Below are 66605 nucleotides of genomic sequence, written 5' to 3'. Positions count from 1 at the left end.
ATCTATCTATCTATCTATCTATCTATCTATCTATCTATCTATCTATCTATCTATCTATCTATCTATCTATCTATCTATCTATCTATCTATCTATCTCAAAAAAACGTTTAAGCTGACAAACTGCCTGAAACTGTTTTTTGCTGCACTGTGTGCATGGGTCTCTTGGATCTGTACGACGATTCGTCAAAAGAGAAAAGCCAGTGCCCTCTACAGGACGCCACTGACGGTGCCAGAGCGCACACTTACAAACACATCTCTCACTTTGTAAAACTACTGTTTTACAAACATCTTTCTCACACCTATGTTAACAACTGCGTAATTTCTGACTTATCTCGCACAATCAGTGCAATTCATTTTTATATTTCAGACGCAGGAGTAAAATATGAGAGGAGAAAATATTTCGTGCTTTGTGTGTCAGCTCATGAAAAGGTCAGACCGTCCGTGTGATGTTCATATTATAATTCCCTTTTAAATCTATGATATAATACTTTATTTTTTTTAAAGAGGACTCCAGCTGTAGTACTGCTGTAAGTAGTCATACACTGTGGTGGCATAGCTCACGATTAACCCAGCCCTGTAGAGGGCGATCTTGTTGTGTGGACGATCAAAATCTATTATTATATAGAATTCTTTTTCTTACAACATAATTTATCTTACAGCGTAATTTAAGCACACCAGTATGTTAAATAAAACCGTGAACTCATATAAACATCCACAATTACATGAAAGGAAAGCAGTACTTTGAATCTTTAAAACACTTCATGAATATTTTTATGGCAGTCTAAGGTTGTTGTTTTTTTTGTTGTTGTTTTTTTTTACCAATTGCATCTCCTTTGAAAAGAAAAATGCACTTTTGGAAACTAAATTGACTGCACTTTGAACGCATTAAGAAATGTGTAAATTTTTTGCGACACATAGAAATGTACTTTTCATCCTGATTCTTTTCTTCCTTTCTGTGATTTACTGGCAAATTAATTTATATAATAACTAATGTAAGGATGAATGAAATTAAAATACGTATGATTAACAAAAACAATAAAGTTTATCCATTGATAAAATTCCTACAAAAATATAGCCATTACTAGTTCTAGAGATATTTTTCAGTGTTATAGCAGTGGTATGGAAACCTAATTGATTGCCAGAAAAGACATAAATAGTAATTTCCTTAACAAAGACATACTCTTCTCTTTATCATAATAAGAAACAACATGTGTGGTTGCTGAGTGAACCTTTGCAAGGATAACTCAGCCTGATGCACTGTTATTTACACTTGGAAGAAACTGTGAACCCTGGAATTACCAGGATTGCCAACTTCATTGCTTATAAAACATGGTTTTATCATCATCTAAGAAACAAACACAGTCTGACTAAATTAGTGAAACACAGTTGTATTTTTTGTGTCTTCGTGAGACATATTGAGAAATAACTCACAGTTCAAACTGGAAATAATAAGTGAATCATTGCTACATGTATTTTTCTTACTCCCAGTGTTCATTTGGATTTAAATATTCAAACTGAGAAAACAAAACTGTAGCTGTACCATCCATCAATTTATGAATAAAGTCCTGTGCAAGAGTCTTGAGCCACCACTCATTTTAAAATATTTTGCTTCCAAGGAGCCAGACTGTAATTTTTCAAGTAGTCTTAATTGAAAAGTTCTCCAGGCTTTCTCAAGGTCTTTCAAAGTTTCTCTTTGGTGCTTTTTCAATCATTTTCAGCCCAGTCCTTGTATCTGACCTATGAACCATTCAAGGGGAAAAAGGAATCTAGCTCAAAGGCTGAACCATTGTTGTTTCTATTCATAGACAATTTGGAGGGGGAAAAAAAACAATTTTAAATTGTATCTTTGAGCATTTTTAATGTCACTCTGTTCTAAAAACACATCATTTGTTTCCCTTACTTTAAACAAATCTAGGCAAAAAGCCAAAGATAACAAAGTTTGACTGGTGTAAAATAGTATTTTTGACCAAAGAGGTGATTCTCAAGTTCCATTAGTAAAAAAACTTGGCATATCTCAGCACTGTGTGTCTTTAAGAAGAAGAAGAAATGATAGGCCTAAAAAGCTATCTGCGACAGTATCTGAAAGTCATATCCTTAAAAAATAGGAAAAAAGCCAAGACTGGACAAGACCTGAGAGATGGATGTGGAAAATCATTCAAGTCATTATCAATACACAGTAAAAGCAGACCAGAGCCCAGACATTAACATTAAAGGAATGTGAGATCATGTTAAGAGAAAACAGAACAAAAGGCAGCCAACAGCCAAAGAAGAGCTTTGAATGTCCTCCAAGAAGCCTGGAGAACTATTCCTGAAGACTACTTAAAGCAGGGGTGTCCAGACTGTTTTTTTGGTTTTTTTTACAAGAGTGCCATATTTGTCGATGGAAAATCAACCAGGGGCCAAAAAAGTAATAGTGCATTTTAAGGTAGGAGTGAGAGGCCATATAAATCCCCCGGGCTATGGACAAGCCTGACTTATGGAATTACAAGAAAGCTTTCCTAATTCAGTGTTCTGTAGACAAACAAGACAAAAACTGAGCTTTCTGGCAAAAATACACAATGCTATAATTAGAGGAGAAACGATGCAGCTCCTAAACCCAACCTCAGCTATGAAGCATGGCGGTGAAGGAGACATAATATGGTGTAGAAAACCTGAATGCCCTGCAATAACTAACTTAATTAAAATTGCCTACTGGGGAATGTCAAGGCACAAGTCCAGCACAGATAAGGAGAGGCAGGGTTATGCAATGAGACAATGACATGTACACAAACAGCAACAAGATAACATTTTTATAGAGATGAATGATGTGTCGGTGGGATAGGCTTTAATTCTGTTGCGACCATGACTCAACAGAAGAAAATGGATGGATGGATTTAAAGAAGTTGTATATAATGGAAGTTGTGTTTCAGTACAGAGACAGCTATCAGAACTGATTTTAGACTCAGACATTTTCTTTGTCACTAGTGCTTCCCAGATTGACCAGACTGTTTTGATGAAGGGCCATTTTGTGATTTATCTTAGAAATCAATGCAGCGTCGTCAACAAAACTCTCGACACTGTCAATCACTGATATGATGCTTCACACTACAAATAGTCCTTGTCCTATTTTAGAGTACAGATGAGAAAATGCACATATAGAGTATAGAAAATTACAAATACACAGTTTTAACATTCACGATTTAAATAATTCAAAATAGTAGAGTTATTATAGTTTTGCGTTTTCTAATTATTTTTTATCATTTTAATTCATTTTGACTTTTTGTTTTGAATTCACTTTAGTTTTTATTGTATGAAAGTATTTAGTTTCAGTGTTAGTTTTTTTTGTCTTGTTGATTATTATTTTAATATTATATTTTATTTTTGCATGGAGAGCATTTGTCAGTATAAAATCAGTCTAGTATTACAATAAAAACACAGAACTTCTTGAAAGCAGTTGACTCCCACTGTTGCAGACATCCAACGTCTCCATAAACATGTTTTTTCATGTTCATAAATAGTTTTTTTAACCAAACTTACAAATACTGAAGCTAAAAGTTTTTAGTCTCTATTTTTTATTTTGTTTTAGCTTTTCATGTTCACAAAATTGTTTTAGTTTTGTTTGTTTGTTTGTTTTTTAAGTCAAGTTTTTATTTAACATTTTAACTAAAAGGTTTCGTCACATTCTTTATTAGCTTAGTTAACCATAATAAGGTTGATGAATAGTTGCATAAACAGTCAGTTTGCACCTTTGTAGTGGCAGACTCAACAACTCCATAGAAATTTTTGGAAGGCTAGCCCAGCAGTGTAACAAGCCTTGGCAAGAAAATTATTGAGGTGGCAGGTACGGTGCCAGGTTTGAACATCACTGTTTTTTTTAATAAGAAATTATTTTTGGTTTTTTAGAGGGTAAAAGTGACACAGTCTGTCCTGAGCACCTCCTGGATCAGAAACCGTTAACAGAATGTAAAATAAAAAAATTCTTATCTGCTTTTACATTGACAACAAAGCTATGTTGTTGGAGTTGAAGCAATCATTTTATACAGTGCTGTAATTGTACTTGGAAAGGGTTCCAAGATGTTTGCCTTTCTCTCCCTCTAGCTGTGATCACTGTGATGAAGGTTTTATGGTCCTGGTCCACTTTAGGCTAATAGGGTTTCTGATTCCTTGGCAAAGTGAATGACTCATGTTGTCAACCACGTTAACATCTGTGCTGGATTTCAGAATAAAATGAGTGTGTGGGTTACATCAGAAGCCATCTCCATCTTAACTGCTTGAATGCATTGCTTTCAAACTTGTTATTATCACCATAGCAACAGGCAATCCCCTTCCCGTAGGTGGTCTTGTCATTGTTAGTGATGAGGTCCAAAATGGTAGTGCCACCTGCATATCTGAGGAGTTTGTCTCACTCTCCTCTTCCTTTTCCAAAGGAACCTTCTCTTATAGTGAGAAAAATAAGAAAACAATGTCACTCACAGAAAGAAGGCATATACATACACACACACACACACACACACACACACGCAAATATATACCACTCAGCTAATTTAATTTCCCAGGCACCCCAGACATTACAATATGCATGTTATTTATTTAATTATATCAAAGCAGTCAGACCCCTAGGCTGCCCTGAAATAAGGTGTTGTAAAGTCACTTGTGAGTGTCCGTATCAGTCTGTGGGTGAAACACATGTATTCACTGGTTACTTTTTTAAGCACACCTTGCTAGTGCGAGTGTGTTGAATCCCTTTTTTGTCTTCAGAACTGCTTCTCTTCATGGCATGGGTTCAACAAGGTGCTGGAAACATTTTCATAGATTTTAGTCCATATTGATGTAATACATCCTCACACATGATAGTTGCTGCAGATTGGTCGCCTGCACCTCCATGATGTGAATCTTCTACATCCCAAAGCTGCTCTGTTGGACTGAGATCTGGTTGTGAAAAAGGTCTGAGATGATTTAAGCTTTGCAACATGGTGTGTTATCCTTCTGGAAGCAACAATACCCCAGTCAGATGTATATTAAACAATGCTTAGTTGGTACTAACAGGCCCAAAGTGAGCCAAGAAAATGTACTGCAACAGTCTGAATGGTTGATAATAGGCAGGATGGATCCATGCTTCCATGTTGTTTATGTTTATTTTTTGATTGTATCATCCAAATGTTGCTGCAGTTATTAGAAAAGATTTACCAGAGCAGGCAACATTCTTTTTCAATCTTCTATTGTGGAATTTTGGTGAGTCCATGCAAATTGAAGCCCCAGTTTCCTGTTCTTAGCTGGCAGAAGTGGTGAAAGTACAAGAGAACTGGTCTGGTCTTCTGCTGCCATAGCTCAGCTGCTTCAAGGTTTAACATGCTGTATGTTCTGAGATGCTCTTCTGCATACCTTGGTAATTTGATTTACTGCTCCTAGCAGCCCAAAGCTTTCTGGCAACTCTCCTCTCAACTCTGACACCAACAAGGCAGAGAACTGTGACTCACTGGACATTTCTCTTTTTTGGACTGTTCTCTGTATACCCCAGAGATGGTTGCAAGGGAAAATCCCAGTAGAATCACAGTTTCTGAAATACTCAGACCAGGTTAATGAACGATTAGATCATCTTTCTTCCCCAGTCTGATGCTTGAACTTTAGCAGGTCATCTTGATAATGTCAACATGCATGTACTGAGCTGCTGCCATAGACTGATTAGATATTTGGTTGAGTTGTGAATTGGCTGAACTGGTGTACCTAAAAAAGTGGCCTGTGTGAGCCTACTCTGTAAAGTAATGAGTGCACATTATCTTTCCGGGCCCATCAGATTTGAATGTTTATTTAAGCCAAGAATCTTTGGAATGCTGCACATTGTATAGAGTAATGATGAGTAAAGTGAGTAACAGACCATGCCAGACATAAATGCAATAATATTTAGGCAAACTTCTCATTTAAGGCTAAACCCAGAGGGTAGGAAGTGTGTTGAGCTCAACTAATTGGAACAAAATTCAAAAATTAGAGCTTAAATACAGAATTGCCTGGAGTATGTTTACTGGACAAATGGTTGCAATAATAGTCCAGTAGTTATAGCAAAATGGCTCTGACTCTTTGCTGACTACAAATGGTGATAGAAGAGCAAACGAGACAGCTGAAAGTGGTTTAGATCACATTTTAACATGAAAAGGTATCATTGATAAAGGGGAAAACCAGGTAATTGGCATTCTCTCCTGGATATCAGGTTCAAAGTATAAAAACAATAAAAACACCAAAACAGGGTACAAACTGTTCAAGCCACCATGCATTGGTGTGGAATACAAATTACAGATAGTCTGGAATTATATCGACATTATAGGGCCTTTTCAGTAATCATTACACTTCCAGTCATTTTAAACAAGCTAAAATAGGGTCCTGTCTTTACTGAAGCTAGCCGGCTGACACTTACGTATCCGGCAGTGATTGAAGGTCGTTGCTAAGCAACGGAACGCTGAACCGCCCTACTATGCAGCGCTCTTAGAAAAGCACATAAAGCGAAGTTAACACTATCCATTTGCGAATTTAATGGATAATGTATAAGTGCTGCAAGTAAGTTGATATTTTCGAACGTAGTGCGGAGCTAAAGCATGCCATCTTGGCAGAGTAGTCATGGACGAGGAAAAAAATAGTCCGTCTTTTCTTGAGGACCACAGAGTTAAGTTTGTCGAGGAAAAAGTTTGCGGGCTACTGCGGGTGCACAGCCAGACATGGCAAAGAAATGCTGTCAGCGAAGAGTTTCAAGGCCCTCTGAAGAACTTCTTTGAAAAGCAGTCGCTTATATTTTTCTCTTCCTCTAAAAAGGGCTGTCTGGTTGCTTCTAATGAGGTATGTCTGTTACAGATGTTGCAGAGTCTGCTGCGTGTGTTCTTACAGCAGACATTTTGACATGTCATAGCAGGAAACTCGCAGGTATAATCATGGCAATTTTCACTTAGGGAAGATTCTTCTTTTTATGTATGTTGGTTTGCTGTTACTGGGGCACTTCATCATTAAAATGATTGATTTCACCTGCAATTTTCCTACTACACAGGTAAAATGTCTGCTTTGAAAATGCAGTGCCAAAGCGCATTCTGTATAATACTGTCTTAGAGTATTTATTATGGACTCATCAACTAGCAAAGATCTTTTAAAACGAAAAAAATAAATCGTTTTATCATGACATATTTAAAAGTCTTGCAAAATCTCACATTATTTCAAACGCAGGTTCCACCAGATGCGAAAAATGAACAAATCTATATTCTCAAGAAGAGAGTTGTTCCAGTCACCTCTGAAAACTGCAGGGAACTGCTGCTCTTTGGTCTTTTGACTCCACCAATTCTCCTGCAGCTGTCATGTGCAGTTAAGCAGGTGATTGTGCCACCCATTTTCATACACATAAGCCATAAAGAAGCTTTTCTTTCCATTTCTAACCTGCCTGTGTGGGTTCTGGGTGAATTGGTTATGTTTTTGTCTTCGCAAGATATGTGTTCCACTGCTGTCCGACAACAAAAACCATCAGACTTGGCCACTTCTGATATCTGAAGACATCCTTCGACATGTGGAAATCATGTGCAGTCAGACCTCAGTTGTGCAGGGACGGGTTATGGGGAAAACTGTCCTCCCTATTCCAATAGCAGCTGACTGGATGGAAAAGTCACACGGCATCTTTGAAAAGTAAGAAAACAACCAAGCATACAGTGTAATCTTTGACACTATATATTTTAAGTAAAGCACTCACCTTCTATTTTCCTCCTTCAGGCATGAAAACTATGACAGGGCAGTAGCCCATACCATAGAGACCCAGGTCATCAACTGGACAAATCTGATCCAGAAAATTTTAAAGGAGGATTCATCAGACAAACTAATAACAGGCTGTAATCCAGGGCCCAGTGCAGAACTGAAGTTTTGGGCATCCAGGAAGAACAACATAGAGAGCATTTATCATCAGGTATACTTCCTAACCACATTGGTATTCACCAAAACATGTTTTAATGTCTTTTCATCTCCTTCTACGTCACTATTTGCTAAAGTTGTATCTTGCTGTAGCTTCAGAGTCCAGTTATTCAAATGATATTGAAGATGTTAGAGACAATGGATAGCAGCTATCATCCAGCAATCAAGATGCTAATTGGAAAAGTGTGTGATGGTAAGATTACCGTGTCACTTTTTTAAAGACAATGGGTAGTGTCTGCCTTGTACAGCATAATATCACCTCCATCTCTGTTATACAGTTAGAGGTTAACATATGATTATGATATATATTTTTTGTCCTCAAAAAATAAAGCTCTGCGAGAAGCCGAGGACATTGACCTCCATCTACAGCCACTACATGCACAGCTGTCTCATTTGGAAAACGGAGAGCTTCTACTCATGGAAACATACATGCCGGCACTTTTTCACACGCTTTACCTCATTTGGACCAACTGCCGGTCTTACCAAAGACCAGCACGCATCGTGGTATTACTGCAGGAACTCTGTAATCTGCTCATTGAACAGGTATAAGTTCTCATTTGAAACACCTGTATTTATAGATGTACATAGGGGGGTCCAGAGAAAGAGCTAGCTACTACCGACAGCTGACGTTACTCTGACTGTTAGCTGCTAGCATGAACAAATTCACAGATACAAAAACTTATTCCCTGTAGGCTTCTACATACCTCTCTGCAGATCTGCTTCTCAGAGAGGATTCAGAGGAAAGTCTACAAATGGTAACGAGAGTCATAAAGGTTTGTAGGTGTTTCAAAGACAGTTACCAGACCCAGAGGGAAAGACTTGCCAGCCAAGTGAAACATGCACCCTGGGATTTTCCAGCTGCTTTGATTTTCTCACGTTTCAACCAGTTCTTTAATCGTATGCAACAGCTTGAGGTGAGATAATATTTTTGCTTTATTGGTTGTCATAGTAATGTTGTGCGTGATTTTGTTTCCTGATCATTTTTTTCCTGATAGGAATTCTTTGAAATCATGCTACACTATAAGAGAATGGAAAAGTTGCAATTTGGTGGAACTAAAGGGAAACTCTACAGTGAGCATGCTGCTAAGATGCACAAAGAGTTCAGTGACCTCTGCCAAGCACTGATCCACAGTAAAAACTGCCCGCTTGACTTGAACTCTCAGGTGATACTATTAATGAAGATTTTTTGGGATTTATAATAATAATCATAAGGATTATTTTAATATTATTATAATACACATGGATGCACTAGTGTTCATCATTAAATACTGTTGAACTGTTGTTTCTCTCATTAGGGTTTTGAAAGTGAGTATAAGAATTTCAAGATTAAGATTGCGGACATTGAATGCCGCCTTGCTCGCTTTCTGTGTTTGGTTTTCAAGGATTGTTCAGGCCTCGAGTCAGCAATGAAAGTAAGTAAGACTGCATGCTAGTGTGGTAATGCATTATTTACCAAGTGAATGGTGAACAACAAAGACTCAGAGTGTTTTGGCCCGTAGATGCTAACTATTGCTGGACCCTTCCTGGAGAAAAGACAGATTAGACAGATATTTGGTCCCAACTTCCTTCTGCTACAGCAACATTTCAGAGAAGAGCTGGAGACGTGTAAACATCTATTGAAATTACAGCTTAATCAGGTACTCCAAGCTAAAACTGGATACTAGCAGTATGCATTCACTGCACAATAGATATTGTTAATTTGATTTTTTTCTATAATCTCACTGTGTTTACAGATGGAAACTAGTCTGGTGAAGAACATGGCACACACATCTGGAGCTTTCAAGTGGGCAAAAATGCTCAGAGAACGCATTCAAAGACCGTGGGAAAAATTCAGATTGCTTTTTGGCAAGTCAGTAAAAACAAAAATTAGAATATGCTCTAAGCATAAGTTACACTTCTTGTCTTTATTGATTATATTATTGAACAGAAAGAGATTTATTTTTCATATTTCCAGGCCTGCAGAAGGAGTAGACATGGTTACCGAGTACAGCATGTACACAGAGATCTTGAATCTACTAGACCAGTTTGAGAAGGACATTTACTCTGACTGGTGCTGTGGCTTAGAACAGACGTGCCTGATTAACCTGAATCAGCCACTTATCTCCAGAAATACCTCTTCTGGCCTGATTTCAGTCAACTTTAATCCAAAGGTAACCAATTTCATGGAAATATGAAAGTGTACACCTTTCAATGCTCAACTTACTCTTTGACTGAGAGCATGCAGTGGCCCACTGCTAAGGCACCCTCAAGATCCCTAAAAACTTCTCAAAGAATACAATTCAAATGATCCAAGAATCATTATTCCTTACCTCAAACTTTTAATCATACTGCTGACACAGTTTGCAAAGTACAAAAATAGTAGCAGCGTTGCAGTGGAAGGAGCACATTTCCATATTTAGTTATTTTATTCCTTAATTTTTTTTCTGTAAATTGATACAAAGTTTTCCCTGATAGGTGCCAACACCATCACAACAAACACTGTTGCCCTGGCAACCTGGTGTTGATAGTACTATTAATTCTGCACCAGAATTAATAGTACTTCTTCTCGTAATCATCTGCGGTGTCATCCAGAATGTCCTGGTAGAGTGTTTTGCCATAATTCTTCTTGTAGTCTTCCTTGATCCGCTTCATGTCAATTTCAGATCGTGATCAGATCGGGCGATCGTGGCTTAAAGTTGTGTAAAGCGCTTTGGGGTCCCTAGGGGGGACTAGTAAAAGCGCTATACAAATACAGGCCATTTACCATTTACCCATTACCTACTCACAGCATATCAATGTTTATGCTTTCGCATACCTGCTTTATCAGTAGCAGAGTATTACTTATACATAATCAAGGACAGGAATATAGATTTTTTTTTTGTTCAAGTTAGACATGACCAGGCTTTTGTAGATATAGAAGCCTCACTCTTCTGGACGTGGAGGTGGGTGTGCTATTAGACAACCCACTCACCACTTTAATCACACTCTAGATTTTGTTCTAACATGTGGCATAGAAACTGAACATTTAAGTAAGCACAAGTGTTTTCTGAAAGCCCTCTCTTGTCTGATCATTTTCTAATAACATGTACATTTACAATAATTGATTACACAGCAGTGAGGAATAGATTTCAACACAGATGTCTTTCTGAAAGTGCTGTAACTAGGTTTAATTATATAATTCACTGACTTTTACTCCTGAATGTTACTTCAACAGAGGTCTTGTTAATAATTTTACTTCCTCAATATGTGTGGCTCTGTATGCTGTAGCTCCTGTGAAAAAGGAATATAATTCTCAAATGCATTAATGCACCTTGTAAGCTGGAGAGGAAATGGTGTATCACAAATTTAGAAGATCATCATTTAGCCTAAAAATTGTTTTCTGCTTTGTAAAAAAAAAAAAAAAGCCCTCTGTAGAGCTGGAACATCTTAATATTCATCATTGATTGAAGAAAATAAAGAATAACCCTATATTTCTCCTCAGCACTGTAGTCTGGCTGACAAAAAGTCAGAGCTCTGTTAACATTAACTAGTAATGATTCCTTGAATTTCTTCACAAATAAAAATTTAAAACTTACTCAAAATCATCTCACAGATGTAACATTATCTACATTTATTTAATATCTTTTACTCCAATTGATCTTTCTGAGTTAACTTCAGTAATTACTTCCTCCAAACCATCAACGTGTCTTTTAGACCTCATTCCTACAAGACTGCTCAAAGAATTCTTACCATGATGTTATGCTTCAATCTTAAATATGATCAACCTATCTATAATAATTGGCTATGTACCACAGGCCTTCAAGCTGGCAGTAGTTCAACCGTTACTTAAAAAGCCATCTCTTGACCCAGCTGTGTTAGTTAATCAGAATCATATCTATCTAATACACTCCAGTTTGTCCATGTAAATGGAGTGCCCTCTTCACTAAGGTTAATTATGGAGTTCTGTAGGCTTACATGTATTTAAAAGTAAAATGGGAGGGAGAGCCTTCAATTTTCAGGCATCTCTTCTGTGGAATCACTGTCGCCAGAGCACTTGCTCATAGGGGGTCATATGACTGTTGGGTTTCTCTCTGTTGTATTATTGTTGGGTCAACCTTACAATATACAACTTCTTGAGACGAGTCTTGTTGCTATTTGGTGCTGTGTAAATAAAATTGATTTGAACTGAACTGACAAGGCTTTTAGTGCTGCTGCTGCCCCTCTGCAGTACCTTATTTCTGGATGTTTTCAGCTAAAATGCCACTTACTGATGCCTTTGACTTTTGTGTGTAAAATAAATGAATCCGAATTTTTATTATTATTACAAGCTATTACTAGTTATTACCTGCATTACTGGCAGTTTCTGCCAGGCCTGGGGTGCATTTTAAATAATACTTTATGTATTTAGTGGTCAAACAAAATTTTGTTGTGAATATCAATTTTGATGACCCTTAAGCTGTATGTGTGATGATGTTCGTGCAAGGTTTTTTTCAGATCAGTCCATTCATTAAGGAGGAGAAAAGGCATATATACATAAAAATGCTACAGTCATTATAGTATTACATTTAAATTAATTCAATTAAATTAATCAGTAATTTCTTTTACTTCTCAGCTGACTGAGGCCTTAAAGGATGTGAAGTATTTTCAGACTGTGAGTGAGATCACCATACCTCCAGATGCACTGGCTCTTTTTGAGAAGCGTGAAATGTTCACAAAGGTTTGAAAAATCATTTTAGAACTGGGCCACACAAGGTCACCCATCAAAGTTAAACAGCAGTTTTGTTTTGTTTTTTTATTTTTTATTTTTTATTTTTTATTGGCCCTAAATGCATCATTTGCTCACATTTGTATTTTTCAGTATGTGAACGGTTTGCAGCTGTTAGTACAGTGGTACAACGAGCTTAAGCAGACAGTGTTAGAGGTGGAACTCCCTCTCATCAGAGCTGAGCTGGAGTCAGTAGACCTGCAGCTGTCGAGAGCAGAGACCAGCTTGACGTGGCAGGACGAGGACTGCTGGAGCTTCATCAACAACACCAAACACCTTGTACAAGACCTTGTCTGTCGAGTTAATAGAGTGAGGGAAAGCTGTGATGCCATTCAGTGTGTGATGAAGAGATGGAGCAAACAGGCCATGTTTTGCAGAAAGGACAACAAAAAAGGTTCACTCATACAACTGGACGAGAGAGGAGACTCTTTCAGGAAGAAGTACAGCTCCATGAAGAATGATGGAGACTATATACATGGGCTGGTGCAGGTGTGTGTGGCTGGATCTGTGAAGAGTAACTGAGCCATTATAGATTTTCTGTGAATAGCTAAGTAAGCACTGAAACATGTATGTTTCTGTTGGTATGGTTAAAAACAGCATTCACCTTGATTAGATTAAAGCACATTATTGGTTCTGTTCACTGACAGTTTAAAACCTTGTTTAGTTACTTTTTCTTCACTTTATTTAAACCTTGAATTTATGTGCAGCTTAATTAAACATCACATTAGTTTCATTATGAAGATGACTTGCATATGATACCATAGATCCAAATCTAAGTTCTTTGGTGTATGTCCTGTATTGTTTAACATTAATTTTTATGCAACATGGAGCTGCTAATGCTCTTAGCTTAAAAACTTTTAATTATAATCACAATCATCTTTTTCCTCTGACATTCTAGAAGTATTTTTCTTGATATAAATAGTATTAACATATTTAAGCACTTAAGAAGCCAATAAAATAAAATTACTCCAGTTGTTGTGGAATAGATAAATCCCCCCAAGCAGAGCTTCAAAAATCACGTGAAATAGAAATTATTACAAGCAGAAGCTAAATATTATTCTAATACTCTACTTCTACTCAGGAGAACATGGTTCTTTTCCATGCTGATCCGGATTCAGAAGAGTGGCAGTGCTACCTGGAATATTTGGATGACATGGTTGTTGAAGGGCTCTTCAGCTACATCAGTCGCTCTCTTCATTTCCTCGTGGAAAACATGGAGGCAGGCCTGAACCAGACTCCACTGTTTGAGGCGAAGCTAATCCTCAATGGCTCAAAGATGACTTTCTGTCCCTCAATGGAGAAAGATGCAGGAGATAGCCTCTATGAACTGATAGAGGGGCTGGTTGCAGATGTATTCAAGACTTCAGTGAATATCAGGAGAGTGGCTGCTCATCTTAGCATGGAGACCTATCAGGTACGCTTCTTTTATGTTTGAATTAGCACAGGCTTCTTATACACTGACAAAAACTAGGAGATGTCTTCTCTGCTTTTACTGCAAAAGTCACACTTTTAGAATTGCACAATTTGAATGACTTGCTAGTTATTATTTGTCATTGTACTTTTATATGTGCTAAAATGTTCCCAGATTACATCGTAAATATGTTCCTACTAGAGCGAAGAGTACAGCCTCCCTGTCAAAAGGAGAATAGTGGTAGACTGTGTTGCTGTGTTATAGGTGAAGTACTGTTACATCCAGGGTGTTATCAGTCGCAGTCTAATTTCACAATGTCATATTTGCACATTGCTAAATTTAAAATATGTGAAAAATGGAAACATGTATTTCCTTGGTGTACTAAACTTGCCAAACTCATTGTTGTGTTTTCTTCTACAAATGGTAGCTATTCCTGATGCTTTGTTTGATGTAATATAACTCTTACAGGATGTAATGGATGGCATGCTAGACTTGCTGGACCTGAGACAGGAAATAATGGAGCGAGTGGAGAACGTCCAGAAGAAAGCAATAAATTACCAGACAAAGTTTGATTGTTATACTCATCTGTGGCAAGATGACAGGGCAGAGTTCCTCAGGCAGTTTCTCCTGTATGGACGTGCACTCACATCAGAGGAGATGGAAGCCTGTACAGGAGATGCACTCCCTGACAATCCTCCTACAATCAATAACTTCAAAGAACAAGTAAAAAATGTTTAAACTCTGGGCTAAATTCTTGCAATTCACGGGAGTTTTATTTTTATTTTTGTTTTTTATTTTTAATTTCAATGCCTGTTGTGGTTTTAATTTTATAGATCGATTATTATGAGGATCTGCATGATGAAATTTCCCACTTTGAAGACTTCAGAGTTTTTGATGGATGGTTTCGGGTGGACATCAAGCACTTTAAAGTCAGCCTTCTTAACACACTAAAAAGGTGGAGCTGGCTCTTCAAAGAGCATCTCTTGACCAATGTCACCCACAGGTAAATTTTATTGGCATAGATTTTAAGTTCTGGCAAATTTGTAGGATCAGTTGTTCTTACTCTAACTTTTCCCACTCAGTCTTGATGAGCTGCAGAAGTTTATCCAAGCTACTGTTGAAGGGCTAAGACAACCTATAGCTAAAGATGACAACCATGGCTTTGTGGAAGTGATGAGTCACCTGTTAGCTGTAAAGGACAGACAGAATGCCACAGACAAGATGTTTGAGCCTCTTAGAGAAACAGTGATCCTCCTGGAACAATATGGTGTGACCATACCAGACCATATCTACTGGCAAATGGAGGTAGGAAAAGAGTGAGCCAACTACAGCAATGTAATCATAAACAGTAATTTATCCACAAAGAATCAGATTACTATATTCATTATGTGTACTTTCGTGCTCCGAGTGATAACTGTAGTTTTGTCAACAGGAACTTCCAGAGAAATGGAGTGGGGCTAAAAAACTGGCCCTAAGAGTAAGGCACGAGGTGGCACCCATGAAGAATACAGAAGTGATGGTTTTACGAAGACAGTGCATGGATTTTGAGGTGATCATATGAGAAAACTAAAATTGTACAGTGTAGAAACTATTGTAACATACGTTAAGCAACATGAACATTTTTTTCAGGTGAAACAAACCCAGTTCAGAGACATGTTCAGAGCAATGGCACCCTTCAGTTACAAGGCAGTAAATCCTTACAGTAGTCTTGAGAAAGTAGGTTTTTAATCATTGCTTGACTATCGGATTAAAACAGCATTTTATTTGACCTTTTTGGATGACAACTGCCATTTGTTTTCTAGTCAGAAAAAGCAATCCGGGATATGGAGAGAGAAGTAGCAGAGCTGCAAGAGTCTGCCAGTCTACTTGATGTTTCCATTTCTGACTACAGAGACATCAAGCTCTGCAGGCGAGAGATTACGATTCTCAAAGAACTGTGGGACATTGTTGTATATGTGCAAGTAGGTTGATTTATCAGTGATTTTTAAATGTCATTTTTTTCATGGGGAAATTGAAAAAACAAAAAAACAACTCTAGGTCTCATCACCCTACCACAATACCCCAATACATAAATGACTTGACCTGGCTGTCCTCTTTGAGACTTTGAATACCCTGTAGCCTCTAAATGTCCCTATTAAATAGCCTTAACCCACTGACCCTTCTCCATGTGTCTTTATCTATACAGAGCAGTGTGGAAAACTGGACAATGACCAAATGGAGGCAGATAAACGTGGACCAGATGGATGCAGAATTGAGGAGGCTTGCCAAGGTAAGGTCACCAACAGTGCTACATCACACCAGCTCATCTCTCCTGCTGTCTTGCTGTCACGCACCATTGCTGTTTGTAACAGATGCCCCTAATAACTAATTATGTTTACCTACCTTCTGTTTGTGTAGGGCATACAAAAGCTTGACAAAGAAGCTCGCTTGTGGGATGTGTATTCTGGATTAGACCTTTATGTAAAGAACTTGTTGACGTCACTGCAGGCTGTGAGTCAACTGCAGAACCCGGCAATACGAGAGCGTCACTGGGTCCAGCTAATTAGAACAACACAGGTGCATAAATTCATAAAGCAGAGGCCTTTGTGTAGGAGATCTCGTTGTATATTTTGCTTTGCTTAATAAACATGTTACACTTTTTTTACTATTTTTTTTATAGATGGATTTCACTGTGACAGATAGTACCACTTTGGAGGACCTGTTGGCTTTACAGCTCCATTTGTTTGAAGATGAAGTCCGCAACATAGTGGAAAAGGCAGTCAAAGAGATGGCAATAGAGAAGGTTTTTCTTCAGCTATGAACATGTTGACATATTTTCAATTCAGTTCAGTTCATTTTATTTCAAACATCTGCCTTCACAATCATTACAAAATATCCTTCCATTCATTTGTTTGAAAAGGAGTATGCAGAACTATACACTTATTAGTCCCTACCCCCCCTTGGAAGTTATTAGAAACAGAATTTCACATTGAAGAGATGTGCTAAACAAATAAATAAGACACGCAGCTGTACTAATAGCACTTTTTGTGAAGTTAGTTTATTGGTAAACTTCTATTTGCTATCAACACTATTCACTGTTTATATTTCAGGTTGTAACAGAAATAAGTCAGACGTGGATGTCAATGGAGCTTTCATATGAAGAGCATTACCAGACCTCTGTGCCACTGCTTAAATGTGGTGAACAACTCATTGAAACTCTTGAGGATCATCAGGTAGATGTCTTAAGTTACTGTAAGTTATTTTACAAAAGAACAAGAGCTTGTTCTCAAGATCAGCTGTCTGTGAGAATCTCTGATAGTTAAGTGCTGAATAGAGATGAGATCACAGACGTGCCTTCCCCATTTGAGTGTCTAATAGCATGGCTGAGAGCAGAAAGGTCCCTATTGAGTCCCAAGATTTATAGCTTCTGGACAACACAGGGCATTGTTGTACCGTGGCGCTCTTTGAACATGTACACCAGATGCGTTGAGGGGGTTACAGCCAGCAATTAGAATTCCTGACACTTTAGTGCCTCCATCTTTGTTTAAATAGTCCCCCCCCCCCCCCCCCACCCCCATTTGACTTGACTTGGCATGCTGATGAGGTAGAAGATGTTTACAAATGCAGCTGATACGTGTAATGGTGTCCAATTCTGAAAATATGTTTTTTCTTTAGGATAGGTTTGATTCTATCTGCTGCACTTTAATTTTACATTAGAGCACATTGTTTATGCTTATTCTTCTTTTCCCTTATTCTCAAGGTTCAGCTCCAGAGTGTCTTTCAGAATAAGCACACAGATCACTTCCTGCACCAGGTAGTGGAACTACAAAAACAGTTGACGGTGGCCGACTCTGTGTTCATGGTCTGGATGGAGGTCCAAAGGACATGGGCCTACCTTGAAAGCATTTTCAAAGGCTGTGATGACATTTGCCAGCAACTGCCTGCAGATACACACAGATTCAAAGCAATAGATGCAGAATTTCAGGTCTGCATGTATACACAGTTTGTGTAGAGCTGCAAATTATGTTGTTGTCACCATTTGTAACAACGGGAATTTCTGTTCTTTCAGGAGCTAATGTTGGGCAGTGCCATCATTAAAAATGTAATTGAGGCCACTAACAAACCTCATCTACTGGAGAAGTTAGAGGATCTACAAAAAAGGTTCGTGCTGTTTTCATCAAACTTGTGTTATACGCTTAAAGGTTTCCTGCCTACTGATCCTATTCAATCTTTCCAACAGGCTGGCATTATGTGAAAAAGCTCTTACTGAATACCTGGAAACAAAAAGGCTTGCATTTCCACGATTCTACTTTATTTCATCCGCAGACTTGTTGGACATCCTCTCTAAAGGAAGTCGTCCCAGAGAAGTAAATTCAGTAAACTTTCCCTTCTTTGGGGCAGCTGTGGCTCAGGATAGGCCTGTCCAATAGGGACTTTCAAAACACTTGAGTGCACTGTGCATTTATAGTACTTATGCATGCATATGCATTTGGTCTAAGATAGGTTGTTTATTTTTGTGTTTGTTGTGCAGGGTTTTTTTTTTTTTTAACAAAATTAGTTGTTTGCCCATCAAGTCAGAAGGTCTGTGCTTTGGTCTCCAGATCCTCACATGTTCAGGTTTCTGTGGGGAGGATACTGTACCCCAAATTGCTCCTGATGCATCCATCAGAGTGTGTGCATGACAGAAGAAAACTTGAAGGGTGAATGTGTGTCTAAATGGGCAAATGTAGCTTGTAGTAAAAAGTGTTTGAGCACCCATTTAGAGTTGAAACATGCAAATCCTTTTATTTTATTTTAGTGTCTAGGCTGCGTAATAATTGCTGTGCTTAATGTGTCTATCATGCGCAAATACGACTGACTGTCTTTTGTAGGTGACCGTCCATCTCTCAAAGATTTTTGACAACTTGACCGATCTTGAGTTCAGCAAAAACGAGCAGCTGAGTAATCCTAAAGTTGCTGTGGGCATGTATAGCAAAGAGAGGGAATTTGTGCCATTCCAGACTGAATGTTTGTGTCGCGGGCCGGTAAGATCATATTCATCATCAGCGAATGTAAATTATCGATCACACATCACAAAGTAGCTGAATCGCTTGTTTAAAAAAAAAACACTTCCCGTTAGGTTGAGGCATGGCTCAGTCGTCTCGAAGAGTCTATGAAGGAATGTGTCAAGGGTCACCTATCTGAGGCTGTGTCCGTGTACGAGGACAGACCCAGAGAGCAGTGGATTCTCGATTTCCCTGCCCAAGTTGCTCTTGCTGGATCACAGATCTGGTGGACTAATGATATGGAACTTGTGTTCAAAAGACTGGAAGAAGGATTTGAGTCGGCGCTAAAAGACTACAATAAAAAACAGGTATGGGAGCTTAACTGACATTTTAAGGCTTTAGGTTTTAAATAGTGGCAAAATAGTTTTGCCATTAAAAGGTGTTTGTCATATATTAATGTTTTTTAAGGTTAATGTGATATTTTCAAAGAAAAGAAAGTTTCGATTTGATGTCATGCTCTCGACATGCTGTGTTCAATGATCTGTATTATACATAGTGTCTGCATATACTGTGCATATGATCTGACCTGACTTGGGCTTCAGGAGCCTCACCGTCGACTCTGATCAGAGTTGTTTTATCACTCTTGTCACTTTCATCGGTACCATTAAAGGTTAACATGTCCTTGGCTGCTGTTTGAATAATCTCCCTCTCCCCCATCAACCCACGGCATTGCATTGATTGGATCTGCTGTCACACAGGAACAGGAACAAATGATTTCCAATTATCTTTTAGTAAAAACAAGAACACTAGACTGCTTTTTGATCATATGTAAAGTAGACATTCGTGTAATGCTGGTAAATGACCTGCAAGTGACAGGAAAAAAAGAAATGTTAATATCAGTTTGAGGGAAATGATCTCCTGTGTGAATTTGTGTTACTCTCTTCTCCTCTTTGCTTTGAACTTGTTGTTTCCCACCTATAGGTTTCTCAACTCAACATGCTGATTGGCATGCTACTTGGAGAGCTGAGCTCAGGAGACAGGCAAAAGATCATGACTGTATGCACCATTGATGTCCATGCCAGAGACATTGTTGCCAGCCTCATTGCTAAAAAGGTTAAAACAAATGAATAACTTCTTGCATGCCATCTCATTTTAGTCTGATTGAGCTAACTTTGGTATTATGGCAAGCTTTACTCTTACCGTATGTGTGCAGAACAAATTACTTTTTTTATTAATTTAAAACAGCTTGAGTTGGAATTTGACTAACTGATATTGTAACGTGGCACACTCAAAGGTATAATTCTTTTAAAGAAAATAGTCATAGCATCTCAGTATTTTTCATTGATGACGTTTGATATGAGCCATGTGTGTTTACAGGTCACCACCTCACAGGCCTTCCCATGGCTTTCCCAGCTTCGACATTACTGGAGTGAGCAGCTTCGCCACTGCTACATCAACATCTGTGATGCTCAGTTCATTTACTCTTATGAGTATCTTGGAAATACACCACGTCTGGTCATCACTCCTCTGACAGACCGGTAACTCTTATTGTTTTTCCTTCGGCTGCTCTCTTAAGTGAGATTATCTGCCTCCATCTCACCCTCTTCTGACACTTAGACCATCTGCATGTCCTCCCTCTCTGACTCTTCTCTGTGTTCTCTACTTATGCTTATCTGCTTTTACTCTTTGCAGACAATACACAACATTAATTGTGTAAAAAAAATTATGTTCACCTTTCACACTGTAGGTGTTACATCACCTTGACTCAGTCACTCCACCTGAACATGAGTGGGGCCCCGTCAGGCCCTGCTGGAACAGGGAAGACTGAGACCACAAAGGATCTTGGCAGAGCCATGGGTGTCATGGTATACGTCTTCAATTGTTCTGAACAGATGGACTACAAGGTGCGAAATTCCGTACATCAGAGTTATTGCCATTGGTCAGTTTATGTTTTCATTTAGAGGTTTCAGTAAAGAAATATAATTTAATGCAAAATTTCTGTGATGCTTATTTTTATGTTTAGTCCATTGGAAATATTTACAAGGGTCTGGCACAGACTGGAGCATGGGGCTGCTTTGATGAATTCAATCGTATCCCCGTGGATGTTCTGTCGGTTGTAGCGGTGCAGGTTAAAACCATTCAGGACGCCATTCGATCTAAAAAGGAAAGGTGGGTAATTGAAGAAGAATACATGAAGTTTACATCATGTTACTTTTACTTAAAAAATAAGTTAACAGTGTGTGCCACCTCACAGGTTCCTGTTCCTCGACAAGAACATTGCTTTAAAACACTCGGTTGGGATTTTCATAACTATGAATCCTGGCTATGCAGGGAGGACGGAGCTACCTGAGAACCTCAAGTCTCTTTTCAGGTGGGAATGATGCACCCACCTTTTTAAATATATATAAAATGTCATTTTTCAGCAGAGAGTTCACCGTGTGCTTTGTCTGTCCTCCTGTAGGCCCTGTGCCATGGTGGTGCCAGACACTGAACTCATTTGTGAGATCATGCTCGTGGCAGAAGGCTTCCGTGATGCTAAGCTTTTAGCCAAGAAGTTCATCACTCTGTACACTCTCTGCAAGGAACTGCTCTCCAAGCAGGTATGAGTAAGACACTTAGTAGCTCTGTAACATTTCACATTGTTGAATTAGAACAGAGGGCACCAGTAATAAATCTTTCTAGATTTGCCTCAGGAGCACAGCAAAGCACTAGGAGTTTGTTTGGATTTATGGTTAGTGTAAACGTGGGAATGCACATTTTCATTTTCTTTTGTCATTTTTGTTTATCAGGACCACTATGATTGGGGTTTGCGTGCTGTCAAGTCTGTTCTGGTTCTGGCAGGGGCATTGAGAAGAAGAGACAAAACAAGAGTAGAGGATCAGGTGAACTGATATGTGCATTTTATGTCATATTTTATCTAATATCTCACGCTGATATTTGATCTCATACTCATTTTAATACCTAGGTGTTGATGCGTGCACTGCGGGACTTCAACATGTCTAAAATTGTGACAGAGGATGTGCCTATCTTCATGGGACTGCTGGGAGACCTGTTCCCAGACATGGAAGTAGAACGAGAAAGAGACCTAGAATTTGAAAAGGCCATTCGAAAGACTACACTTAATCTTCGGCTGCAGCCAGAGGAGTCATTTATCCTCAAGGTTTGAGATGAATCTGTTCATACCTACTCTAAAAAGGATTAAAGAACCCTCTTTTAAGCACCTTTATTTTTGTTAGGTGGTGCAGCTGGAGGAGCTCATGGCTGTACGTCACTCTGTCTTTGTTGTTGGAAATGCAGGGACTGGAAAAAGTCAGGTTAGATTTTTTTTCTGTGTCACTTGCTGTCTAAATAAATGTTCAGCTGAATTTGTAACATAAATATGAATGGTAAAGTGCTGGTATTTTTATTAACAGATATTGAGAGTTCTCCATAAAACTTATGTAAACCTGAAAAGGAAGCCTGTATGGAATGACCTCAACCCAAAAGCAATAGACAGAAATGAGCTATTTGGCTTCATCCATCCTGCAACTCGAGAATGGAAAGATGGTAAAAAAAAATGCATTAAAAACAAAATAGCAAAACCTCAACAAAAAGACCAAATCTCACTCTTGTTCTATGCACCCCAAATTCCTGTTTGCTAGGTTTGCTTTCATCACTGATGCGAGAGCAGGCAAACATCTCCCACAGTGGACCTAAGTGGATTGTGTTGGATGGAGACATTGATCCGATGTGGATTGAATCACTCAACACAGTGATGGATGATAACAAGGTACCTCCCTCCTTTTCACTCATACACTATTGTAGACACATAGCAACCAAGGTGGTATAGATAGAAAAAGATGTTTCTCTCCCCTTCCTTCAGCAATCAGCTCCTGAAGTGTGAGTACTTGGAGGTTCTTTTCCACAGCAATGAATCATGTCATACTTGATGAGATATGGGGGTGTTTTCTTATCATTTGGGTAGAGTCTTGTCCATCATATTGGCCATTCAGATGTCGTAGTATTAATGTTTCACAATGTCTCTCAGGTACTGACTCTAGCCAGTAATGAACGTGTGGCGCTTACTTCATCTATGAGACTGATTTTTGAAATCAGTCACCTAAGAATGGCGACTCCTGCCACTGTGTCCAGAGCAGGTATCCTCTATGTTAACCAGCAGGACCTGGGCTGGAACCCGTGAGTTACACAGACTTCAAATTAATCACATAGTATCTAATATCGGATACCTTTTCTGTGGTAATTTTGTGTAATCTTCTGGATTTGGGTTGCTGCTCAGGTACGTTGCCAGCTGGATTGACCAAAGAGAACGGCAGACTGAAAGAGCCCATCTCACCATACTGTTTGAGAAATACGTTCCACGTTGTCTAGAACAGATGAAAAACACTTTCAAGACAATCACTTCCATTCCAGAGATCTCTATGGTGCAGGTGCATATGACAGAAACATGCGCAATGCGTTTATTTCTTCCCTTGTATACCTCTACTGGCAGAAAACTGAAATATAATATGCCTTTCTTTTCATTCAGACACTCTGCACTTTGCTCGACTGCCTTCTGACACCAGAAAATGTTCCTTCTGAATCCCCTCGTGAAATCTATGAGACCTATTTCACCTTTGCCTGCATCTGGGCATTCGGTGGGGCCTTGTATCAAGATCAGGTATTCATATAGTTTAATTTAGGTCAATTTTACATCATGCTGTGTACATTATAGCAGCTGTAAAGATAAGCTTTGACATGACAGTGAAATACTCTTTAGAAGTCTCTCATTCTGTGATATTTCAAACAGAAATTAATTTTATTTTCACAGAACTAAACATCAAGCGCAGTTAGACAGTACTATTGGTTGGTTTACTCAGTTATAGGATTATTTTTATTTACTTTTTCTAGCACTGTTATTGTAAAATAAAATAATTCATTAAAAATGTCAGGTAAACAGGACAGTTTTTTCAAGAATAAGCTTAACTGTCTAAATGACATGATGTGAATTAATCCATAACACTGTATGCTTCATTGCTTCATAAGCTCTGTGATTATCGAGCGGAGTTCAGTCAGTGGTGGACCAAAGAGATGAAGACTGTAAAACTGCCAGCACAGGGAACAGTGTTCGACTATTACCTTGACCATCAAACCAGGCGGTTTTTGCCCTGGAGTGACACCGTGCCACCCTTTGACATGGACACTTGTACACCATTACAGGTAAGAACATACCTATAAACTGCTAGAACTCAGAGTAGATCCCTCAAGAGAGAAAGGGAAACTTTTCAAAGTGGTTTCATAAATAATTACCTTTACAATCAAAAGAAGCAACCTCCTTACAGCAAAATAACCAAAAATGAACAATGCAGTCATATTAAAAATGTATGTATGCCTCAGTGAACATAATAAGAGAGGGTAAAGTCACATCCTGAGGTTATGGCAGGGGTGCTAGAATGGATGATAGGCTTGCCACTGTGTCTGATTACCATCCAGTACTCCCTATACCAGACTGTGTGGGGGTGAAGGCATGAGCAACAAGGCTTGAGCTATCACCCACGCTCTTTTGTCTTTCTTTATGCTCCTGTGTACAGCTGTGAATGCTCCAAAGGCTCTTGCTGAGCCATAATTAGTAGGGTTTTGTTCTGAGCAAATGATGCTATTATGACAGAATAGTTGTGGCGTTCAGGGGAAATACAAGAAATTATAAATCACGCACAATTCACTGAACACATGTCTGTCAATAAATCACACTCAAAGAAAGCCATAATAAGCATGTGTGTTTCTGTTCTGTGTCTTCCTGCTGTTTCTATGATTGCAGGCTGTTCTTGTACACACAGCAGAGACCGTGCGTCTTCGCTACTTCATGGACTTGTTGCTGGAGAGGAGACAGCCAGTGATGCTTGTGGGGAATGCCGGAGTGGGAAAGACTGCACTCGTCAGGAACAAGTTGGACTGTCTGCCAGAAAGTTACATGACCACAAAAGTACCTTTGAACTACTACACCTCCTCCCTCATGTTGCAGGGTGAGTGGCGTTTTTGATTGTCATGTGGAACAGAGTAGCACATGCAATGAACTGTAGCACCACCTACTGGCAATGACTGTTAATGTCCGTGCACGACTCACACACTGCTTTATTTATTTATTTTATTTATATCTCTCAAAACTGCACTGTTGTACGTAGGTGTCACTTTATATTTTTCCCTAGAATGTCCTCTATCTTTCTTAACTCTAAATTCTTATTTACACCAAGTTGAGAGAGAAGCAGTATTTCGATTATCCTGTGTGTCCAATACATGTAGTGAATTGCCAGTAAAAATCTTTGATCTTTAAAAATCTTAGTTAAATTTGGTTCAGTCAATGTTTTTATTGCTGTTCATTTGTTTATTTCTGTTGCAGCGATCTTAGAGCGATCATTAGAGAAAAGAGCAGGCAGAAGCTACTCCCCTGTAGGCAACAGAAGGCTGATCTACTTTATAGATGACATGAACATGCCAGCTATGGACAATTATGGCACAGTGCAGCCTCACACACTTATACGCCAACATCTGGATTATGGGCACTGGTAAGACGACTCTGCACACACCAAGCCAAAACAAGTCAAGTCAGAGATTCTGTATAGTTTCTCTAAGGAGCACAGACAGACATAGCATAACAGCACAGGCAAGAATAAAAAAAACATGCAAACAATATGAACAAACAGTACCTGTTTTTCAGCTGTAACTTTAAATCTCGTGACAGTTTTTTTTTTTGATTAGCCATTGAAACCTTCTTCAATTTCCTTCTCTCTGCAGTTATGACAGACAGAAACTGACCCTGAAAGAAATACATAATACCCAATATGTTGCCTGTATGAATCCAACTGCTGGGACTTTCATTATCAACCCCAGATTACAGGTATGATAGCAGGTAAAACTGTTGTATATACCAACATAATCTATTTTTCAAAAAATATAGTTATGCAGAGCAGTGCTGATGGTTTGAGCTGTAGTTTAAATTAATCTAAATTAAAGTGGATGTGCAATAATGCACAAATCCTGCATTATCATGCTTTTTTCATTGCTTTCTAATCTTCAGAAACTGTTTTGAACCTAATTTTAAATGTTGATAAATTTAATCTCCTGAGACCCTACATGCTCATATGGGGACATTACATCTGCACCTTTTACTTTATTCTGACATACAGTGTTTTATATTTGTTACTTACTTACTTTTATACTTTGTTAAGCAATGGCAATTTTATTTACTTATTCTGTAAAATTAGCCCATTGTCACCACATTACAAATGTTAAAAAAAAGTATGTAACAAAGTTTGTTTGTTTACTCAAATAAGAGCTCGATTTCAACAGTGCTTTATATTGTGAAGATATTATGGGGGTTCTATTTTATTGGTGTGGGACTTCATACCACTACTTAATACATACTACTGCTACTACAAAGAAAACACAATATGTGTCAAGAATGATTGCTACTTCTACATTCATACATTTGTCACAGTGTTTGGTGTTTAACAGAGCCCATTTCTAAGCAAGATGTTATCTATACACATATATACTAAACATATTTTGCAATTTTTGTGTGCCTTTGCTCTCTACAGAGGCATTTCTCTGTGTTTGCAGTGAACCCTCCTTCATGTGATGCTCAGAGGTCGATCTTCAGTCAGATCCTGTGTAGTCATCTGAAGCAGCAGCTCTTCAGTCCCCTTGTTCAGAGTAGTGCTGCAGCTGTCATTCAGGCAGCCATAACTCTTCACCACAAGATGGTTCATAATTTTCTGCCCACAGCCATCAAGTTTCACTACACGTTTAATCTTCGAGATCTGTCAAATGTCTTTCAGGTATTGCCCATAGTAAACACTCATACAACTTGACTTGTGTATTAAAAGTAAAATATTAATATGATATGTGAAATTAAGGGCATCCTCTTCTCTGGACCTGAGAATGTGAAAGACAGCGCTGACCTGGCACAGTTGTGGCTCCACGAGTCCTGCAGAGTATACTCAGACAGACTGGTAGATCTAAAGGACCTGCAGCTTTTTCAGAAGTTCCAGTTGGAGACTATGCAAGAATGTTTTGAGGTGCAAAGCAGCTTTTGAGAAACAGAATAAACTGCTGCTTTTCATCATCACATAAAAACTTTGCCCATTATTATTACTATGCCTGTTTCCTGTTTTCTTCTAGGGACTGGAGGATATAAAGGTGAAAAAGCAGCCCCTCCTTTATTGCCACTTTGCCCAGATGAGTGAGAAAGCCTCCTATGCCCCTGTCACAGACTGGTCTGCACTCAGCACCATCCTCACGGATGCCCTGGAAAGCTACAATGAGATTCATCCAGCCATGAACCTAGTGTTGTTTGAAGATGCCATGCAACATGTGTAAGTGGAGCTGGTTTCCATATAAATCTCATAGTTATAATAAAACTATGTCACACTGGAAAAATAATATGATGTAAATATAATTAGAACTATAATGAAGAGATGTGTTATTGCCAGCTGCCACATCAGTCGTATCTTGGAAACTCCAAGAGGTCATGGCTTACTGGTCGGAGTCGGGGGCAGTGGGAAGCAAAGCCTGACTCGTCTGGCTGCCTACCTATCCTCTGTGGAAGTCTTCCAAATTATTCTGAGTAAAGGTTACACAGTCCAGGACTTCAAGGTAAATACTGATCTTGGTGACAGATTAGAGCCAAGAACATGAACCACTGTTTGACTTTCACAGGTTATGAAAATGTAGAGGAAAAAACGTTATTTAAATTAAGGTGCCTTTAAAGAATACCCAGATGAGGTTTCCTTCTCGCCGAATGCAGCATATTGATATAATTCAGTTTTGCTGAGATCCTCCAGTGATGCATAAAATAATTGTCAGATACTATTAAAAGACACTGGGCAATATTTTAATACATTATTGATGAGGTAAGCCTATCAATTTATCATTTAAAAGCCTCTTAAAAAATCAAAGTGTTAATCATGGGATTTTAGATATCCAATTGATGAATTTATTGAACAGTTTGATCTTCATGCCACTCAATATGAATATTATCCATTCATGGCCTGTGTGGTTTTTGTGTAGATGGATTTGGCCGGTTTGTTCCTGAAGGCTGGAGTGCAGAACAAGCGTGTGGTTTTGCTCCTGAGTGACGCACAAATATCCGATGACCGGTTTCTGGTCATTATTAATGACTTTCTGGCATCAGGTCAGACCCAAACTCCAAATTAATTTACACTGTGTTGTTTCATCTGTTCACCTGACTCATATACCTGTTCGGTATATGTAGCATTTTTTCTTTATGATTGTGAAGTACAATCATACTTCAAATGCATTCAGCCTCTAAGATTGTTCTGTTCTGAATATCCATCATTAGCATTTGCTAGTCTGTAATAATGACTGTGTTTTGCTGTACAGGGGAAGTTCCTGAGGTTTTCAGTGAGGAGGAGATTGAAAGTATTGTGTCTGGGGTGAGAGCTGATGTGCGAGGCCTTGGTCTTATGGACAACAGGGAAAACTGTTGGAAATTTTTCACAGATCGAGTGGGACTACAGCTCAAGGTTTAGTCTTTCAGATTTCGTATGTTTTTTTTAATCCACCAATGCATTTAAATTTAACATGTTCTGTTAGAGTTTTATTGGTAATCTGTCTTCTACAACAACAACTACCCCCTGATCCTTCCAGTTATGCACTGAAGGCTGACATTAAAAAGTGAGATTATTAGCTCTGGATGAATTCAGGGCTGAAAATACACTGCATGAATTGAGTGCCCGGATCCCGAAGAACATCTGGAATAACCTCTCTCTTTTCTCATTTCAATTTTATTATAAGCTGTTAAAAAGTAAGAATTGAAATGTTTCATTTTTGCCCTGTCTTCGTCCCCAAAACACCCGGATCCCAATCTGGATCAGGATTGACTCCAAAAGTTAATCACCTCCAGGCTGGGTCAAATCCTACTACTGGTAAATTTATCATGCAAATCCATTCATAACTTTTAGAGAAATTCTGCTACCAAACAAACAAACTAAAATAAAGAGAAATTCTTACACATACATTAGATTTGAGCTGGGGAAATTAAAAGCACAGCTGCTGTTTAATATTACTAAATATGTTTAACAAGCTGAATTAACCAAGCCTGACAAAGTGGGGGGGTTAAAAGGAAGGAAATTCTTTTCTCAGTCACTACACATGTATGCCATCCAGCTAGTGTTTGCGCCAGGGCCTCTGGTAGCGTCACCGTCTGCTCCAGCCAACTGGGAATGTAGCTCCTGTCTATGTGCCAAGGTGTTGAAAGTGGGGGCCCAGGCTGCTGCCAGTTTCCCTTTGGAGATGCATCATTTCAATGTCTGTGACCTGTGTTGATTTTCCTATGTGTACTCTTTGATGAAGTGTGTTTCTACTAATCTTTTAGTGCACATGGTAGACTTTCTCTCTTTGCTTTCTTCTTTGCAGGTAGTCCTGTGTTTCTCTCCTGTGGGCAGTGTTCTGCAGGTTAGGGCTCGTCACTTTCCAGCCCTCATCAACTCCACAATCATCGACTGGTTTTATTCTTGGACCCCTGAAGCTCTGCAGTCAGTCAGCTACAGGTTCATCCAAGAAGTTGAAGGCATTGAGGTCAGGCTTTTGAACCCAAGAACAATATCTCATAATCTCTTATAACTTAACAGTCATATTCTGTACAACACAACATGTGCCAAATTACTAAATAAAACAATATCAGCTGTCAGATATGTATGCAGCTGGTACTGTATCTTGCCTAGGTTTGTCATGTACCCTGATATTCGGGACTCAGTTGGACTTTAATGAACACCTTGTAATTATTGCTGTGCAGCTGGATTAAGTTTTCCATGGATCCTTCATCATTAGTTCTCTTCTGAGGTTCTGACAAATTGCCGAACACATGCCTGGGGACACTCAGTGAGTGCAACATATCATTGTTTTCCATCATGGCAGTGGAATGATCACAACCCAGACTCATTTATGTTAATGAGAGAAGAGTGATTAAGCACATAACGACCCTCTAAGGTGGCACAGCTGTCACAACCAGGAAGCGTCATCACATATGTGAATATGTGCCAGACCATTACTTTCCACTCTTGAGTGTTGTGCATGTTCATGTGCAGGCGTGTCTTGTTGTAATAGTAGCTGTAGTGCTTAGAAGTTGTGTGATGATGATGATGACGATGATTAGGGGATGTTGCAGCTGTAGTAGATTCGTGCACAAGGGTGGAGGTAGGACTAAAGTTCTCCTGTAACCAAAATATATGTATGAGAGCTTAAATAGTATAATCAAATCAAATGAAAAGTATATCTTTATAGGTGCAGAGGAGAAGAAACCAAAAACAATGTGAAACTGTACATGTAAAGTAATTTATTAAACCATTGTTAATGATTGTTTATCTTCTTAAAGAGGCAGGACTGCAAGAAATGAAATGATCATTCATTTAAAGTTAGAAATGCACAACCTGCTAATAGTTGTTACACAAGGCCAATCAGAGAGTTTCTGTCGCATCTCAACAGAGCACAGCACGCTTTGTCAAGTGCATTGTGTCAGATCTTAATTAATAATGATTTTTTCCCTGTGGCTCTGTGATCATTAACAATGGCTTTTTGTGAGTTATGGTCAGGTTTGATCCTTGTATTCTCTGATCATTTGTTTTTGCTTTAATTGATCACTAACTGTGTGATTAATGCAGGCTGTGTGTCATTGTGTGCCGTATGATGAATACCAAGTCAGGATGCAGTATTATGGTCACAGTAGATGGTGTTTATAAAGTTGGAGGCCACCAGATATAATGTAAGCAGTGTGCATGTTTTACAAGCTTGCACGTCAGTGGTCTAAACACATTATTTTCACAGAGGTTTCAAAGCATAATCATTTCTGCTAGCTGCACCTAAATTTCAGATTGAGTAAGTCAGGGCCGGCCAAGTAAGATGGCAAAACTTGTAGATGAATTCAAAATTTATGAAGATAATATTTCAGTTCCCATCAGGCCTGGGATGTTAAACTCCACTCAATCCAGCTCACCCTGTTCGCCCCTCTCCCCCCTTGTCTGCTTATTTTTACAGCCTGCCGTCCAGGAATCCATCAGTCTTTTCATGGCCTATGTTCACACTAGTGTCAACCAGGCAAGTGAAAAATACCAGCGCAATGAGAAGAGGTACAATTACACCACCCCCAAGAGCTTTCTCCAGCAAATCACCCTGTACAGAAACCTTCTGGAGAAAAGCCGGGCTCAGCTTCAGCACAAGATGAACCGACTCGACAGCGGCCTTCAGAAACTCCAAACCACTGCTGCTCAGGTAAATCTTTAATCTGCACTGTAGGCGACTGATTTCTGGGCAAGAGATGTTAGGCTAAGGTAAACAACAGACAGTACTTCCTTTTTTATGCTTTTCCATGACATTAAGTATTTCACATATTGAAGTATTGTGAGTATGTTTCTTTCTTATATATACAGGTTGAAGATCTAAAAGCTAAACTTGCATCCCAAGATGCTGAACTGACCCTTAAAAATGAGAACATCGAAGCTCTGATTGCTAAGATTGGACAGCAAACTGAGAGGGTGAGCAGCAAGAGAGAGGCTGCAGATGTTGAAGCACAAAAGGTGACTAGTCCTGTCACATATTGTATAACACACATTCTTTGGCATTGCACTCTACAGACCACATTGTTAAATAGATGTGTGGAATCCAATTTGTTATGGTTGCTTTTGTGCAGGTTGCTGTGATCCAGGCAGAAATTGCTGTCAAACAGAAGGAGTGTGAAAATGACCTATCCAAGGCAGAGCCGTTACTGGCAGCCGCCACAGCAGCACTGAACACCCTCAACAAGGTACTAGATTTTATCAGACTACACAGAATTACGTAAAAATTTGCAGTCTTTCTCAATATATGATGTTATATAATATTCTTTCAGGTGAATCTTACTGAGCTGAAGGCCTTTCCAAACCCCCCGGCAGCAGTAATCAATGTAGCAGCAGCTGTGATGGTCCTGCTGGCCCCTCGTGGTCGAGTGCCTAAGGATCGGAGCTGGAAGGCAGCACGGGCCTTCATGGGCAAGGTTAAGCCATCATCATGTCAATTGCATCTGCCTGATTAATGTCAATCTAATTTGTGAGTGGGCCTTGACCCTGGCCCTGCCCAACTCCAGTGCTCACATTACAGCTGGATGGCTCTATGAATTTGCTCACTCACTGCTGGAGCAAGTGTGCAAACCTCCCTCCTCTGCTTCTTGCTTCTGTTAATGCAAGTGTGACTGGAAAACGTTTGGTTTTAATTGCATTTGATTAATTATTTTAGATGCCAGCTTCGGGTATCACTTTTAAAATTTTTCACCACAGGACTTAATCCTAAGAATTGTTGATGAGAGGAATCAAATATAATCCTCATTTTGTGGGACTTGCTCTTTTGTAAGCAAAGAATTAAAGTGTTTGAAGTGGTTATGATTCGCAACATGCTCTATTTGTGTTCCATTTTCAGCCTTCATCAAATGCTGTCTCATTTGTTTTGGTTTTTGTGTGTCAGGTGGATGATTTCCTGCAGGCCTTGATGTCGTATGATAAGGAGCACATCCCTGAGTCATGCCTGACTGTGGTGAAACAAGAATATCTGAGAAACCCAGACTTTCACCCTGATCTAGTTTGGACCAAATCTACAGCTGCAGCTGGTCTTTGTGCCTGGACCATTAATATTGTGAGATATTACGAGGTCAGCCATTGCATTCAAATAAACTCTAAGGCAGTTTCTTATGTTTCCTATGAGAAATCTTATTCTTCATTTTAAAGTTGTTTTTTTTTTTTCACACATGCTCTATTTATTTTTTATTTATTTTGCAGATCTATTGTGAGGTGATTCCAAAAAGGCATGCCTTGTCACAAGCTAATGCAGAGCTAGAAACAGCAACAGCCAAACTGTTGGCACTTCAAAAGAAGTTGGCAGTGAGTACAATGTTATTCTTACCTAAGTCACTCAGTCTAAATACTGCATTTTCTTTATCGTTTTTAATTTGCATGGCTTCCTTCCTTTTGTTTCTATAGGATCTTGATGCCAGCCTCCAGAACATAACAGCTCAGTATGAAATGGCTACAGCTGAGAAAATCGGTTGTCAGGAGGAGGTGATGCGTACCACCCAGACCATAGAGCTGGCCAACCGACTAGTCAAGGGCTTAATGGTAAACAAGGGGAGATAGAGGAGTTTGGTCGTGTCATTGGGGCTGACCTGGCATACAGTTAACTGTCAATTTGCTGGAGATATGCATGGAGAGGTGCTGGTAATAGAATTGCATCAGTAATCTGGACTGGAAGTTGTTATGTCCTGGCAGGATGGCCTGACAGTTGTGTGAGCAGATCAGGCAAAGGGAGATTTTACAGCTCAGCCCAGCAGCATACCGGGGACTTGTGAGACAGGTAGAGAGGGCTGGACCACTGAAAACGCATGGCTGAACTGGGCAACTGGCTGGCTGAGCAGTTTCCAAATTGAGGAGTGAAGAGAAATGGCAAGAGGTCTACACTAACACTACCCTGTGTCTGTGTGGTAGATGTGTGAGCACTTCTGAGCTTGTCCAAAGAGTAAAAAATTATTTCTTCAGAAGTTTTTTTTTTTTTTTTTTTAATTATTTGAAAAAGTGCAGATGGGAAATTATGGAATGTGGAGAATATAAATGTCGATAGCTGCATATTTATGTACCTGGTTTAATATAACATTCAACTTTGCTGCATTCCTTTGCATGTCTTTTTTAGTCAGCCAAATCTTTATCTTTATGGATGCTAATATGAAATAAAATATGGTCATTTCAGTGGCCATTTTGCAAGTTCGACTTCCTTATTCCAGAAAATAAATGTGGTTTGCATGGAACGGTTTGGCTTTTAAGCATATCAAGATAAATGTTTTGTCTTTATGGCATTGACCTGGAAGCAATAGTGTACAGACTAATAAATCAGGCCGTCTATATTTAATCATTAACTTACCTCAAAGCCTCAACAGCTGTTGGAAATTAACAATGTCTCACCCCAGACTGAGTGATATTACAGGCAATCCATAATACATTAGAGTAAAATTATAGTGATTTTTAACTGTCTGAGAATTTATTATGTGACATATTCTAGATCCACAGCCCCTTGTAAGAAAATGCCATGCGTGATTTATTGTTGTAGGCTGTCACAGTCACAGTATTGAAGGTTTAAATGAATGCTAAATTGATGCCGAGTGAATCTACAGCCAAACACCCAGAGTTATTGTAAGGGAATTGCAGTTGTATGCTTTACTGCTTACATCTTCTTAGTTTGCATGATAAATGTGAGCAGTGGGAAGCTGCCTAGGATGCACATAATTCAGAAGCACAGATTGTTTACTTCTTGATGTAAATGGTCATGAGATGGACTGCTCTCTTTGGTACTTTGTGTGTATTTTTTAAAGATGATATTGAAGCTTGCTGTTTGTGTCTTATAGTCAGAGAAGGAGCGTTGGTCCCTGAAAATTGTCCAGTTTGAAAAGCAAAAGAAAACCCTGTGTGGTGATGTGCTCCTCACGTCAGCATTTGTCTCGTACATGGGTTACTTTACCAGCCAGTATCGTGTGGAGCTTTTTAACAACAAGTGGATTCCTTTCCTTAGATCTCTGAAGGTAAGCAACATACTTTCACTACCATCCTTCATTCTCTGAGTCTGAACTGGAGTGCACAGCCACCAGTGCTTGAACCAAAATGACATCATTCCTGTGTTTCTGTTCCAGGTCTCTGTATCCCTGACAGACGGCCTGGATCCAGTCCTCATGCTTACAGATGATGCCACCGTGGCTGCTTGGCATAACCAGGGTCTGCCAAATGATAGGATGTCTATTGAGAACGCGGCCATCCTGACCACCAGTGAGCGTTGGCCGCTCATCATCGACCCACAGCAGCAGGGCATCAAGTGGATCAGAAATCAGCTAGCGTCAGAGCTGAGGGTGGTGCAGCTTGGACAGAAAGGGTGAGAAGCAGTAAATTATTGTCAGTTTTGCTGTCACAGTGTGATTGTATTACTCGTGGCAGTGAGTGCTCATGAAACTTAAAAATTTGCAGCTCCAGTCATGTTTCTTTTTCTTGTTTTTTTTTTTTCTTTCTATACAGTTGTTTAGATGTGATTGAACAAGCTCTTGTCTTTGGGGAAACTGTCGTGATAGAGAACCTGCCAGAAAAGGTAGACCCGGTTCTGGAGCCTCTACTAAGCAGGAAAACTATTAAACAAGGAAGGTTGGTACTAAAACATGAACAGTACACGTTTAAGCATTTTTTAGCTTGCAAAGATCATTAAAAAAACCCACTACTGCTCTGTTACGTAGCATTGGTGCTGTTGCACGCCAAATAATGCTTTAAATCAATATGCAGTTTTTGCATCACCGTTCCTTCATAAGTCGATATACCCACAACTTGTCCCAATGCATCTGTCGTGTGAGACAATAGAAGCACATTTGCCAGATGGTTGAATCTCACTGAGCTTTGAAGCACCAGTAAGACATGTCTGAATGCATTATTATTGCCTGCTCTTTAGATTATAAATGAATTTTGCGGCACATCGCCTGAATCCCTGAGGCCAACGTATTGATTGGCCCCTCAAGACTGGTGATGGATGTATATTTGTGCGTTCATATTCTTTAGGTGCAATGAATATTGAACAGCTTAGCCTAAGCGTAAAGGCTGAATTCGGCACAGTCATGGTTATGTAAAAAGACTCCTGTCTCCTACAGAAAAATGGCATCTAACACAATAAATTCATAAGTCGTCTATCACCATGAAAGACTCAAGTCAGCTTCAGTAACCTAACTAAACACTGTAACTGTAGGTGGTTTGCTCGTATTTGTCTCCATACTGTACCTTTAGAGCAATTATGGACTAATTTATACATTTACACTACATTTGGATTTCTTTTAACCAGAGTGGGGTCATATTTGTGAATTATATCATTAAGTTTGTCAAATAGTGCTGCTATTTAAATTTATTTACTGAAAATGAAAAAATTAATATCATATAAAGAAAATGTATACCATAGTGTCCTAAACAATCCAGTGTCTTTATAGTCATGGTTAGAGTTACTTTCAAGTCTCTCTTGGCAGTCTTGCCTTTCAGTTACTGCAGTATTTTATTGCAATCTCAGCTTATCTACATTTTCTAGATTATGGTTGACTAAAGTGAGGTAAGCACCATTTAGTACTATAACAACTCTCACACACAAACAGCACTCACATCCATCAATAAATCCACTAAGTTAGACCCTCGATTCCAGCCCAACTAGTGGTGGCAGATGGCTGCCACTCCGTGAACCTGGTTCTGAATCTGATTCAAAATCAGAATACTTTATTAATCCCTAAGGAAATTATGTGGGTTCTGCAAGAGGTGTCTTCCTGTTAAAGGGGAGTTTTTCTTTTCCACTGTTGCCAAAGTGCTAGCTCATAAGGGTTTTTGTGATTGTTGCAGTTTTCTCTGTTTTCTTTGTATTCTTGTAGGGTCACTGCCTACATTACAATATAAAGCATCTTGAGGCAACTGATGTTGTGATTTGGAGCTATATAAATAAAACTGAATTGAATATAATAAGTATAATAGGTATTGCTTTATTGTGTGTGTGAAGCACTGGAGACAAGTGAACTGTTTAGTTCTTAATTTAATTACTTATTTGTTGTCTGGTCTTGCTGCATTCTAGCAGTCTTGGCTTAGTCAAGCTTTTCCTTGATGAACAGATGTGCCTTATTGGCTGTAGTGTGAATCTGTTTTAAGCATACAAAGCAAGAAATGCATATTTCACTGAAATTTGTTAATTTTTGTGTTTTGTGTTTTTTGTTTTTGTTTGTTTTTTTGTTAAACATTTGGATGTTTATATCTTTGGCTTGGTGTTGTTATAGTCCTTAGTTTGAAAGTGATGGATCTAGCTTCCAGGTCTGAAAAGTGAGCTAGTGTTGGAGTTTTTTTCTAATGGCCAGCAGCAAGTGAACTTCTGGTTGGAAAAGAAGAAAATATCCACTTGTATAAAATTACCCTCTGGTTCCTTTGGTCTGTAACCTCAGTAAACACCTTCCTGATGAATTTACGAGCTGAATGTGACACAACATCAAGTAAATTTGGTAAATTATGGTCCCCATTAGAGTCAAAGAGGAGGATAAAGCAGGATATTATAATAGGTCGCTACAATATGTGTGTGCACTATGTTCAGTTTCTCATTTAGTTCCACCTCTCCTCTCCGTCTTGTGTAGTTTCAGAAAATCAATATGCAGAGAGCAAAAATGTCAAGTCCAAGGCTTTACAATCGGAGTTTACTAACTTGTGTGTGTCATCAAAGTGGTTACATCCATTTTTAAATATAGAATTTCTTTACTCAGTAATGATGTTTTACATAAAACATTACTATATAATTTCTGGCATAAACATAATAATATACACAACCTCATAAAATAAATTAGCAACTATTATTAGTAATCACCAGAGTTTAATTAATTAACAATTTAATGTTTGTAAGCAATGGCTATTCTAAAAAGCCACCAATTAAGTTAATATCAATTTGAAGCGGTCAAATGTTTTTGCAAAATCATCGCCCCTGGGAATTCTTTTGGCGGTGATACTCGTGCATTTGTAGTTCACTAATAATTAAGCTTTGTTACGACGATATGGTGACTTTTATTATAAGGTGGTTATTATTATTATTATTATTATTGTTATTATTATTTTTATTATCATCATGATTAAAAAAAGGACAACTCTCTCTGATTTCAAACTGTTTTTCAAACACGACCACTATTCTGGTGAAAATTTCCAAACCACTGGTGTCACTAAAGTAGCTGCTCTGCAAATACCTCAGTTACCAAAGAAAAATACAGTAAATTCCATAAACTGGACAAGCAACAGCAGAATAAATAGAAAATACGACATATTGACGTCCTGCTTTGATCTCCTACTCAGAAATGTTTACATCTTTCTTGCTCTGATATTTGTAAGACCATGAATATTGAATATTCGGGCGAATGTTCATCGAGCGTCTTTTGAAGCCCTGTCTGTCCAGGCGTAACAATTCATCATAGTAAATCTGATTATAAGTTTATCCCTTGTAGATGACCCACACGCTTGTTTCTGTCGATGATTAATACAACCTGCTGGGGCGGCCATGATGGATCTCGTAGGTCTCCACAGCTGAAGTTCATTAATAATTGGAATGTTGTAGAGTGTGAAGTAATGAATACTAATTATTCCTTTCATGGCTGACGGAAGACTACAAGCCAATCCATCAGCAAGGACTTTAATTTGGTGGAGTAATGGTTCTATCAATAGTACATTAATTCTGGCTTGTGAAGATATAGAGTTGAACCAGACCCAGGCCATGAGGAACCTGTGCCATAAAAATTGGGGCCTTGCCTGACATCCAAGGGGTAATTAGAGATAAATGAAAAGCCACCAGGTTCGTCAAGCCACTGCTAATTTAATTGAAATGCAGGAACAGATAAATATTGGCTGGTGCCATGATAATCTTTCATATTTACTCAAGAATATTTGTCTATAGGGTAAGTGACATTTGGAGCCAAACTAAAGTTGTAGGGCAAAAACAGAAGTGCAGTTCAGACCATCTTCATCATAATCATGGCTTGCTTTTTTTTAAGTACACTTCCTGCCAGGTAACAAGTCTAACAAGTGGGTACGATACCAGGCTGTCTTCTTTTTATCACTTACTTCTGTAATCTAAATAACCAACATGCTGTTGAGGCCTCATTGTCCTTCAGATTAAATAAATAAAAATATTTGTGGTCCTATTATCCAGGTACATTCTAATTGGAGGCAAGGAGTGCACTTACAACAGTAATTTTAAACTCATTCTTCACACCAAGTTGGCCAATCCACATTTCCCTCCTGAGCTCCAGGCCCAGACCACCCTGATCAACTTCACCGTGACTCCTAAGGGCCTGGAGGAGCAGCTGCTGGGACAGGTAGTCTCTCGGGAGAGACCTGATTTGGAGGAACTAAAGGTAATCCACAGATGAAAGTTACATTCTTTTTCGAGTAAAGCATTTTGTCTACATGATAATCCTTAATACCTGATAGGAAAAATGTGCAGTTTTGAACTGTTCTGAGTACATTTTCCAAGACGAAGCTGACCACGCAGCAGAACCACTTCAAGATTGAGCTGAGAAGGTTTGAAGATGACCTGCTGAGTCGCCTCTCTGCAGCCCATGGTAATTTTCTAGGGGATATTTTTCTGGTGGAGCAACTTGAGAATACCAAGACTACAGCCGCTCACATTCAATGCAAGGTAAGGCTATTTTTCTTTTTGTTGTTTTTTTTGTCACTCAGTTGTTTTTTTGAATGTCATAAACAGCAAGCACCTCATTTTATTGCATTAGCTGCAAATGATGTGTAGTTAGGAATAAGTGTAATGAGAGGGTTTTGGAGCATGACTGAGAGCCTAATAGCTCATTTTGTGCAATTGGAACTCACAGGTGGCGGAGGCCAGAGAGAACGAGAGAAAGATCAACGAGGCTCGAGAACTATACCGCCCAGCAGCTGAGAGAGCATCTCTCCTCTTCTTTATCATTGACAACCTCAGCAAGATTAACCTGATGTACCAGTTTTCTCTCAAGGTGAAACCTTTACCCCTGAAGTGCTCTTAGAGGACAGATATCGCTTTGTGGTTTTTGCAATTATTATTTATCTTTATGTAAAAATGAGCTTAAACATGTCCCTCTATACCAGATGTCAGTCCAAAAAAACTTGTTTGCATGCACATGGTGTCCTCGTTTTTGTTGCATTCCAGACCTTTAACTCGGTGTTTAATAAAGCAATGGAGCGTGCCGAATGGGATGAGGATGTGAGGACCAGAGTCCGCTCCCTCAGTGAGGCCATCACCTATTCTGTATTCCTGTACACCAGCCAGGGCCTGTTTGAGAGAGACAAGTTAACCTTCTTGTCACACACTGCCTTCCAGGTGAGGGACTCAGGACCGCCTCAGAGGTGGGGCCTCCTGTCATCCTCATCAATCACAGTACTTTTCTTCCCCCACATTAACTTCAATTAAAAGCAGTCAGGAATACCATACGCTGCTATTGATTACCTCTCACACCTTGCACCGTGGCTGCTGCTCACACAGTTGGTTCTGACAAGGGGGCTGGTTCTGATGGCATAATGCAATTATCTGTCATTGCACCAACTGTTTTCATCTTGGAAACTGTGGCACTCTGAAGGCTGTCCTTCATGTGGCTATTTCACATTCAGAGGCCTGTAAAAGTTTACCCAGCACCATTTCCTGAGTTTTCCCATTTTTATTTCAGTAGCTGTGGAAATTATATCAATAACAGAGAGCTCATAATAAACTGCTTTTGGTACTTCTCCTCAGATTCAGCTCAAGGAGAAACTGATTGATATGCAGGAATTAGACTTCTTGCTGCGCTATCCCGTGGAGGCAAGCAAAGTTAGTCCAGTGCCGTTCCTCTCTATGTCTGCCTGGGGGGCCATTAAGGTACAGTAAATATTAAGATGACACATTCGACAAATGAAAAGTTCATATTTTCACTCTTTTTAAGTGAAGTATCAATGTGTGTTTCTTTGTTGCAGACAATTTCTACAATTGAGGGCTTCAGTGGACTTGACAGAGACATAGAGAGCTCACCGAATCGCTGGAGGAAGATAGTTGAGTCCAGCTGTCCTGAAAATGAAAGGCTTCCTCAAGACTGGAAGAATACGAATTCCCTCCAGAGGCTGATTATCCTGAGAGCTCTTCGCCCTGATCGGATGACCTACACACTAAGGTGAGTAAACTCACTAAAGCACATTTATGTTTCTAGTTATTGTACACAACTGAGCTTTTGATGATGTCTCCTGGCAGGAAATTTGTAGAGGAAAGCATGGGAGCTAAGTATGTGGACAGTGCCAGGCTGGAATTTGAGAGGCTGTTTGAAGACAGCGGTCCCTCAACACCTGTGTTCTTCATCCTCTCACCTGGAGTGGATCCACTCAGAGATGTAGAGAAACTTGGTATGATGTATATTCTTTGTTAGTTACAAATCCTGTATTGTTATTTATGCTCAGATTTTCAAAATTTTCTTTGTGTGCAGGTTTAAAACTGGGATTTTCCATTGACCAGGGAACTTTGCACAATGTGTCCCTGGGACAGGGACAAGAGATAATGGCTGAGAGGGTTCTCAAAAATGCCTCTAAACATGGACACTGGGTCATTTTGCAGGTAGGGAATCCTATTATTCAATGATTGCAGCAGTTCCAGTTGGCTTATAAAGCACCTAATGATATTATCTAACCCCCGGAGCAGGGGAAATAAATTTGGTTCAATAAAAACCATAATTGCCTAGATCAGCTCACTAAATGGCTCCTTTAAGGCAAAGTCTGTTGCCAAGTAAAACAGTGGTTTCAGATCAGAACACAGAGAGACAGTTTTCATGGCATTTACTATGAAATTAAATTTACACACAAATTCTATCAACCTGTTACATATTCTACCTTATTTTGATGCTCAGAATGTACACCTGGTGGCTCAGTGGCTGCCCTCTTTGGATGCTCTTCTGGAGACAACAGCCGTGGACAGTAACCCCAGCTATCGGGTTTTCATCACCGGAGAACCCACGCCATGTCCTGAGCAGCATGTAATCCCCAGAGGCATATTGGAAAATGCCATCAAAATCACCAACGAGCCACCCACTGGAATGAATGCCAGCTTGCACGCAGCCCTTGGCAACTTCAGCCAGGTAAAATGGAAAATATACTTTATTTCTAATATGCTTCGACTGTAGTAGTCACTGAAATCTTCACTTGTTTTCTTTCTCCTTTCAGGACACTCTGGATAAGTGCACCAGAGAACAAGAGTTCAACTCGATGCTCTTCTCCCTCTGCTTTTTTCATTCCTGTGTAACGGAGCGCCGTAAATTTGGCCCACAAGGGTGGAATAACAACTACCCCTTCAGCACGGGGGACCTAACAATCTCAGCTAATGTCTTGTACAACTACTTAGAGACCAACACAAAAGTATGTTTAGCACTATTTTCTACAGCTAAACTGACATTTTAAGTTTTATTTATTTTAATTTAGCATTTCGATTACTGTAATACAACTTTTAATTTGTTTTTGCAGCTACCTTCTTTGCCGGCTAAATTTATAATGATAATGGTACTTAGCATTGGCATTTCTAACAGACAGTAATGTTGAATTACTGCAGTGTCTCCAATTACTTATTGAAATCTTTTGTCCCACTGTTATTTGTGAAAAATGTTCATTCCCATCTTTTTTTATTCCACATTTCTTCTCTTATAACTACGAACACGCAACCTGTAATTTAGCTTTATTTCACATAGACAAAAAATCCATTCTTAAGGTGCTGCTCCCCTCACAACTGCTAATGCATTGCTCTTAGGACTCCTATTACTCTGGTCATAACCAATTATGTCTCCCAGGTATTCTGCCCTCCAAAAACGAATGTCCTTCATTATGTTAACCAAACAGTAACCTGTATGTGCGTATACAGAGAATTCATTAGGAGGGCAATGAAGCGTTATCCTAAATGTAATTACATGCAGCCAATGTGACAGTTCACAACGCTACATAAGTGATCACTGCAATTAGAGCTGATGAAGGAAGCAATTTGCAAAACAATACAGGTACAAATGATTGTGAACCTACAGCTTTTGTAATTTGTTATGAATCACAGCTTCTTTTCTTCCTCCTTCACCCTCACGGATCACAATCTCCCGCTGTGGAAAAGACTCTTCTGTCGCACTTCAGATCAGTGTGTATAAGAAACATAATTTTGCTATATTTCCCTACTGTTGTCATTATGAAAAGTAGCCGATCTCGGAGGTTGTTTGCTTGAAGTTTAAAAACCAAAAAAACTTTTTTTTTTTTTATCAGGAAAATGGAAACATGTCTCTATAAGAGAACAAAAATGAACCCTGGGAATAATTTTAATAAACCTACCACAATGCATTCGTGTCTTATATTTGCAATATGATTTTAGTCAATAACATCTATTGCAGTTCATGCAGGTCCCTTGGGAGGACTTGTGTTATCTGTTTGGAGAGATCATGTATGGAGGACACATTACTGATGTCTGGGATAGAAGACTGTGTAAAACTTACCTGCAGGAATTTATGCATCCTAAAATGGTAAGGCAGAGGTGATGTAGCCTAATTTGTTCACATCTTCTTTATGTTTTGTTTTTTTGTTTTTTTAAAACACAAGTGTCACTTTTGAAATGTATTTCACTTCATTTAATAACGTCTGCTCATTATTTAGGTACAAACTTTTATCTGGAGTTGTGTTCAATTTTATGATGACAGGCTAATCCATAGCTGTGTAGCTGTTTTGAGTTGTTGTCAAGGTAAAGGGTGCCCCCTGGGGGTGAAATACTAAACTGCAGTTTTGCATGTAATACCAGTCTAGGTTTTCTGTTTCTTTAGACATTGTGCTTTTTTGGCAGATACTATTAAGGGTTTATTTCATATATTTTTTCTTTTGAAGATTTCTCTTCCAGTACTTTTTCCTGAATCTGCATTTTGAAGAATGTTTTGTTGTGCCTGCAAGAAAAGACTTGCACTTGTATATTGTCCATGATATTAAAATATAAAATACATGCTTTGCTTTTTTTAATTTTAATTTTTTTGGTCTTTGTGTTATGAATTTTCAATTCCTAGTTTGAAATGGATCTCTCTCTGTGTCCGGGGTTCCTGTCTCCTCCGTTCTTGGACTACACTGGTTACCACCACTATATTGACGAACATCTCCCCTCCGAGAATCCCACTTTGTACGGTCTCCATCCAAATGCTGAGCTTGAGTGCCTCACTGTCACCTCAGACAACCTCTTAAAGGCTCTGTTGGAACTGCAGCCACAGAACTCTTCCAGAGGAGAGGGAGCAGCTCAGAGCACAGAGGAGAAGGTCTGCATGCAGAAAGAATCATTATGGGGGAGGGAAAAAACTGCTGAGGGTGCAGGGACCTGTCTATATCACTATCCCAGTTTATTGTATTTCTTAGGTCACGTCAATAATTGAAGACATCCTTGACAAGCTTCCTGAGGAGTATAACATGGCAGAGATTATGGCAAAGACAACAGAGCGAAACCCGTACACCTTAGTTTGCTTTCAGGAGTGTGAGCGCATGAATCTTCTGTTAGTTGAGATAAAGAAGTCCCTTCATGAGCTGGATCTTGGTCTGAAGGTACCATAAACACAGTGACTGCCAGCAAGGTGCTTTACTGTTATTATTGTAGCATTAAAAAGCATTTCTCTGTCCACAGGGCGAACTCACTTTCTCCTCCAGGATGGAGAATCTGCAGTCTGCACTGTTCATGGAGCAGGTCCCAGACTCCTGGGCCAGACTGGCTTATTCCTCCACTAAAACACTGGCACAGTGGTAACTTATGAGTCAACCTATTATATGCTAATTTTTCTTACTTCTTAAATATTCCCTTATAGGCACACTCTAAAAGCTTCTATTAATGATCTTCCTAGTTTTTTATTAACAATTATTTATTCTTTAGGTTGAATGATCTAATGTGTAGCTGCCACGAACTCGACAGCTGGACTCAAGATTTTGTCCTACCTGCAGTTGTTTGGCTTTCGGGGCTCTTTAACCCTCAGTCCTTTCTTACCGGTGAGGACTAAACGAAGACAACGATTAATATTGCCATATGTGCACCGGTAGAACCAGAAATATTAACATAGTCATATTTTACAGCTGTGCTGCAGAGTATTGCTCGCAAAAACAAGTGGCCCCTGGACAAGATGACCCTGAGCGTGGATGTAACAAAGAAAATGAAGGACGACTTTGGGCATCCTCCACGGGAAGGAGCCTACATCCATGGACTCTTCATGGAAGGTCAGAATAATTAACCCAGCAGTAGATCCTGCTATACTCGAATTATATAGATTTTTCACAGTATTTTGCTTCCTGTGTCTTGGTAAAATTGTCTTGTAAGTATAATTGGTCAAACCCACAGTGCAACATGTGTCTTTGTGTTAGGAGCACGTTGGGACACTCAGGCTGGAGTCATCTCTGAGGCGGTTTTGAGAGAACTGACGCCGGCCATGCCTGTGCTGTATGTTAGAGCTGTGCCCGCAGAGGAGCGGGACATCAGTAACACTTTTGAGTGTCCAGTGTACCGCACCAAGCAGCGTGGACACACTTATGTGTGGACCCTCCGCCTCCGAACCAAACAGCCAGCTACCAAGTGGATTGTAGCTGGAGTGGCTTTGTTGCTGTCTGTGTGAAATTCAGTATTCAAGTATTACTGCAGTGTAACAACAGTATGTTTTTAAACAGTATTGGATTATGTGTCATAGTTTTACCATGTTTAGTTACTTTAACACATTTCTAATCTTGTATTTGTGTTGTCAGTATTTGAGTGTGTATATCCTGCATGTTGTAGATAAAGTAAAGTAAACAAGTAAAAGCAGATAGCCGATGTTAAACCTGTTGTGTTCATGTCCTACACTGTTGAACATCTCCCTTGAGCCTGGGTGTGATTTGTTGGGAGCTTATGTCTCCATTTTAGACCATGTAATTCTGGATGGGGAGCATATTTTATTGGAAGGTCAAGATTAAAAAAGCTCTCTGGCTGCCCTCTACTAACTGAATGATACACAATGCTGTCTGGAGGGGATCCTGGACAGAATTCCCAGGAGATGATGTGCATGGTTGCTATTGACTTTTAAATGAGGTGCATTTGACATTGACCTTTTGTACGGCAGAGGCAGAATACTAACAGACTAGTGTAATTCATTCAGCCAAACTCGTTGGAAAAACCCATTGAAAGACACTGATAGCTTTGTATGAGAAAGCAACACATTAGATTACCCATCCTTTATCTGCCTCCACTCTCTGTTAACATCTGATGAACCTACTATGTGACAAACAAAGATAAAGAAAGTCATTTTAAGTAGAAGGTTATTGTTTTAAATGGATTTAATCAGGATTAATTGCAAACCGAGAGGACGTTCAGACTAAAGTTTGTAGTTATGGATACATGTCTGAGGTGTTACTATTTATATGCAGTGATTCACATGATTTAAAGTCTAATGTATGTCAGGGATATGAGGTAGAGTCAAGGTTAAGGCCATGTACTACACTGAGAAAAAAACAATGTGTTAAAGGAGATTCAAAAATATAAGACAGGTGCCATATTATCTGCTAAAAATAAAATAACATTATGACGCTTAATTTACTGCAACTAAATCGCGGTGTTGTTTCTTTCTGAAGGGGTGGGGGGCGTCAAACTCTTATCTACTCAAATAAGATTTTCTTCAACACTAATAACGGCTGTGCTGCTCCTAATTTCTCCCTGCAGCCAAAGTGGCTGTAGACAGACAAATGGAGGCTGGAGGATTGATTCTGTGTATTGTATTGCACGAGGGGGGGAAATGAAGAACCGTTCTTCCTGTAGTTTCTTTTCATCTGCCTTCTCTTCCTCCCATTAGCACAGCACAGCAACTAGCCAGTCATTTGGCGACAGGGAAATGATACAGTGCTCGTAATGTTTGGGAGGAAATGGCAGGGTACGGGGCCGGGCTCAGCAGGGGTCGTGCCTCAGATAAGGCATGTTAAAGGCCAAGCAGGACACCTGGTTAAAGTCAGAAAGGGCATCTGGGTCACCACTCTGCCTTACAGCACCAAAAGAAGACATTGTGTTTGGTATTTTTTTTTTGTCTTGAAAAACTAAAGGAAAATATGAAATCAAGTCTAGTTTCCTCGCAGTATTATGAACAGCTTTAAAAATGTTATAGTTTATGATGTCAAATGATGTCGCTGCTCTGTGGAGCCTTAAAATAAAAAGCTGCCTATGACCAAATATTTACTTTGACAAATTGTCACTATCTTTTTGTTATATTCATTTTTACATAATGGCATGGGGTTGCAAAGCTGAGATAAAAATGTTATACTTTGTACTGTTTAGTCTGCTACAGAGCAGAAAATTACAAAAGCTTAAAGCCACATTTTAAGCTTTGAATGGTTCAACGTTTGCCTCCAGGACTTACACGTCACTTTCTTGTCCCTTATGAAACAATCCCATACTTTGTTGTCACATTAGGTAATAAACACATAAAAATGAGAAATTTTATTTGTCCTTTTTCTATATTACATGCATGTTTCACTGACTCTCGACGTATGATTCAGCTCTGATCCTTAATTCTTTGTTAAAAACCATTGGTTGTGAGAACTTTGGGAAAAGTTTACTACAAGCACCTTTTCATAATGTGTTAAAGGTAATAAGAACATAGTATAGTGACTTATATGTGCTCTATGAAATCTGAAATCCTTAATTTTGTATGTTTGACAAAGTGCTTGAACATGTCAAGTGTAATAACGTTTCACTTCAACCTGATATCATGCCAAAGTCTGTAACAGTTCGTCCTGCTGTACGTTTTGTCTTTGGTTAATCACAGCATTGTGGGCCAAAGTATGGCATTAAGGTACCTAAGCAGACTTTTCAGGTATCTGCACCTGACCGGACCATTTATTTTACTGACAACTTTTTACTTTTAGCACAAGCACCTCTACTTTTTACTCCTGAAAAATTCAAAGACTTGTTACTTTACCTTTAATGCATTTGAGGGAGTTATTGATTATTTCGCATCACAGCGCACCTTTCCAACATTAAACCACTTTCAACCCAAATGGAGCGAACAGTAACACTTAAATGACAATCTTATTGGTCTTATGATCCATCATTGGCAGAGGTGCTTCCTGCCACCAGCCAACTGCTTGGGGCCTTCAGCCAGTGAGGGGGAGAGACACCTGAAAAATGTAACTTCCATATGCGTTAAATTATTTGTTGACTTTGAGATTTAATATTAAGGTAACACTTTATAATACAATCCACAACTAGTTAAATAGAACATCTGTGTGCTGTATTTGGAATTACAATGTAAATGTATTTGCCTACAAATATTTAAAGGTAGGTACACTAGAATAAAAGAAAAATTAAGTTAGACTTTGCTCCATTATTATAAGATCACATAGGCAATTCTTATAGTATTTTTTTTTCTTGTAAGTTGATAAGGGAGAACAGTCCTTATCAAAACTATACTGGTAAAATAAAAAGGACAGTTGAATAACAGAACATTCAATATGTCATTAACATCATGTATACCAAACAAAGAAGTAACAAAGGCTCCATTATTCCATCCTATAAGGTTACGAAATGGCCCATCACTGTTACACTCTTATTCTAGTGTGCCTGCCTCTAAGTATTTGTAGGTAAATACAATTACTTTGTAATTTCAAATAAAATACATTTAATTACAGGGTAATTACACCTTTTTGTCGAAGACTGTATTATATAAAGTTATTAATTAACTTGGCTAGCAGAACTAGTGTCAGCTGTGACATGACTGAGTTGAAGTTCCAGGTTTTTAATTTGCTGGTGTCCGATTATTAATAAGGGTGATGAACACTTGTTGGAGAGACCCAGTTTTGCCCCAGCAGACCCTTGATCTTGATCTGCACTTACTGCAGAAAGAGGCAAAAAACATAAGCAGGAAATCCAAGTGCAAAGCAAACATTTGTGTCAGAGGGAAATGGAGTCAGTGACCCTATGAGAGAAAACAAAGACACTGATCAGTTACTGTAGCTTAGCGCAAAAATTTCCTTCAGAGTGCTACTTTTCACTTTCATGTTTCATGTACATTTCAGAGCACGTACATATTCACTTTTGTAATCAGTACTTTAACTTCCAGGGTCTTTGTTAACACTGTAGTTCTAAGTGGAGTAATGTTTGCATGCTGGTGTTAGGAAACAGACTTTACCTGTTATGAATTATCACCAAATGTTAGTCTAAAAATAATGAGCTCACGATGATGAAACGTATTTTATTACATGCACAGTTGGCACTAATGGTCAGTCCATGGTTTGACATATCATGCAGACCCGCCAAAAACAGTGCGTACAATAAAAAATCTAACAAACAAACCAAAACAATTAACACAAGCATCCTAAATAGTATCTTGAAAGCAAATAAATAATTATGAGATAAATATCCATATCCAGAATTTCAACATATATACACTGTATAAATTGAATCAGCTGTACACTATTGATGACAAAAAATGATACTCAAAATAAAATACTGCTAAAGCATGTTTTAAAATCCAAATATACAAAATGTGAAGAATATAAAGCATAATTGTATGTACACACTTCACAATAACTACCTCAGTTTGCCTGACCCAACCTAGCAAAACAGAACAAATACTGTATGTTTAAGATCATACAGTAGTGCTACGACACAATGCAAACAAGCAAATGGCTTCCAGTTTGTCTTCTTCTTCTCTCTTCTTATTCTTGCCCAGAAGGTGCTATTTTAATATTTGATTTTTGCTATCGCTAAATCTAACCACAAATGAATCAGGCTTCAAAGAAATCAGATTCTTTTCTGGTGCTAAATTCTTGAACTCTGTGTATCAGAAGTGAACAACTGCTGTCAGTCTTCAAATCTCAACAGACGGATGTATGGATGTCTGCGAAATGCACCAATATTGATGAACTTTAAAGCCCAGTACAGAGAAGTACCAGTATGAGTCTGTGGCTTCATTTAACTGATTGTCCACAGCTAAACCACTTAAAGTTCCCTGTGCTAGTGATTTAAAAATGATTAGAAAATGATCGTTATTTTAAACACCTATTTTTCATGGGATTTGGCACAAAGATAGACAATTATTACACATGCCAACAGAATACAGTATACTGTACTACTCTGTAGTTCCCTGCCTTAATACAATCTGTACTGTGCAAAGACTCATCATATATGCGTCACTTTGTGGTCAAATAAAACAAATACAAAAAATAAAAAATAAAAATGATATAAAAAACTGTTAAACATGTAGCAACAGTTTCAATCTTGTTGTGCATAACACTGTGCTGATTTGCTTTGGGAAAAGCATGTCTTACATCTGACCTGGCAACAAGAAAATCTGGATTGTGGCGAACTCTGAGAGCACAGAAGTGTGTGTAACAGTGCAGACTTTTATTAGCTGAAAGAATCTTTGGTTAAATCTAACGAGCTGACCACCACTGTTTTTAGTTGATGTAAAAAAACAAAAAACAAAACAAAAAACAGTAGCTCTCTGAAGAAAGTCAGAAACAGTTATCAACTAGTCTTCCTTCTGTGCTCACTGTTGCTTTGTGGTGTGCTAACAGCTCAGAGAAAAGACCAGGACAGTGAATCTATGAGTCAGGACTCACACATTTGTTGCATTTGTTGTAAGTTTGTATTAGAAGGAAGCATTTTTCCTGCAAAGCAACCGTTTCTTTTTGTAAATTTTCATTGTTAAATGATGTCTAGACTTGCCTTAAACTGTGTGATTTTGCTTTAAGTGCTTAAAATGTCATGTTTTTATTAATCTGTTTTAGCCGCCTGCTCCTGTCTCTGGTAAATAATCTCCTGATCAAATAGCGCCCTCCTGTGGTTGGTTAGGGTCTTGTAGCCTTTGTCCTGAGAGTTAGATGAGACAGCAGTAAGGTTGTCCCTTGGCACAGTATGAAGGAGGGTTAGAGTTGTTTTCTAAGATCGAGGCTCCAGCCTTTGTGACAGTTCAAACAGAGTCTGCTGATTGTCGATGATGTGAAGATAGTCAATGTAGGCTCGCACCTCTGAGCTGCTCTTCTGTGTTATTCCATTTCCTAGGATGAATAGAAAACGTGTTACTTTGCTGGGTGAAATGGATTTTGTTGACTTTCTTAAAGCCATTGTATGAAATCATGTAAGGCAATGTGCTGGTGCGAGAGGATCATGAATGTAAGTGACTTTGCTCACTGATTTTGTTATTTGCCTTGCAAAAACTGATGATGACAGCTTTAAAAAATGATGTTTCATCATTGCTTTTAGCATGGAAGTTTGTAGAAAAGAAATAACAATATAAACAATTTAAACACTGACCCATGTGATCTTTCTGGCACTGTCGAATGAGACGCACCATGTCTGCTATCATGTGCTGGAAGCAAAATGTGGAAACAGGCATCTTTAAACATACAGTTTTTTATTCGGTGCTGAAGCATGCCCTGCTAATTCAGTTCAATTCAATTCAATTTTATTTACTGTATATAGCGCCAAATCACAACAAAAGTCGCCTCAAGGCGCCACAAAAATGCACAAACCTACCAGCTTTTCAAAATTGACCAGGTTATCATGAAACGTCTTGTTGCCTTCATGAATGAATGTGATATCTAAAGGAGAAGAACATTTTGTTTAATATTCTCCAGCAGGTTTGTTCTTCCATGTCAGATCTGCTTGATAGAAATATCTCCCCAGCACTCTGCTCCTAGAGTTAGATTTTCTGCAGGGGAGCTGAAGTGACAGAATAATGAGCACACCTTTCAGCAGCAGAGGAAGAAAAGGAATCTTTGGAGCCTTCATCTTCTTGAAGGAGTCCCTGTAGGCCTTGTGATTCAGCGAGGGATCCTGTGAAGACATTTTTAAAATGAATGAGTCTTATCCAGCGGGAGTGACTGTGTGTTCCTGGATGCTTTTATTAGAGACTACTAACGATCTAATGTGGCCAGATGTTTCCCCTGATTTTACAAGTTTAAAGCATCTGTTTGGTTCGGCCAGTACACACCGACACAAGGGTTTATACTCTCTGTTACAGTGTGAATTCATACCATGCTCAGTAAACTTACTGTAACTGTTTCCAGCTCTGAAAATAGCCGTTTGAATTTGCCAGGAACTTTCTGCAGAGAAAATAAAAGCTGATTTCAGATACTTCAGCTAGACATGTAAAAATGGAAAAAGATGGAAATTATTAATTCCTTTTAGAAAAAGAAAAAAGTAAAGAAAACATCTGACCTCCCATGTCTGACTGAGGCGGCTCACGGCTGCTGTGTTGAGGCCCATTATGATCGCAAAGAAACAGTTGAGGTTCCTCTGTGCTTTACAGCTGCACACAAGCACACAGTTCATTTACTTTCAGACTTGTAACCACAAAAGTAGATGTAGTTCAACGATTTGCCACTGGAGGGTGCAGTATTCCCATATAAAACATCTCACCCTACAGGTTGAATGCTGTAATAAGTTTGAACTAATAGTAGGAGAAGCCAATGTGAATACTCGGTAAGTGAATCTCTTATCACACTGCTGTGGTATGGGAGGAACAATACTAACTGGGCAGCAATCTTTATGAATTTCTTGATGAGCTGAACCCGTTTGCAGAGCGTTGGGCACAGCAGCACCTCGGTCATCACCCACAGCTGGATGTCATTGCATCGCTGCAGCAGGAATTCTAAAGCTGTCGTGTGGTTGCTGCCGGTGTGGCGGTTGAAGGTGAAATAGACCAGCTCTTGCTGTAAAAAAAAAAAAAAAGAACATTTACTGAACATTAACATCTTTGAAGGATTCAGTATGAAGAGAAGAATTTTTACAAGTTCAAGTTGTGAGACAAACCTCGTGCACTGCATCAAAAATTGCCCAGTCAAAATCAGTGAGTGCAACAGCGACATCCCAGGTGTTCAAACTCAGCATGTGAGCTGTCCTCTGCTGCAGCTCTGAGTTATCTGTTAAAGGGTTCTGCAAAGAAAAACAAGCAAAATAGGTTCAGATTTTCCTTTAAAACCACAATGCCCTGAACACCGACATAAACATTTAGACAGACACTGAATAAGAATTAGTTTTGCCTCAATTTAAATACTAAAAATTAACAGTCTCTTTGCGGGTTTTTAGGTATCATATATAAAAATGCATTTTTTTCTACTCTCAAGAAAATGCATGTTTAAAGTTAAAGTTAAACATAAAAATATTATTCCTACCAGGACTTCACCAAGGTCCTTCCTGCACGCATGCAGCCTCCCCACTGACCGTAAAGAACTGGAGAAAACTCGGTCCTGAGGCTGCAGGAGGAGTCTGCCTGCAGGGGAGAAAAGAGCATAAACAGCAGAATACCATTAGAAATCTGTCTGGCAGCATGTACGCAGCTATCACTGGTTACAGATAAGACTCTGTGTGCCAAGCTCCACTTTGAGGTAGCCTGACACTTTAGTGACTGATAACAGATGCTGACTCCATATTACTTGACTCCCTGGGAGACATCGAAGTCAATTATGTTGATTGCAATCTCTCACATACCTTTCTGGGCTCAGTATCAAAATGAATATAGAAAGAAACATCAAATATGACAAAATGTTAGAAAAAAAAACTATAAATGAGAATTTTTTTGGTTGGATTTACTTGTCTCCTAAGAGGAAATGATCACTAAAATCAATACACAGTTGTTCTGAGAGATCACCATATCCTGATATGAGTGCTCTCTTTGATAGGGAAACAGACGGACTCAATGGTGTTGAAGAATATGAAAATGACTGTAGCCGTCATAGTGCTTAAACTCATATGACAGAATTTGGACCAATGCGTTAAACATAAAACACAAAAGAGAACAGAGACTTGTTCTAGTAGCCCAGCACCTCACTCAAACACTTGTGTAGCATTTTCCTTTAATTTGTCACACATTTGCATTTAGAGTAAGTAGTCTCATAGCTAGTTCTGGATTACTCTAATATTCAACTGTAGTGCTACAGTGTTAAGTTGTAAGTTTCAACATTGAAAGTATTGTCATTATTGCTATGCAATGTTCTCCAACCAGTTAGAGAAAATACTATTTACCTCCAGGATAAGTGACACCCACAAGTACCAGCTCCTCCTGGGAGACATCCATCCTTTCTGCCACTGCCTGCACCAGCTCCTGTGCCACCACCCCGGACTGGACCCTCATACTTAGGTATGAGTCCATGGTTATATACACATGACACAGCACTGGCAAAGGGAAAAAAATAATTTCATTAAGTTGTAAGATCTGTTAAAAAGTGCAGCCCACTGCCCATATAGGAGGTTAACATGAAATCCATGCCTCTATTAGGCGCAGCAGAGATCCATTGACCTGGGATCTTCTGGTCCCATTAGGTGGGTCTTGGGAAGCTGCCCACTGACCAAGTTTGCACATTCTGGACACAGACTAAGAAATTCAAATCATCTGCTTCGGTGTATTTTGGCCAACTGAATGACCAAATGAAAGACCCACTTTACGACCCACTGAATGGCCCACTGAACTGAATTTGGTGATGAAAAATGTTTGTTATGCTAATTTAAGAGCTGTTAAAACAGACCAATTTTGGCCGGGAACACTAAAGTAAGGGGGTGACGTGACCACAACTGGAGGCTTATTTGAATGAACTAGCTCTTTAAAAGGAATATAATCTAAAAACTTTTTCCCCCTTACTGTCTGTCTCCTTTTAATACATGTTTTCATTACAAATCACCTTTTAACTGTGCTTTTGAGAGGTGCTATAAACATTTAATCTTATTAGGCTATTATATGTCATAAGTCAGATATTTGCACTCCTAAATATCTCATTCAATCCCTGGAAAGATTCCCATTGTTGTACAGTTCAGACTAAAAGTCTCCTTTTTCCTTACTTTGGAAACAACGTATGGCGGGAGGAATGTGTGAAGAATGAAGCTTTTTTTTTTTTTTTACGACTTACCATCCTTGGTCTCCCTCTGTGTTGCCCTGGACTGGAGCCCGTTCTCTTTCAGACTCAATTGGTGGAAAAGTGCTTTGCTCTGAAAGAGAGGAAATGCGTGGATTTTGAGACACGCTCTTACTGCCTGAGAACATCATGCATTTCGGTGGAACAACGGAACAATGTTCTTAGGAGGAAATGTGACTACAATAACCCCGACACCCGAAACGTCAATTGGGAAAGCCAGCTCATGTTGTATAAAATCTTTTATTTCTTAGCGTTGTTCACTTACCTTTCTTTGAGGGGAATATTCCACAGTACTGAAAAAAGGAGAAGAAGAAACAAATCACTAAAGTGCACCACAGTGTAATTAAACATTTACAAAAACAATCGTTGTACTTTGTCTTAAAAACTGATGATGATGATGATGATCCGTGGACCGCAGGTAGTGTCCGTAGTACAACAACGTAATGACCCATGCAGTTTATATAATCAAGGTAAAAGGAATCCATGTATACTCCTCTGCTGTGTTGAGTCCATTATTTAAGCTTGGTGTCAAGGACAGATTAGAGTGCTTGGTAGATTTTAGATCTTCCAGTGTGATACTTTCATTTAATCACCCTATTCCCATGGGTTAGTCCTGGTTTGATGGATAGCCCCGTGTCTATTATCATCCCTCAGCTTTTCCTGGGCTCTGCATCACAAAAGGCATGTTGGCACAAAGCCTGCCCGCAGGGATCTCCTCTCATAGGCCAGCAACGACTGTGCACTAATGAAAAACCTGACTCCCCCTGCCATGTCAAAGCACCGCTTGTGATCTAACTAGCTCTTTTACTCCTCAAAAAGCCGAATCACCAAAGAAGTCGATTAGCTCGGTGAATTATAATAGCACATGATTGGAGAGTGCAAGAAAACAAACCGTCTTTTTCCCCCAGCTTAACCTTCCCTTTGCACAAAGGCCAGATGGAAGTTGATGGGAAGCTTCTTTCTATGAAAAGAATGACACTTTTTTCACTCTGCAGCAGATTTCCACACGGCAGTCAACCTTGTCCTCCCCTAGGGTGGGACTGATTGTGAAAAGCTCCTAAATAGAAGAGTATGTCAGCCGGTAACACCCACGCAAAATTGGCTGCTTTATAAGAGTGGGTGTTGTGGATTTCCCTCCGTGCATATAAACGGGAATGAGACGCGGTCAGATAACTGTAGGAGGCTCGGGTTGAATCATCTCCACTGGTTTTAATGGGCATCAGGCAAGAGCAGCCTCAGGGGAAAAGATGTGACTGGAGGCTGACGAAGGGCAAGGGGCGCATGGGTGTGGCAATGTGTCTTGTGACTCAGGGTTGTACCATCAAAAGCAACATGATGTTTATTTTTATCAACGAAAACACTAAAGCTACTCACAGATTCCAGTTTCAGAGCAACAAAACTGTTGAAATTCATCTTTGATTGAATCTATGTATACATTTAGCAGATCAAGCATGTTTTATTTAATGGAGAGTAAATACTGGGTTATTCATAATGCCTTAGTCTGCAATTATAAAAGGTTTTACATGATTTCATATTCTTTTATATATACTTATATTTATTTATTGGTATCTGTGCTTCGTAGCTTCCACAGCACTGTGAATATTCATTTGATTGGACTGATACTGTATATTGTGTTCTGAATATTGCATAATGATTTTATGACTCAACAAATCTGAAACCATACTGATGCGTATCACTGTGTTTGCAATTATTCTCATGTGTTTGGCCCAATCACAGTCAGCTGGCTAGAAATAGAGTCTTGTAAACAAGTGGTGGGACAAAAAGTACGTGCGTGCTCTTCGAGCTTTTTTCTTTTTCTCGCGGAAAACATTTGTGGCTTCTTATTTCTCAAACCTCTTATACATCCTCAGTTCTGGACATTTGAGATGAAGACTTCTGTGCCATTCATATGCATACCAACCCAGAACACTGCAATTACTTTTCAGTTTCTGAATGGATTCATTGATAAGCATCTAAAGAAAGACACCAAGGGGAGAAGAAGCCCTTTCTTCGTATTCAAAGAACAGTGTGTGTTCCAGTTTGAATCCTTCAGCAGTCACAGATCTTACTAGAAATTTTCCACACCCAGGCCTGATGAGGTTCGTTTCCATTTAATAGAATTTGAAAGTATGTCTGTATTAAACTATAGTTCTCTTTCTGTTTCCACCAAATGAGGAACAAATATATGAACTCACTGTCTGCGATGCAGGTGGTAGAGTTTCTGCAGCTCCCCCACATCCCTCTCCAGGGCCGGGTGCTCATAAAGATCATCCAGCACACAACGATAAAGAGTCTGGAAGGAAATGTCAATTTTCATTTCTCCCATACAAAGTTCACCTCCCACCCAGTTTCCACCCTTTTCCGTTTGCACAGTGTGTCCTACCTTCATGAAGAGCTTGACATGCTCGTCTTCTCTCAGGAAGTCTTTGCAGAGCAACATCCACTGCGACACCAGGTGCAGGAGTTTCTGCTTCCTCTCCAGAGCCTCCTTCCGATCCTCTTTCCCTCTGTGTCGCTTGGTGCAATAGGTGGGACTCGGTTAAGGAAGGGAGATTATTTTTCATGTCTGACGTCAAATGCACAGCACAGCGAAGCATGGTGCATGATATCGATTTAGTAAAGGGGCCAAGAGAGTCAGCTATATGAATAAGATGAGTGAAGTGGAACAGCTTTAAGAAGGTAAAACATACTTTGTTTTTGAATAAAACATCTAATTCAGGATCCTATAAAAGCCTATGTGTTCAAGGATATTGTCCCAGTAGAGCTTGGCATAAATCACTTGTAGACATGAATACTGGGTAGGTTAGCAGGAAGTCATCTAGAAGTGTGTCTGTAAAGAGAAATAAAGATCATTTCATGGAAACTATAACTTCAGAAAAAGCAAAAAAGACTTTACACATCCCATTACATCAGTCATAAGCCACGGACGCATATTTCAGACATGAGATACACGGCCTTCTCACTGCTAAATCAGTGATATTCTGCCACCCAGACACGGTCCACTTTTGCCTTGTAGGAGTGTGACCTTTACCAAAAAAATGAGCAGAATTCCTCAATTAAGCACGAAGCTGACACACTCAGATACTGTTAGATTAATGGAAAGGAGTGCATGCTTGGAAGGGGCTTTATGGATATAGCCTTATGAGCTTCATTCAGTGCTACAAGATGCTGGAGGGCATGCACTCAAGTGACCTTGACAACTGTATGATTAATGTCAGCTGAGCGCTACGTACAGGAGAGCTTCACTAATTGCGATGGCTTCCGTTTTCCACTTTAATAATGTGAGAAGAAGAGCTCAGAAGAGGCAAACAATATGCTAGCGGCCTTTTCTTGCACACCATTTTTTACTTGCATTATCTGCAGTCTCACACATTTGCTACTGCAGGCTGTATCAGTAAAGATAAGCCAATAATGTTAATGTGTCAGGTGACTCTCTCTGACCTGTAATGAAGTCAATATTTTCATTGTTATTTTCTCGCTCACAGACAGGAAATTTGATGTTTCTGCTGTGCAATCATGCAATTGTGTTTACAAGCAGTACTTTCTGCCACGGTACCCTTCTACAACCTCTTACCAAGGTTTAAAATGAAAAAGTGTTCCTGTAAATAGATGACACAAAATGGATGCACGCTCTGCATTTGCGTACCTGCAGTTGCATTTTCAAGAAAGACAGCTGATTTTGCTTAATGGGATTTCTTTAATGATCACAGATGAATCTCTCCCAAATTGTGGCCAGCGATTCATCTGAATATCCTCAGGAACCACTAACCAAAACTGTCATAAAAAGATACACGCAAAAGAAAAAAAATTGTCTAAGGCATAATGTGAAAGAAAAGGACACTAACTCTTAGACATAATGCCCAGCCACAACCAAAAAGCTTTACAAATCCTATTAGAGCCAACCGCCTTCCAACCCCTCTGTAAGTGTGCCTCACACCCAGAATTGTAAATTCTTCTTTTTAATTTCACACTGGCTTCCCAACGTCTTTGTGTACGTTCTGGTCCACAGGACTCCCTGACATCATTATGTTAATCCAAGCAGAGCAGCTGTGGACACATCACTCACTGCTCATGAGCGGTTACATATGCACATCTTCTATAAAAACACACCTTAACACAAAACCAGAAAACGACAGGAGAGATATCACAACCCACCCACATGTACTGTATCTACTTGCACACACACACACGCACACTGACTGACTGCATACTACTCACTCACACTGCTGCCTACTGCTGTATTTTTTCAGAGCTAAGCTGAAACTGAAACGCTTTCTCATGAGTAAAAGCTCACATGCTGCTCCCCAGACTGTACAGTCTGACGGTTTCTTTTTTGAAGTTGGAAAACAGACCTAGAGGTCTGCAGTTTTCAATTGGAATAGAGGGAAAAAAACAAAGCGGCTCACCTGCGGGATCAAGATTTAACCCAAACAAGTTAGCAGAAGATGTATTTGCTTCATAAAGGGAAAGACATTGTGTGTGAATTCTGCCGTTTGAATGAAGTTTAGCAAGCGGTTGGGTCGTTTTCTGGCTCCAGTCAGTCATAAAAGTCAGTCAGTTTTTAATATTTCACAGTTAGAACTTGTAGTTGACGTGTACTACCATGTATCATGTTGCTTTCAGACACACAAACCAAAACAAATTTTGTCTTCCTTTTAGCAGAATTACATAATTGATTCACTAAACTACCTTGTCAGTGTCATCAATAGGCTTGTCAATCAATCTGCACGTCTCTTTTGCATTTCAACAAAGCTGATCAATGCAGTCTTTGAAATTTGCATGTTAATGTGTCACTTGCAAGCTTGGTAACCACCAGAAGGCATTAGTTTAGCATTTAGAAAGCTTTTAGTACAAATAAACATCTCTCCACATGGTGCATTGACAAAAGAGATAGGACATCCTCTCATTAAGGGCACAAATGTTCTGTTGCATGATTTTCAATGCTACCAGCGAGCAGTATGATCTGTGCAGAGCAAGAATCAATAGCTGCACTCAGGGATTGGGTACAGGAAAGAAGGCAATGCTGAATACTTGTGAATGCTAATCACAGTGCTAAGGAAACACTTGCACATCAGACATCCACTGATTGCTGCAGTGGTTCACACTTGCTTTCCCTCAAACATGCCTGCGGTGGTTTCAGAAAAGTGCCATCTCTCGCAAAAGAAGACAGAAAGCTTTGCATTCCTAATGTTGTTTAAACATGGACGTGAGTGCTACCATAATGAAATAAAAATGGCTTTCTAATGCGATGTACTGTATGTAAAATCATCAGCTTATCTGAGCCATCCAAGAGAGACGAACCAAAACGCAGCAGCTCGTTGAATGTTGGAATAAATCTTGTTTGGAGAAAAATTGGAAATCTGATTCTATGAGATGATCCTCAGCAGTAGCACAGAACGACAAGGAGCCAGCAGCAGTCAGATTATTAAACATCACTGAGTGCAGATCAATTGCTGCTCAGGACTCAAAGCCAGAGACCTCCTCCTGAGGTCTCTGGCTCTTTGACCCTGGGATACCACTCAGCATCATGCTCTGCTTCATAGCTCCCTATGGAGCATTAACTTCTATACAATCACTGCAAGTTGTACTAATGGTGAACGATGCATAAACAACACAAAGCCCTTCTGGGCCGATGGATTTATTATACTCTAAATGAACAAAGAATAGAATGGCTAAACTATTTGTCTTAGTGGCTGACTTTATGTTTAACTTCATACCAGAATAAAATATTCTAATAAAGCGATAAAAATACGACACTCAACATAGTCTATAACTCTATTGCATCCCTGATAAGACATTTGATCTCCAGTTAGTCATGCCTCCATCCCAATGAGAGATCATCTGTTACCACCTCCATATCCCAAGAAAACTGCAGCTCCTCTCCTAATCTCCTTATGCCCACTTTCTTTCCTCTTCCCCGCTCTTTTCATCAATCTTTCGTCTCCTTGCCTCACAGCTCTCAATTGTCATTCCTCATCCAGTTATCTTTTCAGCTTCAGAAACAGAGGGTCTCCTCTGCCTTGGCAACAGAGCCAAATTATCAAGTACCTGCTTGGATGAGAGGAAATGTGTTGATTTTTTTATTGCTGTGAGGCTGGACTGCATGTCGTGCAGACCATTTACAGCCTCACTGAAAAGATATGAGAGACATTTATCTCTGTCATGGCTTTTAAATGAATGCGCTTAAACTTAACATCATTTCGGCAATCACAGCACATGATTAACCCAGTAATAATGCCCAGAGGGGGAAGCTGTCCCAGCTTTATCGGTAAGAGAAAGGGTGGGGAGGGCAGAAAGTAAAACAGAAAGTGAAGGTAGCTCATTTACTCTTTTTCTTCTCAGTCACATAAAGATACATATGTGACTTCTACATAAAGGTAAAAAAGACTTTGTGTTTTTGCTTTCTAATATCAAAGAAACGCTTTATGTCAGACACAGGTAAAGCCAAAAGAGGGTGAAATGATATGAAAGCAGTATGCTGACCTGACTCTTTGCCCTGTGTTATCCCTCGGTCCTCGTCCAGCGTTAGGTCATTCAGCAAGTGCTCCAGGATCTTCTCGGGAGTCCCTGACACTACCATGTACCTGTCAGACACAACAGAGTCATTGGACGAGTCCTCCTCAAAAGAAGAGAGAGACCGGCTGCTGCTCCATTCCTCCTCTCCCTCTGTGCCCTCATCATCTATGTAGCGAAAGTAAGGGACATCAAACGTGGGCATTGTCACCGGCTCTGCCCGGCTGGTGCTGTCACTGCTGCTCTTTTCCGAGCCCTCCTCATCCTCCTCGTCCTCCTCCTGCTCCACCAAGGCAGCGTGTAGCAGCCTTACCTCCTCCTGCTGCTGGTTCGGGGGCTGTGGCCGAGATCCCATCCTAGCAGAGTCCCCTTGCCCTTATGCCGGCAATGTTGCCGTGGTTACTGCTGCATGACCCCTTTACCCATCCCTCTATCCACCTGCACCTGCTAGAGCCCGTAGTCCACAGAGGTATCCCAGTATGCTCGCAACTACAAAAAAACCCCTCTCCAGTTACTTGAATGGGAAGGCTGACAGCGCAGCTGTGCCTCACAGTCCCATGCTGCCTACTTGTATGTATTTAATGTAGTCATTTATGTGCACGGAACTGTGATGTAAGCATGCCTGAGTGAGTGAGTGTGTGATCCGCAGAGGGGGAGAAGGAGAGTGATTATAGGGAGAGCGCTGAGGGAGCGAAACATATAGTGAGAGAGGGAGGGAATCTAGGAGGGGAGGGGAGTGGAGAGGCTTACCTCCTGTTTCTCGCCTCCTCTCTCCCTCCTCCCCTCGCTGATGCAGAGAGCTGCTCTGACGACAATCTTTGGAGAACGAGCACATCGTGGCCCCTCTCTCTCAGACACAAGCGGACTGCCTCGTCACTCTGGGGCTGGGGAGAGAAAAGCAGGAGGGAGGGAGGGAGGGCGGGAGGGAGTGTGTTATCACCAAGGAGATTCCCCTGTATTTTCTCCCACTCGCACAAATCACCACTGATCTCCATCATAATACTGCACTGTAAGTGAAAGAGAATTTCCATATATCATTATTCAGCCCTTATCACTGGAGCCCATTCAGGGATTAACATAAAAGACTATTTTAATTATTGATTTATGTGTAGCGCCTATTAAATCACGGTTGGCGACTGAAGGCAGTCTATTTTCAAGCTGTCACATGGTTCAACTTTGCATAGTAACAAAGGTTTCGTGGTTTGGAGTTTAGCATAGACCCCCGATTCCCTTGCCAGGTACTTGTCCTATTACCACCACGACATACAAGCAATGATAAATTCATCTCCTTTTTGTCAACAAACAAAACAAGTATTTTTTTTATTTTATTTATTTTATTCATGCTTTCACATGTATAGGGCAATATCTCTGTTTCTATTGCTGGGCATACTGGACAGCCTAGACATTCTCTTAAAGTATCTAAAATCTAACTTAACTAAAGTCGACATCTTAAACCAAAAATGATTACTAGAGTGTCTCTGAAGTATAAAGATGGCTGACAGCTGCTTGACAATGGAGTAGCCTGGATCAGTGATATTGGTCTTAATGAGATCTTCACTGTATGTTGCATACGCATGCATCCTGAATTAGGCCCCCTCCCCTCACTTTTCACCCATCCTCCCCTTCTCAGCCATCAGTCACTGCAACACAAGCCTCTGTTCATGCAATTAGCTGGGTAGACATGCTGGAAATGGTTGCAGTTTGTGGCCCTAATTGCCTTTTGCCAGAGAAGCATTCAGGGTCGTTCAGTTAAGCATGGCTTCCTGGCACTATTAACGCTTGTCAAGGGATCCGTGGACATAAAGACACACTATAGATGCACGATACATATGCAAATATATGCATTTAGATACAAAATATAACAAAACAAAGACACACAAACATAGTGTGTCTTTCATCATTATTATTGCATTATCCCACTACAGTAGTTTAGATTGGTGGTACTTTTCCAGTCCTGTGTTGTCTGACTGACTGAAGAAAACTTTAGATATCTGTTAAAACTGCAGTAGCAATTACGTTTTCCAATATTACATAGAAAGGTGCTCTCAAGCAGTTTCTACGTTGCTGAAGAAGCATCGAGACTTAATTGTCTTACTACTGGACTAAGGGGCATGGAGGATGACAAAAATGGAATGAAGAAAAAAATCCCATTGAAGCGAAGCTGTTCCTTTCTTCCTGTGGTTCTAGCTTTATCAACATGTGGCATACTGTGTCTGTTAAATTCCTTTAAAGTTAAAAAAAAAGCACACTTTTTTGTCTCACCAAGCCTGGCAGTACAGCACAGTTGATTCTTGACTATAATTAACATAATATCTCAGTGTATGGCTAATGGGTCAAACAGCAAATAAGACTCTTCACAATTAATTATTGATTGTTTCTTGGCTGCTTCAGACTACTGCTTAGTGTGCACTGTGCTTTGTGGTTACCAGTGTTCCTATACAAAAAACAACCAGGCGTCTAGAGTGGATCATTGTAAGGAGACAGCAGGGCACCGGGCCACTCAGTTTCAAACCTAGCCTTGATCTGACCTTGCTCAAAGTTACTGAAGCCTTTCAAACATGGACGCCATCAGCAGAAAAGCAAAAATAATTTTCAGGCCTCTGCACAAAGTCACGTCCCCCTAAGAGCTTCACTGTCCCATCTATGGCTCCAGATCTATTCTGCTGGCTAGAGAGATGTGTTTTATGTATGTCTGTGTGCATCTGACATGCATGGTATGAAACACTTAAAGTGCCCTGGAAGGTCTCAGTCATGACAAAGTGCTGCTTTGTCTTAATTCCTCCCAAGCACCAGTGTGGATTACACAGGATGGGAAGAAGAAGACGGGATCCATATACGAGTGCTGTTTTCAAATAAACATCATCTCTAACAGAAGCTTGATGTCATTCATATTTCATGTGTGAGGTTTGAAAAATAAACAGTGAGCAAGGGAGGTGCACATTATGTAACATCAAGGTAATAAGAGTAAGACAAAATGTGTTCAACAGAAAAGATGAGAATGTGTTGCTATCTGTTCCCCATAAACTGAAATTAAAGAGGCTATAAAAGATAGAAAACTGTAAAAGATCTGTAACCTCGGGATCCGAAAAGCAAATAAATGCAGAACCTAGTGTTAAACATTGCATTTGAAAAACCTCTGGTTGCAAAGAGAAGTCAAATTGTACAGAACTCCTGTTGACTTGAGGTATGATCTCAGTAAACATCGTCTTGAGTAATCTTTAGTCTCAATCACTATTTTTTTTAGCTGTAATAAAGCATGGACTTCTTTTATTGTCTCATTTAAAGCAAAATATGATGAGTGGCTATAAACTATAACGCAATATGTTTTAGGTTAAAACAGAGTGCCTAACATTCACAGTCTTTCTGCATCAGAGACTCTGACATGCAGCACTCTGTATATTAAGCACCCCTTTTCCCACCAGCTGGGATTTAACTGATTCCTAAACACTTTGATGTCTGTGTTTAGATATCTGTATGAGTCACGTTTTACAGCACTAGCAGCATCATTAGATTACTTATAAGATGAGGAACACTAGAGAATCATCTCACATAATGTTAATATTTCCAGAAAATGTCAAGTGTTAAATGTACTGTGTATTCTACACTGTAAAAATAAATCGTGATATAAAAGTATTTTAATGTGTATTTTATAGTTTTGTACTGTTCTTCTAGAATATCATTAAATTCACATAAATAGACTGATTTTACATTTCAAATGTAAATTAACGTAAAATCACTGTAAATGTAATAAAACATAATTTTCTTGTTTTTTAAATGTATCTGTCTGTACATATGCATATTTAGATTGTTAAAATACATTCACAAATGTATCATAATTTCACAAATATTTGTCCGTTATTTGAAAGACTGAACTGTTAAATTCAAATGTAATGCTATGGAAAAATATATAAAATGATTCGTATAAACTTTTTTTTACATCAAATAATTACTATTATTGTTGTTATTTAGGGTGATCGTGGCTCAAGAGTTGGCAGTTCGCCTTGTAATCAGAAGGTTGCTGGTTCGAGCCCCGGCTCAGACACTCTCGGTCATTGTGCCCTTGGACAAGACGCTTCACCTACTGGTGATGGCCAGAGGGGAATTATAAAGTGGAATTGTAAAGTACTATATGAATGCGATCCATTGTTATTTAAACGAACTGTTAACTGTACATTTCTGTACATTTAAGTATTATTATTCATATTGCCACATTCATTGACCTTTTTTATAGGTAATTTCATTGTTTAATCACGTTAAATTGTTCCTAATTTAATGTTTAAAAGCACTTGAAAAAGGCAAAATCCGATGTAAAATAAGGGCAACAAACTGTATTGTCATTACTGAAAATAATGGGAAAATTATTTTCTGTTATTTTATGGTATTATTTTGGCGCCCCAGCTGCTGGAATATTACTGTTTTTTTAGGATTTGTTTTTTTTTTTCCGGTGTAGTGTTAAGTGTACTTTACCATACCTGGCTATTATTTCTGGCATTATAAATGACACACAGACATATATACTCAGCCTTTTTTACAGTCATAATTTGACAAACTTTGCATATGTACAATATTGTGCAAATCATTGCCAAGCTGAAAAATGAAGCCATTGCCAATCAGACATTTCCAGGTGGTGGATCAAAATCTGACTGTACTCATTTTCATAATTCCATCAGGTTTGCTAAGATCCCCCAATGAGAACCAACAGCTTGTATTGCAGGAGGGCATATATAGATATAGGCCCAGAAGGGAACTGCATTAGGTGTGGTTCTATTCCTGAATTCAGGAATAAATTTTCATTAATTTAAAATTGCTTCTGTGGTAAGTTTCTGTTGAGACACAAGCACTGATTCATTCCTTGAGTTCTTTATTTATTTATTTATAATTTATAGGTCAGTGTTAGGGATTGTTCCTTCTAAAAATGATCAGGAACAGGGACTGGACTGAAAAATGAAAATGAGTGAGAAAACAACCAATGTCCAAAGAAAGCCTGAGAAACTATTGCTCAAGACCACTTTTAAAAATTACTAAAAAGTCTTGATCCTTGGAAACAAATATAAAGAAATGAATGGTGGCTCAGTACTGTGCTCAGTATGTCACTAAAGAAACAAACGTAAAACACTGTTGTTATGTAGCTCTAACATTTGATCATCCACAGACTGGCAGCAGCTGCAGGCGACAGGCTGTTACTGAAAGTGCACGGTGATAAGGAGAGCTTGCCTCATGGTGGAGAAAAGGTCATGACGCTCGGGAATCCACCCTGAAAACATACAATGTCTTGGCATGATGACTTGCGTCATTTCTTCCTGCAATTGTTCAGCAGGTCAACGCACAGACACAGCTGGCAGGAAGAGAGAAGCTGAACCCACCATAAAGCTAGCCAATCAGATTGCTCCTATACAGGTGATGTAATAGTTTTAAAAGTGTGGAGGCTGACGTGCACATACAACACTTCTTGTTGTATTTGAATTTCTTTTTACCCACGTTTTGAACAGCATCCCAACTTTTTGAGAACTGGGGTTGTAAACACAGGCATAGTGATTCATCTTATAGATACAATCTATTTTGACATCTATTCTTGCGTCTAAAATGGTCTTTTTTCTCATATTTAATGAGACACTTCTTGCAATCTGCACATAATTTAAGTG

General features: G+C 39.3%; 2 protein-coding genes across 3 annotated transcripts in view; one reads left to right on the top strand and one right to left on the bottom strand.

The window, feature by feature from the left end:
* Positions 1-6428: 6428 nt before the first annotated feature.
* On the top strand, positions 6429-47016 carry LOC102296611 (dynein axonemal heavy chain 11). 2 transcript variants are annotated; one of them, XM_014337600.2, is made up of 82 exons: positions 6429-6804; positions 7183-7326; positions 7439-7632; positions 7717-7906; positions 8005-8104; positions 8243-8454; positions 8604-8825; positions 8907-9074; positions 9207-9323; positions 9411-9548; positions 9645-9760; positions 9866-10061; positions 12482-12586; positions 12728-13123; positions 13716-14048; positions 14514-14768; positions 14879-15048; positions 15128-15350; positions 15478-15594; positions 15675-15761; positions 15848-16006; positions 16231-16314; positions 16443-16601; positions 16705-16827; positions 17135-17257; positions 17785-18009; positions 18094-18185; positions 18265-18391; positions 18896-19048; positions 19144-19377; positions 19991-20122; positions 20387-20547; positions 20757-20913; positions 21033-21178; positions 21264-21380; positions 21471-21609; positions 21799-21891; positions 21975-22169; positions 22246-22323; positions 22423-22555; positions 22651-22778; positions 23037-23185; positions 23286-23436; positions 23535-23666; positions 24032-24205; positions 24804-25008; positions 25383-25548; positions 25778-25880; positions 26581-26820; positions 26899-27060; positions 27164-27357; positions 27475-27637; positions 28052-28175; positions 28385-28527; positions 29420-29581; positions 31037-31270; positions 31429-31575; positions 31689-31802; positions 31887-32030; positions 32495-32677; positions 32806-32907; positions 33007-33141; positions 34419-34592; positions 34701-34936; positions 35077-35199; positions 38747-38951; positions 39071-39235; positions 39423-39563; positions 39737-39907; positions 40316-40438; positions 40534-40727; positions 40805-40953; positions 41034-41161; positions 41451-41678; positions 41764-41955; positions 42960-43088; positions 43617-43859; positions 43957-44139; positions 44219-44334; positions 44462-44574; positions 44659-44799; positions 44944-47016. In XM_014337600.2, exons 1-82 carry the CDS (start codon positions 6589-6591, stop codon positions 45189-45191), a joined length of 13386 nt encoding a protein of 4461 aa, XP_014193086.1. In that variant the 5' UTR covers positions 6429-6588; the 3' UTR covers positions 45192-47016. The 2 variants fall into 2 exon arrangements, with proteins under 2 accessions (XP_014193086.1, XP_014193089.1); XM_014337603.2 differs by lacking the exons at positions 6429-6804; positions 7183-7326; positions 7439-7632; ... (50 more) ...; positions 28385-28527; positions 29420-29581 and adding an exon at positions 30056-30199.
* A 1182-nt stretch (positions 47017-48198) lies between these two features.
* The window catches only part of LOC102296000 (rap guanine nucleotide exchange factor 5), a 19219-nt gene continuing 812 nt past the window's right edge, over positions 48199-66605 (bottom strand). The window contains exons 2-18 of the mRNA XM_005934726.3: positions 61714-61847; positions 60934-61034; positions 57202-57280; positions 56834-56978; positions 56646-56743; positions 54716-54743; positions 54445-54523; positions 53567-53716; positions 52717-52814; positions 52355-52477; positions 52076-52254; positions 51761-51851; positions 51595-51645; positions 51289-51376; positions 51077-51141; positions 50855-50909; positions 48199-50598 (exon numbers count right to left, since the gene is read on the bottom strand). Of these exons, the coding sequence (XP_005934788.2) occupies positions 50480-50598; positions 50855-50909; positions 51077-51141; positions 51289-51376; positions 51595-51645; positions 51761-51851; positions 52076-52254; positions 52355-52477; positions 52717-52814; positions 53567-53716; positions 54445-54523; positions 54716-54743; positions 56646-56743; positions 56834-56978; positions 57202-57280; positions 60934-61034; positions 61714-61847 (1683 nt within the window). The 3' untranslated portion in view covers positions 48199-50479. The remainder of the gene's footprint in view (positions 50599-50854; positions 50910-51076; positions 51142-51288; positions 51377-51594; positions 51646-51760; positions 51852-52075; positions 52255-52354; positions 52478-52716; positions 52815-53566; positions 53717-54444; positions 54524-54715; positions 54744-56645; positions 56744-56833; positions 56979-57201; positions 57281-60933; positions 61035-61713; positions 61848-66605) is intronic.

The sequence above is a fragment of the Haplochromis burtoni genome, unplaced genomic scaffold (assembly GCF_018398535.1).
Source record: "Haplochromis burtoni strain Fernald_Lab_line unplaced genomic scaffold, NCSU_Asbu1 Contig_120, whole genome shotgun sequence".
Lineage (NCBI taxonomy): Eukaryota > Metazoa > Chordata > Actinopteri > Cichliformes > Cichlidae > Haplochromis > Haplochromis burtoni.
Note: the sequence above shows the minus strand (reverse complement) of the source record. Positions and strands in the feature narration are given on the sequence as shown.

Bases quoted from the DNA above. Each gene is read 5' to 3' on its own strand.
- LOC102296611 (XM_014337600.2), top strand. From the start codon at position 6,589: ATGGACGAGGAAAAAAATAGTCCGTCTTTTCTTGAGGACCACAGAGTT. The intron at 22,170-22,245 runs GTTTGAGATGAA...TATTTTTGTTAG, and splicing joins AGGAGTCATTTATCCTCAAG to GTGGTGCAGCTGGAGGAGCT. The intron at 33,142-34,418 runs GTAAACAAGGGG...TGTGTCTTATAG, and splicing joins GACTAGTCAAGGGCTTAATG to TCAGAGAAGGAGCGTTGGTC.